The 51,041-nt window shown below is 38.6% G+C and overlaps 1 protein-coding gene across 2 annotated transcripts; it reads left to right on the forward strand.

Moving 5' to 3' along the window:
* The first annotated feature begins 776 nt into the window (after positions 1-776).
* On the forward strand, positions 777-48,761 carry LOC118809300 (testican-2-like). Of its 2 annotated transcripts, XM_036572460.1 has the most exons (11): positions 777-1,079; positions 21,424-21,432; positions 22,048-22,093; positions 32,857-32,971; positions 36,663-36,765; positions 38,071-38,197; positions 41,508-41,627; positions 41,714-41,932; positions 43,648-43,710; positions 45,671-45,808; positions 46,165-48,761. In XM_036572460.1, the coding sequence occupies exons 1-11, from the start codon at positions 891-893 to the stop codon at positions 46,311-46,313; spliced, it is 1,278 nt and encodes a 425-aa protein (XP_036428353.1). In that variant the 5' UTR covers positions 777-890; the 3' UTR covers positions 46,314-48,761. The 2 variants fall into 2 exon arrangements, with proteins under 2 accessions (XP_036428353.1, XP_036428354.1); XM_036572461.1 differs by lacking the exon at positions 21,424-21,432.
* The last annotated feature ends 2,280 nt before the right edge of the window (positions 48,762-51,041 follow it).

The raw sequence follows: 51,041 nt of genomic DNA on the forward strand, positions 1-51,041 counted from the left end.
CTCTGGCATACGTCACTAAAAATAAAGCCTAAACCTGGGAGCCCAGGCTGTGTACCACAGTGGCGTGTGTGTGTGTGTGTGTGTGTGTGTGTGTGTGTGTGTGTGTGCACATGGTATCAGAGATTTTAATGTACACTACATATCCAAAAGTATCCAGACACCCCTTCTAATTAGTGCTCTCTTTGCTGACGCAGGCATTCAATTGTGCATACATAGCTTGTATAATCTCCTAAAAGCATTGCTAGTGGAATAGGACTCAGTTGCACATGAGCTTCATGCCCAATTCCAAGCAATTTCTAGAGGTGTATAAAGCTCCCCAGCTCTGGGCTGTGAAGCAGTGGACCTGTGTTCTCAGGGGTGATGCAAAATACCTTCAGGATGAGCTGGAGTGGTGCTCATGATCCAGAATTTATCATCCAACATCAGTACCAGACCTCACTAATGCTCTGATGAATGAATGCAATCAAATCCGCACAGCAATGTTGCAACATCTAGTGTAAAGTCTTCTCAGAAGAGGCTGTTACTGCAGCAAAGGGGGACAAACCCCTTATTAATGCCCTTGATTTCTGAAGAGACGTTGGGTGAGCAGGTATTTACAAGCGAGCAGTGTGAACGTCATGTTAAACTAGGTGTGTAGAGATGCTGTGTGGGTGATGGAGATGTAGACAAACTGAGAAAGCGGCCTCATCATATTTTGTTGAGTTGGACAGTTTCTCTCACACCCCCATCTCTAACAGACACGCGCGCGCGCGCGCTCACACCTCCTTGCCGCCGTGCTCGTGCTGGAGAGATCACATTATCGCTCTCCTTACCGTTGGCAGAGCCGTGTCTATCTGAGGGAAGCCTGCGGGAGAGAAAAGGCTGCTTTTGCCCCACGCATCACCCCACTGATGGCCGGGATGAGAAATCTAGTGTGCCTTCAGCTTCTGGCGCTAACCTTGGCCGGGTCTTCGACGCAGGCTGATGGCAAGAGTGGCAAAGAGGCAGGGAATGCGGGCAATTTCATGGAAGACGAGCAATGGCTGGCCACCATATCCCAGTACAGCCCGAAGATAAGGCACTGGAACCGTTTCAGAGACGTGAGTTGGCGTTTTTTTACGGCTACACGCAGACTATTGACAAAATAAAACAAGAATGACAACAAACAGATTCACCTCCCTCTTTCCAGCTTCGCTGTTATGTTTTGAACTTAACGAACGTTCTATTAGCTGATATTCGACCGTTAATAACTCTGACAGAGTCTTTTATTCACTTTTCTGGTTTGTTTTTGTACCGTGTAACATTTCGTTTACATATTCTGACATCTGTCATTGTGAATGTGATCCCAGCTGAGCGTACAAAACCTCCGCTTCCAAACATTTTCATTCATAATTCTCTCAGAGAGAAAATTCAGCTAACCTAGCTGGCTATCGCTCGAGTGGAAACGTCGTTTTGTTCTGCTTGAGCGGGATGATGGACTGGGGGCTTCATAATATTCATGATATCTGTTTTTGCTTGGAAAGTTTAGTTGGCGCCGCAGCCGAAAACAGGGGGTAGAAACAGACTTCGAGTTCAGCAGAAGGCAGCTTTCATAATGTGCAGGTGGAGTAGCTCCTGATTCTGTGGCACGGGATTTTTTTCTCCCACCTGTTTTCTGACAATCCCGCCCTCACGCGTTAGGATTGGCTGGTAGTTCAGGAGTATGGCCTGTTAGCCAATCTTAGAGCAGATATTGGATCGCTACTAGCCAATCCGAGCGCAGGGGGGCGGGATATTTCAGAATACGGGTGGGGAAAAAACCTACCTGTCCAGAAGACTGAACCTCTGTAACAATGAGTCTTCATTCAGCTTTTGTTCACTAGGTTTCCTTGATCAAATCCAACGATGAGGCGTCTTACATTTAACTTTTAAAAATTATTTGCTATTGCTGTAATATCTGTTAAGCTGTGCAGCACCTCTTAACGCCTCCCAAAACAAAGGAAATGTATTTTGTTTTATATATTTTTTACTTCATTTTATTTCAGAGGAAATGAAATTCTTGAGCAGTCGCAAGCCCCATTATATCATAAAACAGCTGTTCAAGTAATCTGTTCCAGTTGAACTTGAAAAAAATTGTAGTATACGTTACAGTGCTGACAAATAAGTGAGATTATGTAATGTGATTCTGAAAAGCAACCTCAAGCTCTTAAACAGAGATTTAAAATATAGTCCGGTGGCGGCTGAGGATTGTATGTCGGCTGTAGAACTGTCCTGAGAATTAATCAAATTGTGAACACGGCGGGATTTAAATTGAATCGGGCCGGCTTGAGTTGTTTAGGGGGGGTGGCCAGCTTTTGCTTCGCACTGGCAGCGTCTTCAAACAGGGGGCTTTGACTAGTGTCTGTATTCCTTAGTCAATATTTATTGATTGCCTCATACCTCCGCCTGCATTGAAAATGAGTTTTACAGAGGAGGAAGGATGAGGATACGCATGGCTGCATACCCGCTGCCTCACAGGCTGCCTTTCTCTTTCACAGACACAATATTTTCCCTCCCAAATCACTGTGTTTGAAAAGGAGGAAGAAAAACGACAGCTGAAGCCTTGGCTGCTCCCCCAGGAGCTGCCGTCCACTTTAGTTAGAGGCAGCGAGACACGTATTTGTTTATTTATTTTGTTGCGTGAGGCTCCTTGAGCAGGAGTGAGCCAGGTGACAGGTGAGGCGGAGAGAGATGAGTGGGGGGGGGGCAGGTGCAGTGTGTTAGGAGCCTCCTGTCAGGCAATTGGGCAGAGGTGTATTTCAATCTTGAGCGGGGCAGTGAGGCAAAAATGAATTGATAACTGGCTCGCTGTAGGTCGGGTAAAACCGTCTGTCATGTTTCTATTGGGGCACTGCACTGCTTCTGTGTTTTCTGTTTGTCAGTGCAACAATAGTCTGTTTGTCATTTGTTCTGGATAAGAGCATCAGCCACATGACTCAACAGAAAGGGTATGCTGGTGTTTGCCTTTGCGAGAAAGTGCCTCCATTATTGAGAGAACAGAGAGAATAGGGAGCGTGCTGCTTGATTATGTGGAGGCAAACTCACTGATCGTCTGCCGTTGTGCGATGTTTGAGAGAAGGTAGCCTGTCTCTGTAGAACCAACTACACTCTTGAAAATAAAGCTACCAAAAAGAGTTATTTGAAGCAGTACCATAGAAGAACCACTACAAATTCCCTGAAAAAAACCTTTGAGTCGATTGAGGTTTTTTAAGAACCATTCATTGAAAGATTCTGTAAGAAACATAGTTGACTGTTCTATGCATTTGCTCCAAAGAATCCTTTTGACACCTGTATTTTAAAAAGAAATTCCACCATTTTTTTCAAAATTTCAGCAGAATTTGCTTTTTGAGAAGTCATATAGAGTGTCCTGAAGATTTTAGGATGTTAAACCAGAGGTCATAAGGTGTTTAACACAAAGATAGCCATTTTGTTTGTTATCTAAACAATGGCTGAAGGTATATGTACCCTCTGAATTTTTATGTGTAGTGTTGAAAATGCTAAAATGGTGGTACATGTTGTTAATCTTTAAAAATAGATTCCAGGTGGCCAGCGCCTTCCTGCTTGCTAAGATTGTGAAGAAATATGATTTGGTAAACATACATACTATGGATAGTTTTTCTTCAAAATACTGTGCATGACTTTGGTTAGTTCTCACTGGTTACATTTAAAAATGGGTGGAATGTCCCTTTAAGAGTCTATTATGAAAGGCAGTCACTGAACTGAATAGGTGGAGGACTGTATTATGGCTCTTGTTTGCTCACTGCAGTGTGCATTCGTGTCCTTTTACAGGCTGTTGGGACCAATTTTTCCAGCTGCCCCCGCCCACCTCAACACTTGTTGAATTATCAGTCAGCACTTACTAATCTATGCTGGCACTAACAATCTCCCACCTAAAAGCCTAGAACCGTCAGGACGATTTCTCTTTTGAGTGATTGGGCTCAACATCCATGAACTAATTCCATTCAACATCCATGAACTCAAATTTCCATTTGTCTGAATCTTTTACTTGCTCCTGACAACTCGTGGTATTGAGCTCCAATGGCTCCGTTATTACCATGACACTTGCAGAGGAAGCGTGTTTATTGGATCAGAGGAGGCGTGTAACTGGGGGATTTTGATGCGTGGCTTGTTTGTCTGCTGTGATCCGTTCACCACGTAAAGAGAACAGAATGTAATCCTTCTGTTGTTTTTTTTTTAATGCATTTTCAACAGGATCTCAAAGCACAGATGCCAAAGCACAGACGATGGGATAGCAAAGGTTAAGCTTTTGCTTTCTCCAGTCAAGGGAATTATTTTTTGCCTTTTAAATATTATCTCTGCTTCCATCAGAATGCAGTCCATTTATTTACAGCATTCTTAAGGCTTATGGAATAACATTAACAGGAATGTACGATTTATAGAGACAGAAAGAGTTTTTGACAGCTTAGTTATATTATGAAAGGAGAGACGTTGACAGAATACTGTTTTGGAATGAGGGAAGGCTCTAATGGATTGGAGCCGGGGGTTGAAAGGAGACATGAGTGGTCAATTTATAGCCACTGGTCAGCCTTCAACACGCTACAGTCATATTGGCGTCTTGGAATCAGTGAGCTGTGACTACTGTTTCAGTTGACACCTTTTTTATCACAGTAAGCCCAGTCACAGCGCATGAAGAACCAAATCACACCAACATGCTGCAGTATGCATAGCAGGAAAATGGATAAATCGCTCTTGCCCTTTACAGTTTATGTTTGCAGCCATCTGTATGTCATTTGAAATGTTACACATTTCGGAGCACAGCATTTTTTGGCATAAAATGCAGTCACAACGCGTTAACACTGATCTGCAGTAATTGCAGCCAACTGCAAAAAACCCTTTGACTTTACTGTAATTTACAGCCTTATTTTACGTAAATCGTCTTGTATATTCAGTCACATAGTAATACCAAGACCGTTATACAGGCACAGACTAGTCTGTTGTTGATAATAACTTTAATTTGATGTTCAAGAAAATTTTAGTACTACTATAGCAAGTTTCTCCTCTCCTTGTGCTGTCTCCTCACTGCAGTCTGAGTAAGTAACCACTTTTATCTTCTGCAGAGCTTCGGTCTTTAAAAATGAAAGGGTCAGAAAGCTCCCAAATGGCACATAGGTGTAAGGATATTCTGGCTGTTCATTTATTCCGTTTTCACTGCAGTTTTATAAATTTCACAAGAGGGGGTAAGGGAGGGACTTTAGAAAAGCTGCTGTTGAAACCACAGCAGGAGCTCCAGCTTTCAGTGTTACACAGTGGCTCACTAGAGATGGACAACATGGCGATATGCAGGGGCAATCTTTGCACAAGAAAAAGGTAAGCTGTTGCCTAGGGCCCCCATGAGTCAAGGGCCCCATGGAAACGTGTCGATGTTAAATAATCTATTCCAAAATATATATACATTTTAAAAATAGCTGTTATTTTCCAGTAATTTGAATGCAACCTCACCCTCCCGTTGTGGTTATAATGGACTGTTACATGTTGTTACGTGATAACAAAACTGTGTGCAGACAAACCTTTATTAACAAGACAATTAAACAGTAATCTACATTATGTAGAGAAGGTTCTTTCACGTTTTCTGGGTGTTGAGAGGGAAAAATCAAAGTTACACAAGTGCAGCAAAGAAATGCAAAAGTAGAGAGGAAAGCTAAATATTTGTCACTACACTTCCAAAGCTAACTCTGTATTTTTTGGCCAGAAAAGAGTGCTGAACAGGTTCAGAACACTGTACATAATGCCAGTGTTAATGTTAGTACAGGTGGTTCTAGTGTTGGGATAATTACTCAAAAAATGAAATCCATTCAAGTTACTAATTACCTTGCACAAAGTATAATGGGATTACGTTACTTATTGTTTCCTGTAAAAACGAATCTTACTGCTCATTGTTTCTGCCTTACTCTGTACCAAATTTTCACACTATATTGACAGATCATTTTGCTTGTTTTAAACATTATTTCTTAAAATGAACAAAATGATCACTGAGTTAGCGATAAGATTTCACTTAATCAAATTACTTAAATCAAAGTAGAAAGTGCCTAGAAGTGTCTAGAAATAACTAACTAATTTATAATATTTGTGCAACAGTCTCATAATGAGAAGTATTTGATATAATGCCTAGATTTAAGATAGTTTGGCTTGCCAGGATATTTTTTGCAGTACAGACAGTTGCTTCACTACTTTTAAAATGTCCATACAAGAGGGGCTTTTTTGCACAGGGTCTCAGAGTCTCTAAATCCTCCCCTGGTGATATGTTATTGTTATTGTGATAAATTACATCATAAAGTGCTTTTGTGAGTGTATCATGGTTATTGTTAGTACTTCTAGAACACTGGACAACTGCGTGTTTCAAAAAGACAAATTTAGACCAATTGACTGTTTACAACATTCTGAGAAAGTTCTGCCTCCTTTAGCTATTGTTACTACATCCTTTAAACTTTAAGTACAAGCTGTCTAGTAACATCTGTAACACTTGTACTAACAGACTAAAAAGTTCAGTAGTGCAAAGGAAAATTTAGAAGCACACAGAGAAGTAAATTTAAACCATTCATACAAAATCAAAAATAAAGTGGCATTACAAGTTCTGCAGTGCAGGCAATAACCGGATTGTAGAAAGAATGTTTGTGTCACTCAAAACCCGACTAACACTCTGTGTTAAAAGTGGTAGGTTTCCATGTCTGATAAGTAGTCCTTTTTAATCTGATTTATTAAGCTAACTGTCAGCAGCTAATTTAAGAAAGCTAAAAATAAAATTATTTTTAGAACAGTAACCCAGAGAAAGTTTAGCTTTCCTTAGAGCCTTTTAACAGTTTTACACTGAGTTGTGAGTGCAAAACTTTCAGCTTCAGGAAAGAAAAAGGAGTAAAACCATCCAGTTGATCAGGGTAGCAAGTGTCAGGCATTATGCATTCCTCAGTAACACCTTTCTGCCGTTTGTTTGACCAACAATTCTAGCTAATTTATTGCCACCACCATTCTCACTGCAGGTTTGTTCTGGGGAGCTCTTCCATCACATGATGGAGGAAGGAACGATTGCGTTTGACTGATCATTAATCATAATTTTGCTCTCAGGTACATAGAACACAACAACAACCAGTGCCTGGTAACTGCATAGTAGCAAATAGCTGATTGGATGTCAGCCCATTATCCCATTATTTTAATTTTCCTATTTTAATCATTTATTTTTACCAATTGTTCAGTTTTTGCTTTTGTTCCTTGTTAAATAGCTTATTGTGTAATGTAATAGTCATACTTATAGCCTTTGTCAGCCTTTTTTAATGTGGCAAGTTCCAGAAAAACAAAATATCATGATAAATTGTGTATTGTGAAAATATCTTTAAATATTGTAAAATTGTCACTGTGCAGTGTTTCTACACATTAAAATTCCACGTTTCATAATGGGAAAGTCTCCATTCATCTGTCCTTTATGGATGGTCTCTGTCTTCCCCTACTCTTCTTTAGGAGGAAAGGAGTGGGCAAGAATGCTGTTTGGGCTTTGTTTGCCTTTTTCTGCCTCTAATTTGACTTGAATTGTCCTTCTCCATATTGTGCATTGTATTAGTGCACAAAGGCAGTTCAGTGTCACATAGACACTGACAGGTTTTCTCAAAACTGAGGAATGAAATGAAATGATAGTCTCTGGTTTAACATTGCCCATTCATGTACAAACTATAAAGGTGCTTGGCAGCAAGTAGCTTTGAACCATCTGTAGTGGAAGCCAGTGCCTTTAATGGCATGGCTGGGTGCATCATTATCTGTTAGGTTAGCATATTTTAGAGAGCATTCATTATCAGAATGATGCAGCTGATACAGATTTTATGCTGAGTTCATATACATCTGCATTCTCAGAGGTTATTGTTATTAAATAGGAGTCATTAGAATAATCATTAGATGGGTCCATAGTAAAGTGGAACTGTTTCATGAAAATGTCTCATGCCACAATACTCTAGTGTTGGTCACATATTTTTTAATTGCTGTTCATTAAAGGATGTCCAATTTAAATATGTTGGTTTAAATATTAATGGCTACACTGTTAGAAATAAAGTTTCTGTGCAGGTACATTTTTTAATTCATCAAGATACGAACAGTGTAAATGTACCCACAAAGGCACAACAGTGGTTTTAAGGTCCAACTGTGTACCTTAAATAAGATTTGCCCAGTAGAAAAGTACATATCTGTACATTTTCATAACCTAATGTTTCAAAAAAGAATAGTAAAATAAACAGTAAATAAAATAAACAATAAAAATAATTAAAAAGTATCTTTATTTCTGAGAGTGTAGCTGTACATACAAGCACAGGTGCAGTGTGAAATATGTCTTAAGGTGACTGCAGAATGTTCTCTCAATGTGTCTGAATTCCCGTCTGATTTACCATACAGAATTGCCTACTAACTGTGCATGCTTGTAAGGCACTGAGAAAATAATGCTGTAAACAAGTTCAAGACAAAAGAGAAAATGCAAGTTCAGTAATGAAGAGATGTCATTAAAGTTTTTCCCACCAAAACATTCTGCAGTGGTATTATTCGACTTCAGCTAAAAAATTAGAAGTTAGGAAACACCTCGTCTCACACATTCTCTACATCTGATCCCAAGAGCAGAAATAATATTATTCTTTTGGAAAATGTTCTTTCAGCTTTTTGAGTTTGAGGCTAGTGGCTCTATTTGCTGCCATTGTTTAAGGAAGTCTCCCAACAACATGACTTTGAGGCACTGCTGCAAATGTACGCCTCGTTTTAAAAGGTGGAGAAAATTCCATGCAAAACTGGCTGTAGCTAGTTGCCCAAACTTTAGTATATCGAATGGAATATTTAATCAGCCCACTTTTAGTATCTTCACCCATTTTCTGCACAATCCTCTCACGCAGGGATGGATTACTGACTGAGCCTTTGGAGCCAGTGCCCTTGTACCTCTGACTGACAGGGGGCCGAGTGGGGCCTTAAACAGTGTTCAGGTGACTCAAATATTTGGAACAATCCACTGCAGATATAAACATTAGATGAACAAATAGCCCAAGACTGTTCTTGCTCCCATGTTTTGTGTCAGGAAAACGTGGGAACGTATGTATGAGGAAGGGAATTGCATTTTGGTATGGTGTGGACAGTAGTGTGTAGAATTTTATGTGAGAGAGAAGATTACTCTACTATAGATAATGTGGTAAAGTGGGTCCCAATTAAGGGCTTATCAACAACAGAAAACAGCTGAGAGCATAGAGACAAGATCCCTCTGTATCAGCTTACTGCTCACACACACACACACACACGCTAATCTCCTTGATCAGGCAATCACAGCAGTCATACATGGCATCTCGGCAAAATAATGAGCAGTCGCTGCTGGATAGTTTTCAGCTTAATGTGTAATTGGAGAGTAGGTGCAGAGTTTTCCGCAGGACACCGGCGAAAGTCGTACAGCTAGGAGGACACACTGTGTAATAGGTTGTCATTGTATGATGAGCACAGAGGGATACAAAAAAGATTTTAAGTGGAACAGACAAGATATTGAACTTAATTTCCCGTTAATGATTGTTATTATTGGATGAGTCTTGAATGCCGTAGCCTGCTCACATTCTTATACGCAAACTTTAATTTGGATAAAAGGTCAAAAGAAAACCATCAGTGTTAGCTTTGTTTAGCTTGAAGTCAGACCTCTCTTGCCTTGTGTTTGCTTATGAGCTGCTCAAATGTCAAACTGCATAATTAGTAAAGCTGCGAATCCTTTTGTGGCAGAACACTCTCTACATTATTCATGATAGGGTTACATCATTTTAGAACTTTTCAGGTCTGAAGCTCAAGCTCCAATGCTGAACAACAACATTTCATCATATTTTTGTTCATCATTCATCATCTTATTTTCATTGCTTCTGTTTTGTTGAAGTAGTTATGTTTTATTATTGATGTTTTTATTTCCGGTGCAGGGGAAATCTTGTAGCACAACATTAATGTAAAACAAAGTAAGATCACATGATGACAACAGTAGCAGTAGTAGTATAATGCTTACATAAAAAAATCAAGTAGCTGGCTAAGCATTACACTACAGCTCCTTAATTTTAAGTATTGAAATTTCATTGAAAGTAATATTGTTGAAAATGCTATTTTTTGTCAAAGAGTAATAAAAAACTACAAAATAACATCATAGCAGCATCTAATACATGCTGCCTTATGTTATTATATAGTGGATGTTTCTCTTTTTTATTTCTTTTTTTACACTCCACAAAATTTAAGTGAAACCGGCTAAAAACATGCATTTGTGAGATCTTGCTGGTGTGGATTCATGCCGTTTTTCTGTCCTTCAATAAGGCACACATTTGAGTGCAAATAGAAAAAATAAAACGGAATTTGGTAAAATAAATAAATTATTAATGAATGAAAATAAAACAAATTCCATAGGTAGTGGTAGGCATTAATGCAATAATATAATATCATGGTGTTTCAAGAAATATTTATGATACACAGTATGTTATGTTACTTTTTTTGACATTTGATAATATGGAACAGAGAAAAATATCCAGCACATTTTAAAAAATACTATCAAAAGCTATGAAAAATTCAGCATTTTACAAACGGTGCTGTGCTAAATCCAATCAAATAGAACTAATAATGCCTTTTGTGACATATTGTGATGTAATTTAACATGATAATGATAAATATTGCCATGCTCTTTTCATAGGGCCTGAAGATGGCCATCTTAAGAAAAGTGTTTAATTTAAAAAGAGCTAATTTTAAAGGGCCCATATCATGAAAAACTGAGGACAGTTTTTGAAATAAGAGTTTCTTGTTTTCACCTGGTCATTTTGTATGACTAGTATCAGGATTATATCCTAAAAAGATTTTAGCCACATGTACACTTGAAAGTCAAATGCGTCTACAGTTAGTCGGACTGAAATCCGATTGCTGTTTAGGCAAATACAATATGCAAATACACTCATTACTCAGCAAACAATTACCTATTGTTTATCCGTTCAGAATCTTTCTCTGCAGTTTCTTTTGCACAGTAGTGTATGTCCATATTTCTGTTAAGCATTTAGTTTCGTCCAGTCTCCAACCATGTGTGTCCATGCTCCATGATTATCTTCCTTGTAGACTTGAATTACATGCCTAGTGATTTACTACATGGGGAGGAATGTGTCTTGGAGAAACGAATGTGTTTACACTGCTGTAAGATGTGGCTCAAATGCATCTCAGACCACCTCCTCACGTGGTTTGAGCGATCGGACTCGTATCTGTTTTAAAAGCATCTTGGATGCGTTTACACTTGCATTTTTATTTGGCTTTTCCTTATCCAGAAATAATCCTGATACTCAAGGCACATGAAGTGACCAGGTAGGGCCAAAGCGTACCATTCACTCCCGACTCCTTACAGTTCACATATAGGAAATTAAGCTGCAAAAATAGCCTGTATTGTTTTCACTGCATTTACATTTATCTGCCTATTCAGCCTACGGCACGATGGCCCTGCCCATTCACACTAAAGTTATAAAGAATGTGTCAACCTGGACTGCTTTTTGGATCAAGCATAATATAGATCTGCCAGTCAAAACAGAGGTAATTTGCATATACACTAGAAGCAGTAATAAATACAGTACTGTTGAATTCTAAGTGATAAAGAAAGGTTGAAAAATGGTGATGTGAAAACTAATTATGACTGTTTTCATGCATACAACCACTCACATGTAATAAGTGTACTTCAGGGAGATAAAGATAAAACACAAAAAAATTTAGCATATGAGAAAGGAAAAAGTGGTGTGTCCAGGTATGTCAGAAATCAGCATATTCACATTCACATTCTGCTGCTAAGCCTGTCTTTCAGATTCTCTCATTTATGGAGAATGCTGGAGTACTGTGCTCAGTCAGAGCTGTTAGCGAGGGGACAGCATGTTCTCTGTGTAATGCCTGGCCTATCTGTAATTGGAATCAGCACCTCTGTTGACTTTGTAAGGCAGTGTAGGAGGAAGACAAGCATGTGCTTCATAATAAGATAAAGAAATCGAATTGCTCAATTGACAGTTTATTGTGATTGGATTCTAGAAAACTTTTGGCCAACAGTTTTGGAGCTCAAATTGAATGTGTCATTCACAGCATTGATTACATCGAACATCGTGTTCATGTATTAATGAGTGCTGCTGTGGGAGGCTTTTGGAGGTGATGTATCAATGCACATGCTCTCCCGCCTCATCATGGTGCTTAATTCTTAATGAATCATCTGCTAACCGCACCTGGCCTTTTTCTGCTTCCCCCTCCACGGTGCCCTGCTTTCTGCTGTGCGCGACTTTACAGTAGCGCAGTGCCAACTGCAGTATATAAATACTTTCACTAGGGACGCAGAGTTGATGAGCTGCTGGCAGCACTGTTTGTCCTGCTGCATATGCACCTAGGAAATGGCGGGACTCCTGCTAAGTGCTCTTGCCCAGGGCAATGTGGCTGTCCCACCTTGGACTGCCCTCCTCCATGAACTACTGCTGCTGCCAGCATTCGCTTTCTGATGTGAGAAAGCTGCTTACAGTATGCTGATGTACCTGTGCTTACAGGGCCAGGTAAGATGCTTTCAGCTGTGTTAAAGAGAAACTTAATCCTTCTGCTACCCTGATTCACCTTGAAACACCTCTTCTTGTCTTTTTAAAATCATTTCTCACTCGTAGTTCATTGAAGCGGAGAAATTCTGATTATGAACTCTAGGTGGATAACACTTTAGTGTTTGTATGTAGAGGAGGTGATATGAGTTTGATGAAACATTATTATTGTGTGGGTACAATCTTGTTTTACAAAAAGAAAAACATCCTTTATATTTTTGCCATATTTTAATATTTTAATATTTTTTTTAAACAAACAATAAAACTTCAACTTGTCAATACAGAATGTAATTCAAATGTAACTGTGATTCAATATGGAACAACTTAGTAATTATAAATGTAATTACATAATTATATGGGCTGGCCCAAATAATTCAAATGATTGAGTATTTGTTTGTTCCATTGGTTTGTTACATCGGTATGTTGCATTTCTTTTTTCTCATTTTATTTAGTATTCGAGCGTTTCATCTTTTTTAAAGCCACATTTGTAGCATAAAATGAATTTCATCAGCAAAGGCCTTTAGATAGAACCATCATTGCTAATGCAAGGAAAATCTTAAAAATAAATGTACCGATTTCCATGTGGCAAAGAAGCTTGAGAAATCATATGTGAGAGCACCTTAAATAATCAGACAATAAGAAAATTCTCAGTGCAGAATGTGTGATAAAAGGGTGGAATGACATAGTGAAACATCAAGTTTGATGAATCATCGTAAAAATATGTATAGAGTTTCTTATCTGAGTACCGCCATGTGTCCAATCCACACTGCCTCTAACACAGCTCTGTCACATAACTTCTTCTTTTCTCCCTTTCTTTTCAAATTAAAGTTTTATTGTGGGTTTAAAACTTGGCAGCACAATCAGCAGATTATTAGTTTATTTTGACAAAATCAAGTTAAGTCAAGTTTTTACTGCTGTATGTATCAGAGAAGAGTTTTCTTCTCACAGTGTTCTCACAGGAGCTGTTCTGCAACTGCCACATCAATAAGATTATCACATTTAATTGTTTACATCTTTGTAGAAGTGGGGGTGAGTGATCTGACTGAATCTCTATGGAATTCATGCTTCACATGTACACAAATAAAAAAAAAAATAGGCTAGTGTTTTTGACTAAGTCGCATGTCTAGCACAGCCAGTGTGAACTGAAATGCTGATTAAAATGGAAGTCTGTCTGTTCCATCAGATGGACTACTAAAAGGGCTTCAAATGTTGTTTTTAGGGGTGATTTTGAGAGCCAGTATTTGAGTCTTATTAATTATGATCATCAAAATGACAATAATGACTCTAAAATTTTAAAGGTTAGCCTTACAGCTCTCTGTCATCTCTTTTTCACTCTGGCTTAGCAAGAGCAAACATCCCCTCATAATGCCTTTCAGTTTTTTTCTGCACTATTTCAGTGTTACTGTATCATTTGACAGTTCAATGTCAGACCTCCAGTAGAGGAGCATATTGTTTATTTTTGATCATCTGTTTCAAATCCAGGTGCATGCATGTGTAGGAGGAATAGAGAGAGAGAGAGAGAGAGAGAGAGAGAGAGAGAGCCTGTTATTTTGGAACAGAGAGCCACTAATGGATATGCAGAGCAGTCCTATTGAAATGACCTTAATCAGCCGTGTCCCATGCTGGGAGCGACCGGACTGAGCCGCTGATGGCTTTTTCTCGCTCAGCTCAGAACAGAGCATCGCAATCTCATTTGGGGCTCATATGGGCCTTTCAGGAGAGATACAGTAGTACAAATTGAATACCCACAGTTTTATAAGGAATGAAAAAAAGACAAATGTAATAGCGAGACAAAATGATTTGTGTTGTGCACACTCATACTCACATTCATTCCGGTATAAGATAAAATTCAATCAGCTGGTGAATTCAGCTGTTTTTTACACATTTATACTAGCTCTGATATTTCCCTCCTGATCTAATCTCCTATCAGCCTTTACTTGTTTTTTAGCTCCAAGTCGCATGTTTCCTTTGTGTCAGTATTGAATGATTCAGACATTTTGTGAAACCTGTCAGTAAGGGAATGCATAATTCCAGTGACGGCAGTAGTGTTATCTTCTTGTTCTTGGATTTGCTCAAGTGAGGTTTTCTATATCATCATCACACACCCTGTGTGTATGGATCAAGTCTTTGTAGAGGTTGTAAAAACAATTTCACGGGTTGTTCAAAAGTCATGACAGTCAGGAGTCATTACACTGGTTCCCCTGAGTCACCACCCCATTTTTCTTGCTTCTTTTCTTGTCTTCTGATTTTAAAAGCTTTTATTGTCTCATACTTGTTGATTCCTGGAGTGTTATGAGCACACTGGGCCGCCTGTGATGTAGTGCCCTGTGGAGTGCTCAGATCCAAGGATTCAGAGCGGTTTCATTTCAGATCCTCTCATATGTCAGATTGGGTTTTAGATAGCAGGGAATAATTTAATCCCTCCTTTCGTGATGCCAACAGAGATATAATCTCCAAATGACAATGTGGGCACTCTGCTGAGTCTCCAGGTATTGTGTTTTGAAAAGTCATAAATAGTCAGTACTCTGCAGTTGTGTTGACTTTGAATATCAAACCTGAGTAAATTTGGAATTCATGCCGTTTCTAATCCTGTTTCCCCAGGATCAGCTGCTTTTTTTACTTTTCAGGTTGTTTTATTATACAAAAAGGGAGAAGGAAAAAGAGAGAGAGAGACTCAGCGTTCTTTGCCCTGAGGAGTACATTTGTTCCTCGCCTTTGAAAGAAAAATGATTCAGAAAAAAATCTTTGTTCTCATCTCAGTGAATAGTCCTTTTCATGAGACCAGATGATCTCATCTTAAAGGTTAGTCTTTTCCGCGAGGCACAATGCTGACTCCGCTGTTCTTGGGGAGGCAGACAGGAGGAGAGGAGTCCAGCAGCTCGCTCCTTTCTTCATTTCTTCAACCTCAGGGCACCTGACACATTTACATTTAAACATCTTAGCTGATTGCTTTTGCCCAAGGTGATTGCCAGATGTAGAGATAGTCCCACCTAAAGCAACTTTAAGTCTTCAGTAACCTTTTTCAAGGGTACTGTGGCAGTATTCATCAGTTGGGTTCACAGCCATCAGCATCTTGAGTCATAGCCAAGCTCTCTGACCCCTCAGCTACCATCACAGCCCACGACATCACACTTCACCAGTCACCTGCAGATGATGCCTGCAAAAATCTGACTTTAGAACTGCCATTCAATTCATTAAACATATCAACATCAAAAAGGGGCATAAAAATGCATAAACCCGTTGTGGTGGACCATTCTAAAGGTGACAGTTTGACTGATTCAACTGATTTTGGAAAGTTAGAATCTGTTATGTTTTATTACCATAATATTCAATAGAATAGTCCACTATTTTCCAAAAAATCTTGATACATAGTTATATTGTCTATATTCCACAACTGTATTCCTCCAGTCATGTTTGTGACTCTTAACCCTTGGGTGGTGTTGGGGTCTGTGGGACCTATTTTCAGTGTTTATCAAAAGAAAAAATAATGCAATTTATTATTATTTCAACCTCAGATTCCTTGGCCTTTGCTCATTATCACAAAGACATGAACACCACACAAGGGTTAAAAAGACCAAAATAATAGAATTTCATGATGTAGTGAATAATTTCCTGAAGAATCATAATAAAATCAAATCATTGTTATAATGTCAGAGGTTTACACCTTAATGTCAGACTAGAATATCATTGATCTGGTGGCTTTGTGGTCTGCTGTATTTGATGGCTAATTGCATTCCCTGCACTTTTTTTATGAGATCTTTATTAGCTTATTTTATGGAGACAGACAATTCTGTGAGCCCTTGTACACGTTGTACATTGTACACTGTCTTCTGCATTGAGAACATCTGTGCCATTCACATTAGAGGGTTTCTCTAGATTTTCTTCTAGCTGGTATTGCTGTAACTACTATGAATTATTCAGTGTCTACTATGAAATTAAAATGCAAGGAATGTTATGAGAAGAGTGAGAAACTGAACTGCAGAATGAGCCCATGTAAACTCTCTGCTTAAATTGAAAACTTAGACTCAGTTTTAACATGAGGCATCCATTTAAAATGAGGCATAACCTACTCCTTTAAAGTAGAAGTTAGCAGAGAGAGCTCTCTCAGTTTGCACAGTATGGAATCAGGGCTGGCTGCAGAGTGAAATGGCAGCCTTCGCAGTGTGAGTATTGTGTGTCTGGACTGACTGATATGTAGTTCTTGTCTTCAAGGTGCTGTTAATGCATTTGTAAGTGGATGAAACAGCAGTGGTCCTCTACCATTACTCTCTCATTTAGAAAGCTGTAGGACAGAGAGACTGACTGCGCCACCCTTGCCAGACCGCCAATGTGTCATTGTGGAGAAGAAAAGCTAATGAACTGTATTTTTAAAATCTCCATTTTTTGTTTGTTTGTTTCTTTTTTTCTTTCTTTTAAAGCTGACCCTTTCCTTCATACCCAGTAGATATTGCATAGGTCTTTGTACTAAAAACATAGTTCCAACTATATTATACATGTTATGATCAGGCAAGTGTAGAAACATTTTAGTGCTCTTCTTTTTTTACAACATGAAATATGACACATTACATAGATTACAGTACATACATTAGCAGATCAAGTCAGGCACATAAAAATATGTATGAATTAGTTAGCTAATTAATTTGATTACAAAATGGATGGCTACATTATGAATTGAACTGTTTAAATGTTTGTAGGCTCATTTATCAACTTTACAATATTTCTCTAAGGGGCCTTGCTTCCATTTTCATGTAGTTTAAGAATTGGGACCAAACCTGATAAAATTCCATTTGATAACCATTATGTCTTGCAACCGCAGTTTGAAAAGAGACTGAATCTGTCATTAATTTTGGTAAATGTGGGGTTGAGGATAGTTCTTGTGGCAGTGACAAACCATATATTTCTGTGTATTCTCTGCTATGTCTGAGTTCAGATCTTTTTCCCAGATCAGCCTTAGATTCTCATATTTACCGTACTGATTGTTTGCCATGATATTATAGAGCCTTGCAGCTGAATGTTCACACCTGGACAAATTAAGAAAGCATGTCAGTTTATTCTCATTTTCGCTTAGCATAACTCCAAGACTCTACACAGCTTCTCATGTGTAAATGTCTCCAAAAGTCTCACATGTCTGTTAAATTAAAATGATGTTTAAGTTATTGATAGGACTGAAATATATCTTCTCTATATCTATCACTGATTTTCTTAGTATTCCCATCTAACCGTGATTCTCACAGAATCATTTTTTTTCTTAATTCTAATGGAGGGATTATTCCAAACAGAGGAAGACTTCTGTTTGTATTGGGAAATGTACAATAGTCTATGCAGTTTAGTCCATACCACATTTACTTCTCTTCTTAAAAAAATGATATTTATGGTATTTTGGAGGTACAGAGCTTTGTTAGGATGATGACAGAATAGTGGCAGGCTACAGGAGAGATGACTGTTTGAAATATGAAGACAGTACATACTCTCAGGAGCCATAGTGCATTGCTAACAGTTCACACTGAAGATAACAAACCAAAACAGGCTTTTGCAGATCACTGCAGAAAAAGGCATTGGGGAAAAATGTGCTCAGTCCCCTGCCAGATAGAGAGCCACCTTTGATCCTAAACAATGACAGTTTCTCTTGACTGCCAAGCAATTTGTTGAGTGGTGCATTTTGTCGGTTGGCTTTCATTACAGGAAACTGTTGGATCATCATTCTGTCAGTCATGTCTCATTTAGCCAATCACAGTGAGGAAAAATGACATAGTGAATCTGGCAGTTACCAGCAACAACAGGAGCTGATAAGACTGGAAGCTCATTTCATACCTATGATTCTGTAGGATACCATGAGCACGTGCAGTTTGCTCTTTTTTTATTCTGCATTTTTGATTGTTTGGTCTTGATGTCAATTATTAGGGTCTCCAGGACGCATCTATCAGAAAAGCATCTGCCTTAAATGACACTTGACTGCCAATGCCTTGTGAATGGTCTTTTCAAATTCAAACCAGTTTCCCTACCCCTTCCTGCATGTGACTGGACTACAAAATTTAAATGAAGGTTTTGTTCCACAGTGAAAGGTACAGCTAATGCCAATTGGAAAATTCGTAGTCTCTATTTGTGGCTTGATAGATTGCCTTGATTGCTGAAATCTTACTGTCTGAAACATGCAGACTCTTGTGCTATTAGAATGCATGTGCTGGCCCATCGCGGCTTACACATGCAAATGTGAACCAGGCTGAATTTCCTCAGCGTCTCCCAGTAGGTCACGCTCCACTTACACTAAGCAGGGACACAAGAGACACCAGCATGAATAGAAGCAGAAATGGTTCCATTGTCAGGGCACAGCTCTGAGCGTCCATGGCTCGCGCAGAGTCATACATTTTACAAATGTTTTCTTGTCTTGTTTATTAATGCTGTTATTCAGTGGATCAAAGCTTGAAGCACCTTCCTTAGAGTAGCTTACCTGATGAGATTAGAATAAACTGTCAGCGATGGCCTTATCAGGGCTGTATACACACTCATATATGGTTTGTAGAGGACGTGTCCTTCAAGGTAAGTGAATGTGTGTGTTTCTGAGAGCGTGAAGCAAAGTTCATACCATCCATCCAATTGTATGCATGTGTGTCCATGTGCCCTTGCAGAATACATACATGTGTGATAAGATGTGATAAAAATGGTTTCATCTCAAGGACAAAGCACACTGTGCATGGTGCTATCGCTGGTCCTTGGTAAAGTGTTTCAGTCAGGCTGGTGTCCAACCTCTGGCAGACTAGAATTAGCATTAGCATTAACGCAGGCCCTGGAGAGCCAGAGCAGCATCTGGACAGTCATGCTCCATTAACTGGAGCATCCTGCGCTACAGCGGCTAAGCTAGTGCTGCTCTGGCACGCCTGCTGGGGTGATGTTCACTGCTATGAATCCTGAGACCCTCGGGACCTCGTGCCATGAAGAACAGCTCCTCTAACCCCCCACCACTTTTCCAGTCACAGTGGGCCTGTCTGGGCTTGGTGTTAGTGTAAACAGGACCATGTAGCAGAAGTGCACTTAACGTTTCTTATTGAATCTAGAAAAGTGTCTCATGCCTTTGATTCTGTGTTTGTGCATTGAGATTCTCTCCTTTTAAGAAAGATTTGTATTGTCTCTCATTCTTTCTCTGTTTGCTTAAAGGGTTTAACCTCTTCTTTACACCCCCTCACTCTTTTCACTAAAGAATCACCTGTAACTAAAGTTTTTTAATTGTGCAAAATATACTCCCCTTCTTAAAAAGTAGATTTTTGAGCACACAGGGTTTTGTCATAGTTTTGTCATACTGACTTAAAATCAAGTAAGGTTGTCCATTGCTCTTATCAAAGCTGCATTGCACCTCATACTTCACGTCTCCGCCAAGCATAAGGGGATGTATGCTGACTAAAGGCTTTTTTTTTACACATTAGGTGCTAAAATGAGCAAGTGGAGCTGTGTTTGCTTTGGCAACGCACATTTGTAGAGCAATATAAATCAGAGAAGGTGTGAGAAGCGCCAAACGTTTAGTGTTTACTAAGCAAGGATGAGCATTGAGAGGGAACGTATGTTCCAGCCTTACTCAATGCTAAAATGACAATTTTCTTTGTGTTCTAACATTTTTAACACAAACTTGGTCTCCATGTACAGGGGTCAGAATATTAAATATTCTTAGTGAGATTATTACAATACTCTGTAAAAAGTGAAAAATTAGCTCAACTTAAAATTATACGGGAACTTATTACACAGCTTTACTTAACATATGTGTTGAGAATACATAACTCAAACTTATTGGCTTAGTCAAAAGTTCTTATAATAAGATAGAACTTGTTTTTAACTCATTTTCCTCACAGTAATGGATGGCTGTGGCATCGCTGGGGTTTCAGCTCACTATCTCCTGATGTTGGGTCAATGCTTTGACATTTGACATTTGCACCACTTGGCAGTATTATGGTAAAATCTGTGCTCACTCAGTTCTTTTTCACCTTCTGTCTTATTTTACAAGGCATTGTAGGTAATGTTCCATAGTCTGACATTGTTCAACAGTGTAGTTTTACCAAAATTCTGAGGCTTTCTCTTAGGAGTAGTTGTGAAGTAATGTAAAACTACACTACACACAATCTTTGTGCTGTGTGTTATTTGAAAACAGTGTTGGCTGATTCAAAGCCCGGGCCGTTTCTTGCTCTAAGCACTATATGCAGTATATAATTTATTTGTGTTTTTGCGTTTTCCTACATTTTTCATTCTCAAAATTAATTATTCATTTTCCCCATTGTTGCTTACAAAATAATATGATTGGGATGAGGGCTAGGAAGTAGGATGTCGCTTAGGGACCAAAATGTTAGAAACAACCCTATTAAAACCATTTGCAATTATTACTTCTTCCTCAGTGGCCATAAACAACAAAGCACCAGATTGAGAAAACCAAGAGAAAATCAAAATGAGCTTATAAGATTCAGAATAGATGTACCAAGCTAGACAAGACTATAAACTTAAGAAATCCTACTAAAAATAAAATACTAAATATATAGGGGGCTATTTAGCTTCACACAAGGACCTTTTATCACAATGATAGGAAAGCAGAGAGCGCATGCTGCGGGAATCCAGCCAACTCTCATCAACTGTGTGCTTATCATGATCAGCTCTAATAATCTTTCTTTATGTGTCGTCCTTGGAATGCACAGACATGCTCATCTGTCTTCCTCAAGCACAAAGTATGTGATAAAAACACAATTAAGGCACAATCTCTTACATGTGCACTGCATGGAAAACACTCCTGAGTCTTTGATTAGTCTTTTCACGTGTCTCCCTCTCTTCTTTTTCTCTTTTTCTTACCTTTCCGCTCCTGCTCTCCATCTCACCACTGAAGGAAGTGGAGGTAGGTAACTATTTCTAATTTTGTCCTTTTTTTAATTGGGTCTTTTTGTGTTTTGTTTTTGTTTTTTTTTGGTGGGAGGGAAATGCCCCTACCTAGAGCAGGCTGGCTATAGACCTAGAGAAGGGGTGTCCAGTTTTATCCACAAAGGGCCTGTATGACTTCAGGCTTTCTTCCCAGAAAGCAGGAGCACACCTGACCAGTTCTTTGAGACTGACCAGTGAATAAGCAAGTGCAATCAGGTGTGCTACAACTTGTTTGAAAACCTGCAGCCACGTTGGCGCTTTGCAGATAAAATTAGACAGCAGACCTAGAGAAGTGGGGTTTTGACTGAATTAGGCTGAAGCCATCAAATAATGCACATTTCTGTTTCTGAGTAAAGCAGATCTGCAGCACACTGACATGCCTTGTCTTTTAGTCACTGAGTGTGTTGCGCAGATTGAGTGAGTTTGCACTGGTTCCCGTGGGTGTGAGCTTGCGTCAAGTTGTGATCTGTGTTCCCATGGTGAAAGAGGCAAAAGTTCCTTTATGTAAACTGTTAATAATAATGATTTTATGTTAGTAATAATGAGCTTTAAAGAATCGTTAATTATGCGTTATAATTTTTTTTTTCCATAGGATGACTACGTCAGAACTGTGGAAGATCCCCAGGGTTCTGAAGAAAGTGAGTACAGCATTATTTTATAAAGTCACATGAAAGTCAGAACCATGCAGTGTAGTCTACTGCTTTCACCATATCTCAGCTTTATAGGTGCAGGGCAGCGCTTCACAGGTTTTATGTATGTCAAAGCACTCTTTCCTGAATTGTTTAGTTCTCACTGCTCACATTTTCTGGGCTCTTCAAATCAGCTGACAATGATATGAGATAAGTCAGTCATCATTGTTCCAACCTTGAAGGTAACAGAATTATTTCTGTCTTGCATTTCAAAGTGTTCCTTTGTATGTTGCTAATAGTCACTCTGCTCTAATGCACTCTCTGTCTTTCTGCATTAGAAAATACAGTCCAACTTCAGATTTGTCAAGAGTAACCATCTTAATGTTGGCAGTGGACATAGGAGTTGTGTTTAACCCTTTAAAGACATGGTTAATTCTGCTGTTTCATCTGCTTTCCTCTGTTAATAACGTGATGTCTCAACACTGTTGTTGCATTTATTTGATATGTAAAGAATGTGATCTAACTAAGCTGGAAATTTGTCAACTTTCATGTAGTTTGTTTAACTCTTTGAACAAGAAAACACATGAGTAGGAATTTAAGTCACATATCAGTATTGTTTTATTGTTACTCTGATTCAACAAATCAGTAGCTCTTACAAATGTGAATTGCATGCTGAATGAGCTCACATGCTCATTCAGAAAAAAAAGACTGTGCATCCAACAAAGGAAGCTTTGTGCATCTTTTATACAGTGATTGAAAACACGGTAGCACACAGAAAGCTCTGGTTGTGCACGCTGATATGTTGTTCTGTGGCCAGTGTGCACATGCACGCTCTGTAACTCCTCTGGCAGCAGATTTAAACTAGTTTAATAGGTCATTGCCAAATTCTCAGAATTAATCATCTGCGAGATGCTTGGTTCAGTGGGTTTAACCCTTAGATGTTGAAAATAATTAGTGTGGTTTTGCTATTGTATTCAAATGATGTAATTACATATTCAGTTACACATCATTACATAAAATGTCATCAAATTCGTAAATTGTAATCATAAATCTTCTCTTCTGTATACAACACAAATGTCATGTTAACTGAAAGTGTAGAATACGCACTTTTGAGGAATTTTTCTCCTTGTTTAAATTAGCTGCGAGTGAGAAATAATATTACTACTGTATTTTGAAATTGGATATCTAGAATGCTCTAACCAACAAGATCCCTATATACTACTACAATTTTGGTGCTGTAGAACTGTCTTGTAACCTAGCAAGCATAATTTAGCTTGCAGTTTGCCTGTTGTCTGTTGTCTGGTGTTCGTTCAACTGGTCATGCCAGCATTCCTTGGATGCACGTCCAGCATTAAAGTGAATACAAACCTAACCTTCTTTAAGACATCACCATATTAAAACCTGATAATCATTTTAGTGTGTCACGGATACAGTGGGGTGAACTACAACACAATCTGCATGCACAGAGCCCATTCTGCTTATTTCTCCCCACTTGCACTGTTATATTTAGTTCTCCTTCAGTGGCAAAGCAGACTGGGAATCTTGGACTGAGGGCTGTAAAACAGGCATGCACACCAGAATATTAGAGCCACGCCCAGATAGGTCTCAGATAGGTCTGATAAATGCTTTTTAAGTCATGTTTTATTATGTTTCTATCTTGTTTGTTTGCTAAATGTTTAATATAGCACTCAGTTCTGGATTTAAAATGTAGTGTAAACCCAGGACTTGCTGCGAACTAAAGTTCAGGTTTTAGGTAATTGAGTAAAGCTGTTTAATCTGTGTTATAGATAGAGGTGCGTAATCCAGGTCCAAAAAGTAAAAACCTCTCCCCAGGATTTTGTTCCAGCTGCTTGACTTCTCTAATTTGCTCAAACCAGCAGCAAAGCTGTTCAGGCAGTTGGAACAAAATCATGGGGTGGGTTTTTACTTTTTGGACCTGGATTACCCACCTCTAGTTATAGAGGAGCCTAGAATGCCAGAATGATATGTATTGCAGTGCTCTGCTTTAGTGCTGTAGGCATGGAGAAAATAACTGTAAATACTTAGTCTTGCTGTTATTCATTTGACTAGTATTCAGCAAATATTGCTCATGAAATCATAAACATGCTTACAAGCGCACATGCCTGCACAGTCATCAATAGAACAGTCATTGTTCACATTGTGTTTCGCATTTTTCCACCCTATTAGAAATAAGGATTTTACACATTTGCCAACCACTCCAGGATGTTTGCCTGGGAGCTTAAGTGTTTGTGATCTAGAGTGGTACCATCAAGAGCATAAACTGAGGTAATGGTAACTAGATACTATAGATAATTAGTATATAACCTGCATTCTGTGGTCACCAACCCACTCACTTTCTCAGAGCACATGTAGGCTTCATCTGAGCCTGAGGATGAGCAAACCTCTTTTTCGCTTTTAACCCTTGTCTCTCTCAGTTCTCAGATCAGTGAGAATAACTAATGCGTCTGTGAGACAGGAGCATCCTCATCTCAGCTGTACAGCATTAATCAGCACCCCAAGGGATCTGCTTCTGCAGTGCATGTGTCACCTCCCTCTCCAGCTGAGTTAAAAGACAGAGAGAAATCAGAGAGAGAGTAATCAGTCAGAGCTGAATGACCTGTTAAACTCGCATATTACAAAATGTCTTTTAAGGACAGCTCACCATTACATGGAAGTGATGTAGGCATTAGTTCTTCGATAATTTGACAAAATACTTTTTAAGTCCAAGGCATTTAATGTAGAGAAGGCATAGCTCTGTCTGCAGGTGGTTGCAGAAATTCATCATTACTAAGATAACATCGCAAAGCCATGTTTCTTGAAACTGTCAAAACATAAATGAGAAACAGTAGTTTTAAAATCTTTCATCATTTCTGATGTTTGATTTACCATCTGGTACACAAATCCAGCATTAGTCATGTCCACCTTTTGTAACTGTCTTAGTCAAGACCTTAAATCTTAAAAGCTTTGTCACAGGAAATCAGCATGTAATGTAGTCCAATTCTCTTTAAAATGGCTCTAATGTTTTAGTGAGGGACCACCAATTATGCATTGTAATCCAAAATCCCATTAAATGTGACACTAATTATAGCCCTAGCTAGGTTTAATATGTTTTCTGTCCAATAATAGCTAAATTTCAGTGTTTTTTTCCTTTAAGAATAGAAGAGAATGATTTTATTTCAGTCTGTAGCTTTTTGCAGGCTGAGCTTTGCATAATTTGTTACAATAGCAGACTGATCGCTTAAGGTCAAATAGTCTAACAGAAGCTTTTGAAACAGAGCAGTTCAGTGTGGATTGAATCATAAAGTCATTATAATTCATTCTTCCAAGCTTGAATGTGCTCTATCTGTCTCTCTGTCTGTCTGTCCATCTATCTATCTATCTATCTATCTATCTATCGTACTGTGCATAAGTCAGAGACCACCCTTTCATTTGTTCAGTTTACAGCCATGAAGTACAAGTTATTTATTTTTCGGCCTCAGAAAAAAAGCAGAAAACATAAATTTAAAAAACTTTGCCTTTATTATAGCTTTTATATGTTTCAAGAAACCTGCTTTCAGTGTTTCTAAGTAATATGCAGGGATATTTTTCCACACCTTTAAGTGCCACGTTTAAGGTCACTGAGCTCTTCAGTGTGATTCATTCAACTACAGTTGTTTGTCTATGGCAGAGTTCTCTTGGCAGATTTGTGCGTCAGACTGCCGTGATTAATCACTTACAGAGAACTGCTCCAGAGTCTGGTGGCGCCGTGCTTTTCGCCACCCCAGCCAACACTCAGCATTGTATATAGTGATCCTTGGTTTGTGTGCAGCTGCTCAGCCATGGAAACCCATTTCATGAACAGTTCTTGTGCTGATGTTGCTTCCAAGGCCATTTGGAGTTCTGTAGTGAGTGATGCAGCTGAGGATGGGCTGTTTTTTTACGTGTACTTATCTGTGGCTCTGCTCATAGAGTTTGTGAGAGCTGTTGTTGCTCATAGAAGTTTTTGTTTCTCAGTAATAACACTTACAGCTGACTGGGGCAGATCTAGCAGAGCAGAATTTTCACAAACTGACTAATGGCATCATATGACAGTGTTACGTTTAATGTCACTGAGCTCTTCATTATGACCCATTCTACCGCCAATGTTTGTCTGTGGAGATGACATGGCTTTGTGCTTGATTTTATAAACCTGTTAGCAATGAGTGTGCCTTAAATAACTGAACTTGGTAGTTAGAAGGAGTGGCCATACAGTGAATCTAATCTCCTCAGGCATTTCTCCTAACAGAAGCTTTTGAAGTAGAGCAGTTCAGTGTGGATTGAATCATAAGTCATTATAAGTGATCATTCCCTGCTTCAATGTGCTGTATCTGTCTGTCTGTCTGTCTGTCTATCTATCTATCTATCTATTTATCTATATGTCTATATATCTATCTATCGTACTGTGCATAAGTGAGAGCACCTTTCATTTATTCACTTTAAAGTCAAAATGGCCATGAGGTCACTGAGCTCTTCAATATGAGCCATTCTATTGCAATTGTTTGTCTATCATGATTGCATTACTATGCGCTTCACTTTATATGCCTCTTAGCAATTAGTATTGCCAAAACACCTAAACCTAATAATTAGGAGGAGTTTCCACATACTTATGGCCATATAATATACATAATCTCCTCAGAAATATCTCTTTTCACCATTTTAGATATATGTGATAAAGAAATTTGCAAGGTAGCTAAGGTGTGTTTGGTTTGTCTGTCTATCTAGTTAAAAAAGCAGTGGTACCGATTCTTAGATTAATCTGTCTGTCTATCGCTCTATCCATCAATCCATCCATTTATCTAGTTGTATGTGTCTGTCTATCTAGGTAAAGAACGCTATCAGTTAAGAAGTGCTGATACTTAGCTTAATCTGTCTGTCTGTCTCCCTGCCTGTCTGTCTATCTTTCTGTCTGTTAATCTATTCATCTATCTGTATGTGTATCTATCTAGTTAAAGAGCACTGTCTGTTAAAGAGTGCTGACTCTTCATTGTAACTGACCCCCAGCAGTTCATCTGAGTCCCTTTGATTCTAGTGTCATGTGACCACTGTGCTTAAAATCTGTTTGTCTCTAGTGTGTTTGTAGTCCATGTTTTTCTGACATTTGTACCCTTGGATCTGAAGTTCTAATTGGCTCCAGCAGCCATGCTAGTCCTTTGAGGACCAGAGAGCAGCAGGATGAAAGCAGCAGCGAGAGGAGATAAGCCAGCTAAAACAACAAAAACAAGCAGATTAGGATGAACGGCTAAGCTAATTCCCTGCTCTGAAGTAGAGCAGCTTTGGCTCTTTTAAATGGTTGTTGTGAGGCGATAGAGGAGTGGAGCGTTTGGAGAGATACTTCCATTAATGAATGAGCATGTCACTATGCTGCAGAAATTCCATCATGCTCTCACGTTTCTATGGAAACATCTTCAGAACAGCTTCAAGCTGTGAGAAAAAAGGGAAAAAACATAGTGGGAAATATGTGACCAATTTCCCCTCATTTGGTCAGTAATACACTCACACAGCCTGCAGCCAGAGATGCAGAGATACCACAGACACTATTCATCTCACTGAGCATTACACCTATTTATCTTAGCTCTGTCTCACGATTTCCATAAAGAAGGAGATTGCATGGGAAGGGATATCTTTTCATCTTCACGTGTGTTTGAGCCTGAGGCATCTGAGTGTGGCATTGGATTATAAGTGAGTCTTATGGTGAGCCTGTTAAAAGGAGAATGAAGTACTGGGGCAGAACGTGAGAAATAAGACTTCACCACCAGTCTCCGCTGCGTTGGTGCAGCCTGCTCTATCACAGACCATAGTGGTAGAAATATTACAGAGAGAGCAAACTCTTCATCGTAGAATTCCCTTTGGTGATACAGAACCATCCGCTTAAAAATATAGCCTAGGGAAATGTATGCACGTCTTTGTGTGCCTCTCGTCCACTACAGTCAACAAGCTTTTGCACACATATGTCCTGTTCCTGAGAGAAATGGACAATATTGCAACCCCCACTCCCTACATGCACTGATCCAAGTCTGTGGAGCTGGACCAGAAACAGAATCTGAAATTTTGTGTTTCCTTTTCAAAGCCTTGAGTTGGGTTTCTGCATTAAGAAAGAGATAATAGCTGTGTCTTCACTGGAATATCAATTTGATTAATGTTTTTGTTGTGCACTCACGTCATTGTTAGACTAGAAGTGCTGCAGTTTCAAAGCTAACTTCAAAGTCTACATAAATTCGGAAATCAGCGCGCATTTTATTCCTCAACATAATGTATTTCAGGTTGAAAGAGAATAAGAAATAATTGTGGACAGGACATGATTTTGTCCACTAGGATTTGATTGGATTGTCTGAGTCAGATCCGGATGCTAGTCTGCGGTTAATTGTGGAAGACTACGTGCATCCAGCAGCCGCGTAGGAGGGAGACGGGGGAGGGGGCAATTCAGGAGATGCAGGAGGAGGAAACATGCTATGAAATTATTGGCTAACATTATTTTTCACCACCTGTAGTGGTCAGTAATGTAATCGAACCTCAGAAGGTGTTCAGAAGTGGGCAACGTCACTACAGTTCAATCAAAGATTATAGAGACGCAAGGATTTTGTCTTTTAAATGACATAATATGATAAATCATGATCAAGATGACCAAGGACATTAACTAACCCTTGACTTTAAAGGCTTTTAAAAAGGTGCCTGTTGGTCTCATTGACTTCTATTCTTCCTCCATTCCATCTCTCTATATTACAAAGAAATCTGATGATTTGGCACTGCTACATATTGAAATACATTGTAGAGGTGTAAACTTTTGAATTGAAAATAAAAACAAGTTTTTATTTTTAACTTTCAAAAGAAGAGACAGGAACACTGTTTTGAGTTCATGATTTTTTTCTCTTCATCAAATTAATGTTTGCCAAGTGGATTTATGTAGTTTAAAATGTAAGGCTGAATGACAAGCATCTGACACATTAGAGATAAATTAGAAGCACCATTATTTAACCCTTTAAGGCCGGCGCCAAAAACATGACTATTTCTGTCACTTAATCTAATCTTAATCTACTTTGCATTAATAACATGATTTCTCAAAGCTGTTATTGCATTTATGTTATGCACAGGCTAGCTCTTTGAACAAGAAAGCACATGAATAGGAATATAAGTCACACATTAGTTACATTTTATTGTCACTCACATTAAACAAGTCAATAATAATCAACTGATCCAGACTTCGCTGAATGAGCTTGCATGATCTGTCAGAAAAAGTCACAGTGCATCCAGTAGTAAAGGAAGCCTTATGCATCTTTTATGTACAGAAAGAAAACAGAGTAGCACACAGAAAGCTCAGACTCTCCTGCTGATGTATTTCACTATGGCCAATGTGGCCACGTAGGAGCCGTAACTCCTCAGCAGATTAAAATGGGTTAAAGGGGCCACTTTTAAAGTCTGAATGTTTTGCGAGTGAGACATTTTGTTCAGTAGGGTTAAGCTGAAACAGCTGAAGGCCTTTCCCTTTCTGTCAGTTACATCTAATTCGTCTGCTTTCGAATTCAGCATCCTTGCCAATCATAGTCCTGCAACAACAATCTTCCAAAGATATACAAACCTCTCTGCATCCATCATAACCCCATTTTCTGATAGCTGCAGTACTGGTTGTACTTCATTCTTTGCAGAAAGCAGACTAGAAGATGAATAGGCCTATATTTTCATGACCCATGATAACAAGGGTTTGCACTCAGTCCAACAGAAGTCAACTTTAGTCACGTCTTTGTAAGATGTCTCCTGATGTGCTAAACAATGGGTGGAACAGTGGTTGTTAGTGACCAAGATGTTTGTCCCTGAACAGTATGATGGATTTATCTCACAGTGACCAGACAACCCTGCTGTTACTGCAGTGTACAAGGGAGAGGTTACCCTCTTGGGAATACATCTTTTCCCTCTGCATAAACTCTGACATATTTACAGGACCTATACATTTCCTTTAAAATACATGCTTCCTGAGGTATGTGGCTTGAACATGCAGTAGTTTGAAGAACCTTTAATTGGTATAGAACCTTTATATTATGTGGAGTTTCTTAACATTTCCAAAAGATTCTTCCACTGAAACGTTCTTTAGTGAATCAAAAGTATTTAAAGTGGCATCATTCCAAACAACCCTCTTTGGCTCCTTTAATTTTCAGAGTGTAGTTTTAAATGAAACAGTTTCAAAATGTGTGTATTTGGTATGAGAACAGTTGGTTGTACGTTGCATGTCTGGGGACTCACTCAGCCACTAATTATGTCCAGTCATTATTTTTGAACAATGATTCTGCAGCCGTCTGTCTCACAAAATAGTGTCCTTCTCTGAGCTTTTTACAGCAATGTAGAAAACCACACAGAGTGCATGGTATGTCATTGTTTCACTGTTAGTGCTAGGCCAGCAAATGCGCTGTGACATTGTGATATTGCGATGTAAAAATGTGACACTGTGGAGATGTGATGCATCATGGAGAATGGACATTCTATTTTTATGCCATCTGCATTGTTTGAACACCAGTGTTTGCAAACAACCAACACCAGTCAAAAACCCACTGCAGCACCTTTATGTCATGCACCACACTCCTGCTATCTGCCAGCTCTCATCTTGTTTGTAAATTGTGCTGCAACATGGACACAGTCATCATTTTTCTTAAAATGTTGTTCAAAAATCGTGAACCAAGAATGATTGATCGAATTATGGCTAAGTGTATCATTACACCCTCTAGCAAATAAAGCGGTTTCTAACATATTTTGTGCTGCTGTTCTTGAGAGATTGTTTTACATTGACTGCAGTGATTGGGACAGTATACTATCTAATTCAAAGAGGCATTTCGACCCATAACTAGTGTTTAATATGTTATTTGTTTGGTTATGCAGTGTAGCGATGCATTTACCCCTTAATTGGCCTAATCAGTTTGACCAAATTAAAAATTTGTAGTGTTTTCATGTTTTCATCCATAAGCATTTTCTTACTACAAAACACAGCATGTATTTCACAAATTACAAAAATCACACAACCTTTGCAAATCCCTATGCCATTTAACAAATTCTGACATTTAGCCATTGATCTAGATGCTAATAAATACATCTGTGGTGCCAGTCATTAAGATGGTGGTCAAACTTTTTTGTTTGTTAAAGAAATAAATAATTTAATGGATTTCAAACAGTCTGCCCCCAAATATCCACCCCATCCACCCCAGTCTTGTAAATTCTACTTCCACTTTCAAGATACATCATCTGAAGGGGGTGTGGCACAGCTGTAAGAGACGAGCATGTTTTTAACAGAAGTAGCAATGGTTCCATTTTGCATTTTGCCGGAGTGTCCCTTAATGGACTTTACTGTGATACCCAGTGTGACCACTGTTTTTTAAAGCTAGTAGTCAATTTACCCAAATTTGCAATATAGCCTTGTGTGGTTGAAATACAAATACAGACCAGATTATAACCGTCCCTTGTGAACAACAGCATTTCACAGAACTGAAAAATCAAAAAGCAGAATGAAAATGCATATGTAACCAAGACAGGCTGTCCAGTCTTTATTTCAGACTTCGTTCAGTAGCGTCTTTGTAAATCAGTCATCTCCGTTTGAAATGTTCTGGATTTCAGTTGTTGCATTTAGATTCTTAACTACAGTCTGCATTTGCATTTAGAAATTGCTTTTTTTTCCTCCAGTTGATCGAGATTGGAAGCAGTAACTCCCTGGGCACCAGTTAGAAGCTTTAACCATTTGAGCTAGCTGTCAGAGTGAATAATAAGTGCTGTGCGCGCTGGTGTGTGGAGTCACATGCTCCAGCAGTGCGATTTGGCTGAGGACTATTAAACCCGCAGAGTGACAGCAATGAGAAAGAGATATGGGAATTGACATGCAGAAAAAAAGCCCAAAACAAAACGACCCACCAGTGATTTATCACAGACGCCATCAGCGTTAGACTATCAGATGAACGTGGTTGCTGCTTTTTATCAAATTCAACCCTAAACATCAACTTTTGTCTCCTTTCACCCAGTGCGCTTTTGAGATATTTCTGAAAAGAAGCTTGTGTGAGTGGTTGGTGAAAGCTGAGTGAAAGTGGGTGCTTTTCTGCTGAGGAGAACGCTCTGTCTCAGCAAACCTCAGTGAAAGGGATTGTTTTTGTTTTGGTGAGGAAGGGCAAGACAGAAATAAAGCTCCTTACTGCGTGAAGCCTTTTTATGAGGGCTCATGAAGGCAATCCTCATGTCTTTATTTAATCAAAATGTGTGCTGGGCTTCAGGATGTTTGTTTATCTAGTTGTTTATCTGGTTTGCTATCAGACATTTGGAGCAGATGGCGTTTTTCTCTAACGAAGCTTCGCTTCCAGCATGTTCTCTCTCACAGTTCCTGAGTTGTTTTTTTTGACTCAGCTTGCCTTGAATTATTCATATTCAGTCTAAGCTGAGATAAATAAAGACAAGATTTAAGATCCCTGCGTTTCATAGATAAAAATAAAGCTTCTCACAGGAACCATAAAACTGATGTATGCCTCTTATTTAGTGCATCATATCCCTATAACTTTTTATTAGGACCCATCCACAACCAATGTTTCTTTTCAGTGTTGTCATGAATATTATTCTGCTCAGCAACTGCTGGTATTGGGAAGCAGCAGACTGTAGCACATTTGGTAGTATCGGTAGGGATAAAAGGAAATGGGTACAAAGTAAGCCTGTGCTAATGTCTGAACTGTGGTGTGAGGAAAATGCTGTGTAAAAGGGTGAGTTGATAATACTTAAATTATACCTCTGCTGCCCGGCAGGTGTGGACACGACCAAGGACCCATGTCAGAAGGTGAAATGCAGCCGGCACAAAGTGTGCGTGGCCCAGGGCTATCAGCGAGCCATGTGCATCAATCGCAAGAAACTGGAGCACAGGCAAGTCACAGAACACTGCATACTGGATTACTGAAAATACAAAATTAATGATTAACTCTCTAGGGTCCATGAGCTCACCCGTGCGTCAAATTCAAAGTTTCTAGATATGATTTTCTATCTTGGTGATAATACAGTGCAGAAATACGGTTCAAACATTTCCTGAATCTGTTGGGCCGACCCTTTTGATTCCATATTATTGCAAGATCGTACGTGACTCACATCTGGAGTTATGAGGCTATGACGAGGGGTTGGGATATACGTCATCTGCCTCTCACCAATCCACCAATTCCACATAGTCTCACACAAAATGTCAGGCTACATTTTGTTTGAAACTGACTAATGGACGTTCAGGAAATCACTGAGGAATTACTCATCACATCTGAAACCCTTCATTCTTCATTCAGTTGAATTCAGAGACACATGTGAAATGGCGTGCAGAGTTTACAGCTGTTGAAGTTGCTGCAGTGGTTTTGGAAAGTAGAAACGAAGATAATGGAACATTTGGGCTTCATGTTATATGCAAGTAACTTTAAAGGCGACTTTAAGAAGAGAGCAAAAATCCAGAAAATGCCCTCAGACCCCAGGGGTTAATGATTGTTACAGATTGGTTATTTATGTAACACAGGGTTATAATGAAATTATGATGTATATATTTAGTTTTCAGGAGGGTTATCTTGTCTTGGGTAATATATGTATTACCAAAGATAACGTGTAAGAAAAAAAATCCTGAAAGTTTATGCCCATAGTCAGTAAACGAGTGGTTACTCAGTCAATGTTTAAATAAAATCACACTATATAACATTATAACAAACACAAATAAATATAAATATCATAAAAGTAAGAAGAATTTCTTGTTTTCAAAAAATATTTGAGATATTGTGAGCTAGTTAGACTGTACAAATGTATGTTTTAACTTAAAAATTTTACTGGGCCGCCTTAAAATTTTTAGTTAATTGAACTTGTTATAGTAAATTAACAGGACGGGAATCCGTGTCTTATGCTCTAGAAATGTATTATTTTAAGTTTAGTTAAAATTTTTTCATCACATGGATTTGTTAAGGGTGGCACAGTGGCGCAGTGGGTAGCGCTGATGCCTCACAGCAAGAAGGGTTTGATTCCTGGCTGGGCGACCAGGGTCCTTTCTGTGTGGAGTTTTCGTGTTCTCCTCATGTCTGCATGGGTTTCCTTCAGGTACTCCAGTTTCCTCCCACAGTCCAAAGACATACAGTGAGGCCAATTGGACATGCTAAATTGCCCCTAGGTGTGAATGTGTGTGTGGATGTATATGTCTGTCTGACTGCCCTGCAATGGACTGGTGACCTGTCCACAGTGTATCCTGCCTTCTGCCCAATGACAGCTGGTATAAGCTTCAGTTCCTCACCGCGACCCAGAAGGATGAGCGGTTTAGATGATGTGTGTGTGTGTGGATTTGTTAAATTTCACCAGCACACTTGATTTAATTTAATGAATGATTTGACAAACATAAGTATTAGAAAGTATTAGATGATAACTACAAATAATATGAGCCGCCACACGTAAAGGTCTAAAAATGGTTAAGCAAACACATATACAGACATGAAAGCACTACTTTTATCTCTTTTTTACTTTTATCCCCCCCTCCTCAAAAGCAACAAAAACAAAGCAAACTGTTAGATATTCAATTAACTCAAAATTTCAAGGCAGCTCAGTAACTAGAATTTTTTTGCAAGTATTTTTCTTTACAGTCTGGCTTTGAAATACAATTTTCTCAGGTTTCTAAAACCTTTGCGCAGTGTGGAAAAGCACCAATTTAGATATTTCTTTATAAAGCATGCCTGTATTTACTGTTCATATGTGAAAGTTTACTGTGTGTGTGTGTGTGTGTGTGTGTGTGTGTGTGTGTGTGCTGTGCTTTGAGGTTGCTCTGCACTCTCCCTTTATCTGCTGTAGTGAGGAACAGCCCTAAAGAGCTACAGCATAATCGGCAAAACTAATGGGCCAAAACATCATTGCCTGCAGAGTCTATATCTGCAGCAATGGGCATTTATTTCTCCTCTGTGACTGTGTGTGTGTGTGTGTGTGTCTGTGTGTGTGTCTGTGTGTGATACTGTTAGGTTCTCTCTCTCAGCACCATTAACTGCAGACTCAGTGAATGGGTGAGTTGTGGCTGTGCTGACAAAGACTGATACACTCTGATCAAACAATCAAAGCTTCAGCCATCCACAACACAGAGCAGAAAGAACAAGGCAGAATTTACTAATGGATTATGGGTCATTTTTGTAGCTACATGCTGTTGAACAAGGAATTACATGCTGTTTAAAATCAGCTGCTCCTTGCCTTCAGTACTCACTGGCTATCATTATTGATAAAATAATGGAATAAAAAGTACAGTTTGTCTACATTGTTTCACAGTTTCTCTCAGATATACCAGATTATACCATGATGAGAGGATAATGCTAGTGGTAATGCTAATGAGTATTTTGAGTTTATACTACAACTGCAACTCTCAAATACATCTGTGATTCCCCTTAGATGGCTAGGGCCCACCAGCAGGCTCAAAGTTTTATTACACACTTCTGTAACCTTAGAATAGCTCAACCATTTTGCATTGAAGTCCCTGTAGTCACTGAATAATAAGCCTAGTATTTAATAAGCCTGGAATTTTAAGGGCTTAATCCATTGACAGGTTTTTTATTAATTGGCTAATCTAACGGTGTATGCTCTTGTTTCAATGAGAGATAAATTTAATTGCTTTTGTTTACATAACTGTTCAGTCCATTCACCAGTTGAAATTGTTGCTGGACTGAATACAAGAAATTGTGGAATTAAAAAGGAATACTTTTAATTATTTTCTAAAACCTTCAGTTATCAAAATAAATCAAAAATAACTTTATTATTCATTATTATTTCCTATTCGTTTTTTCTTCTTTCTTCTGGAATCTAGCATGTTTAATCATTTCTCGATTTCTCTTTTTTTAACATTTATATGATTCCGATTGGGGCATGTCAGCCTAGGCAACATCAGATACATCATTGGCTAAAAGTTTCTGCATTAAACATTATTATGCTTATGCCTTCCAAGAACAACTGGCAAGTTTGTGATTTTCTGACTGTATATTTTGCAAGTTTTAAGTGTTAATGCTCAGCTGGGACAACTGGACAGCTTTATCTGGAGCCTTACTATTTCATTATTGAAATACTACATCAGTATGGCATTAATTTGTACTGCACTGTATTTAACATCACTAAAATGTTTCTCTCTTTCATGAGATGTTCTGTCTTCTCACATGTAGCCTAGCATTACATTTACTGGGCTGATATTAACCACTTAGACTTTTACCACCAGGAAAAGAAAACATGCTGGAATTTGCCTGCTTTTGTTTCATTTGTGCTGTGAAATCTCCACTTTGCATATTTTTGTATGTCTTTTTTCTTTTCCTTTTCTCCTTTTGCCACTGCTGGCATTCAAAGTTCTGTCTGTACCACAAACGATTTTGTGCTAAGATACAGTGAACGACATTATATATGTGGTCATTGGCCTGTATCTAGCAAACTGAGTAAGAATGATGATCTGCGATCAGTGCATGCCTTTTACATAGCAGTGAATAGGATTACCTGGACTGATGAGACCTGATTTTGGTCAGTATTCTTATGCTTGATAAATATGGGCCATTATATACTAACGCTCCTCTTGTATTTGGGTGTATTGTAGGGTCAGACAGCCTGGACTGAAGCCTCATGTAAACTGTAAACAATGCCAACTGTCCACATCAAACCCTGTGTGTGGATCTGACGGACATAACTACGCTTCACAGGTATACACACATAAATACCCCCCTCAACACAAAACACAGGTACACACACAAACCGGCGCAGACACGCTGCTGATTCCTTCATCACTCTCAACTTGAAACCAAATAAAATATTTATAGGGGTGACCGCAGTTGCGAGAGGGAGCGAGCGAGAGATAGAGAGAGGAGGAGAGGGAGAAAAGGAGTGAGGAATTGGAGGGGCAGAGTGAGGAATGGCAAGAGGAAGGGGGCGCAGAGCAAGCAGTCGTTTTCTCTGTGCCTTTTGTGCACAAGGTCAAAATTAAAAACGATACATAAATCAATAAAGCCGGCAGCAGGCGAGTGATACGCCACTCAAATCAGCGAAGGCCATTAATCAAACTACTACATTTAGCTACAGCAACATTCTCCCTCTCTCTCTCTCTCTCTCTCTCACACACACATACACAAAGTCAAGTACATTCCAGCACACTCAATCTCTTTCTGATATAGAAACATGCTCTATCCTATACCTGCAGTCATACACTGCAACAAATGATTTCTTGGCAAGTGAAATTGTCTTAAATCTAGGCAAGATACATAAGAGATACATACATAATAGATTATGAGATGGTTCTAAGAATATTTGCCTTATTTTTAGACATTTTTATCTCAGTTAGTTTTATGTCATTTTATGTAGTGAAATTGTCTTATTCTTTTGGCAGGTACTGTTGCTTGTTTTAACTTCTTCCTGCAGGCCACCTGTTGGCTGTTCTGTGGCAGAATGGAAATTGACTCAAATATTTTTAATTAATATAATCAAATAAAATATTTTCTCCGTAACTGTTGTCAGATTACGTAAGACACTGTTGGCTCTCTGTGTGTGAAGTGCTAGAGCAGTGAGCTGTAAAACGGGAATGGTGGGAACCCTCCAATTTATACCTCTTCACACTGACGACCCTGTTGAGCAAAATCCAACAGCCCAACCGCAGCTTTCTTGATATGAGTAAATCATGCACTACTTCTACAGTAAAAATAGACTTTAGGCACAATAAAAAGCATTTTTATAAATATTGCCTGGCTTACATTGAGAAAAATTGCATAGTTCGACTGAGAGTCCTCCAGAAAAAAGGTGGAAATTGCATTTTATGGCAACTGTGAGAAGGAGTTAGGCATTCATTTTTTAAAATAGCAAAATTATTTGCCAATAGAATAAGACAATTTCTCTAGTTTAATAATCATTCTAATCTCATACTGAGATTACTATATAATTCTTCATGACAATGTAATGACGAACTACACTGTAATTTCTTCCTTTCTCTCCTTTTTTCCTCCTCTCTTTCTCTGCAGTGTAAGATGGAGCAGCAGGCGTGTTTGAGTGGTAAGGAGTTGAGTGTGAAGTGTGCAGGACCGTGTCCTTGTGTTAGTGAGGCTATACCAAAACCAGAGACAGATACAGTGTCTGCTCCCAAACCAGGTGAGCCTCTCAACACATGAACTGTTACACTACAGCTGCACTGTACATGCAAAATACAGCTTTAAAACATTCTTGCTGAGTCTGACCCATCCTGACCGCACAAACAAAAAAAGCTGTTGCTGTTCCAAAATTCTGCATTTGAGTATTCAATGTGAATAGTGCTGTAGTTTGAATAAATTTCAAGCTCTACTACAGACACCAGCAATATGGAGTACTATAAAGTTATGTATAAGTATTATGTATATATTTGATACATGTAAAAATTTGGATTCCCCTGGCCAAAATACATATTTTGCTGATTTTTTTAACTGAAAAGTAAACACAAAGTTTTTCAGATCATGTCATATGTCTATATGTTTTAATATAACGCACAGGCTTGAAAAGAAGGTCCGGAGTTTAGGTCTCAAGAGCAAAATTAATGTTATGCTGATGATGATATGATGACAATAGTAGATAACTCACTTACATCTTCGGAGTAGATTTCACTAAGTTCTCTTTCAGTACTCTTTCAACATGCTCGCAATCATCAGATTTATCTACAACCAACGTTCAAAATGTTCTTACGCATGTTGTGGAAATGTGCAGTTACACATTTCCACCAGAGAGGTTTTCAAATCTTTAGATCTTACATAATGTAGCTTTAACTGGGAGAAGTCAGTGCAAGATCTGGAAGACCAAAAAAAATCTACACTGACTTATATGCTGCCAGGAAGCAAAACTCCCATATGACTGAAAATTACCAGCAGGAAGGTTTAGCTGGAGTGATGGTGCACCATTCTACTATGCATCACTGCTTGTACAAACATGATCTGCATTAAAGAGTCTTTAGAAGGAAATTTTACTTACAACCTCATCAAAAAAGTAAATGTCTAAAGGATGCAAAACAACATCTAGATAATGCCAGAGGCATTCTGAAAGTGAGTGCTGTGGACTTCCTAAGTAAAATTGAACACCTTGCCAAATGTTAAACATGAGGGTGGATATATTGTGCTTTGGCATTGTGTTGCATCCAGTGGAACAGGAAACGTTACACATTACACAAATTCTGGAAGCACAGTCATTCAAGTGAAGCTGAAAAGATGCTGGTTTCTACAACAAGACAGTGATCCAAAACACACTTCAAAATCCACCATGAATTACTTAAATATGCCTTTACTATTTTTTCTGTTTGTTAAAGTTACAAGAATAAAAAGTAACACTGCATTAAAATGTGAAGAAAAGCATCTTTTAATTGTTTAAAGCAGAAGATGTGTTTACTTGTTTTCAAAAATCAACAAAATATGATATTTGGCCAGGGGTGGTTTGCTTTACAACTGTTTGGTGTGCTGTGTTTTGTTGGAAAAGTGTACGCATTTCTTTCATTCATATTATTCTAATTGTCAAGAGGTGTACTTTTCTGAAAAAAGCCAGCAGCCAGCCTTGGTATATTGGATGCTTATGGTCTTGTTGCAGCATGCTTTGTAATTCTTGTGCTCTCCACCTTGCCTGCCTCTGTCTCTCATTCCTCAGATCACCTATTGTTCTCCCTAGCGGGGTTGTTTGTACATGCACAAGTTATTTGTAGGACACATCACTTTAAAACTCAAAGAGCCTGAAATGTAACTCCCATAGACATGCAGAATCTTCTCAGTTTAAGCCGAAGTCACACCAGGGGAACCACAGGACTACAGAGAGCTGCCAGTTCAGTTTGATGCCTCTACACAGTGTGATGGTTTTCCACCAAGCTATTGTGACAGGGCTCACTATGAGCATGTCTAAGAGTCAGCATCTTACAGTCATACATGCTGCTCAGGCATAATCATCAGTGTTGATTTGGCTTTTATTATGTTCATTACTGTCCAGCTTAGCTCTGCATGGTGCAAAGAGAATTTCAATTCAGCACAGCGAGTTCACTTTTCTGTTTGCTGGTCTGAGCAGCAGCTGTGTGTCAGATTAAAGTTTACTGCCACAGTCTACACAGCCTGCTTGTTTACTGGCTTGTCACGGCAACAATCGTAAAAGATTCTGTCGCAGTGTCACACCCCATCAAAAAAGTCAAACATATAAAACGGATGAGATGAGCAGTGCACCGAGGGGTCAGTCTGCACTTGCTCTTACTGAATGAAAATGAGAAACTACATGGTAGGTGATACACTAATGTACTGTACAGTGATGATAGGCTTTTTGACCTCAGTGACCCTTTGCTGCTGAATGGCCTTTAGATCAATATTGGCCCATTCCAAAGATTAGCTTGTCACTGTGTTAGCTGCAAGTCCTGGTTTGTTAAAGTAGTCTGCCTCAGACTGATGGAAACAGCTACTCTTTTATAATCTGTTCTTTAGCATGCGTATTTGTCATAAAGATAACAAAGATCCTAGTATTTATTGTTCAGGGGTGAAATACGATATGTTGTTTTAGTTGTATTACATCTTGTCACGTTTTTTTTGAGCATTTTGAGTATATTCTGGATATCGTCAGAGCACAAGTTTCATTACAAAGAGAGCATAATTGGTCGTGCTTCATTGGATATAGTGCAGCATATGTGAAATATTGAATCAACATCTTTGTGCTCATAGTTTTTCATAGCCATTTGTAAATTTGGCTGGTGCGTTACATCCATTCCACATACCTCAGAAAATGAAATAGTGTGATAAGGTTTGTGTACTGTGAAAATAACTTTGAGTTCATGTGTATATTATACAGTATAACACATGCAACATTTGATAGTGTGGTGTCAGATGTTTGTATATTCATGTTATATTTTTTCATCACATTGCTCACCCCAATTAAATTCCAGTAAAATGCCATTATAACCAATTATATGAATGGTGAAATATTCAAAACACATGGAAAAAAACATTGTTTAAATCGTTTTCTGCTGCTACATGCTTAATTAATTTTCAGATAAATTTAGTAGGCAACACATTAACCTTTTTCTGGTTGTAACATTAATTGCAACTGAAAATCTAATCCTGACCTAAACACATAACATAATTCTGACTGATCTGTAACCACAACTGTAACATAACTGAAAAATTCATATTTAGCAGTTTAGTTTTGTTTCATTAAATAATTTAATTTAATTACATAGTTATCTGAGAATCTGTAGGGAACCATCTAAGTAAAGTGAAACTGAAGCACAAAACTGATTTCTTTCAACTTAAGCCAGCATTTCTCCCACTGAAGCTGCTGCCTGTGTGTTTCAAGTGCAAAGGATGACAAATTCTGTCAGTCACTGTTGGCCCACAGTTTTTTAGTGTTAATGATGACTCTCTATAACCTCTGTACCCCTCTTCTCTCTCTCTCTCTCTCTCTCTTTCTCGCTCTGTAGAAAGCTGCACAGGTCAGGACTTGGCTGATTTGGGAGACAGACTCAGGGATTGGTTCCAGCTTCTCCATGGCAACGCTAAAACGAATAATTCTGGTAGACAGGGATCAGGAACAGCATCAGGTTAGCAACAACACACACTCACATAAGCACACATTATGTTATTGTTCACATATGCATGGCTACATCTCCTCCTTCTCCTCCTGCAGTGTTTGAGAGGAACTTGGTGGCAGGCTGTAAGGACTCTATTGGCTGGATGTTCTCTAAGCTGGACACCAGTAATGATTTATACCTGGACCACTCAGAGCTGGCTGCGATAAACTTGGAGAAGTACGAAGTGTGCATCAGACCCTTCTTCAACTCCTGTGACTCGTACAGAGATGGCAAGGTCTCCACGGCTGAGTGGTGTCTCTGCTTCTGGAGGGAGAGTGAGTCTTCACCTGCTGAAATATTTATATGTTTATCTGTCTCTTACTCACTCTCACCACTTCAAATCCTTTCTTTTAAAAGTAATAGTTTGCAGAAAGAATAAAATTTACTGTGTTGCTCTCACCCTAACTGTAGTTGATCAGACAATATGTATTTGGTTTCTGAAGTTTGGTCTTCCATTTGGCATTGGAGCTATGAGGCTAATGTAGCTAAGAAGTAAAGGAAGTTTACACCAATTAGTAATGTGCAAACAGCATTGTCACTTGAACTGCATCGCATCTCAAAGTAATCTGTCTTGCTCATGTAATTTCAACACTGTATGGTATGTTATTTATAAAAGTGGACAAAATCCACTTAGTGTAACTAAAAACGGTTGTAGCAACCCTGTTTAATCCTGCTGTGTTTGTTCACTATGCGCTATATGCTATGTACTTATATCTTTAAACACTGCATTTTTGTAGGGCAGTATCGCCTCAAATCGAACATGTTTTGCACTAAAGAGAAGTGACAAATTACCATGCAATACATTACGTCATGGAATTATGCCTGTGTTATCAGTTAGATTTCATTAACAAGCTATAGTTAGCTATAACAGATCGTGCCCAGATATCTTCATAATATTTTGAAATCCTTAGCTGCATTATGCAAAACCTCAATGAAAATCATGTCACACAAAAATGCAGTTATTGAAAGACAAAGATGTCTAACTCCCATTTAAAGTTTCACCATGGAGCTGCTTCTTCTGGCTCCTCCTTGTCTGCTGCATATGGCAGCCTGCGGCCTTGGAGTGCAAACAGTGTGCGATGTTCCACACTTCTTTTTTCATCAGTTATAGTACATCATCTGTGGATAATTCCACGGATTTTGAAAAATTGAAGATTGTTAAGAGGTAAACAAAGACATTCAGACTAGTTAAATGTGAAATGCTCCATTCTAAAGAAATGTACCATAGTTAGAACTGTTCACAGTGGTGGTGATGGAAACCAGATGCTCAAAGCGTTGAATGCCTCTGAAAGTTATCTCGAAGTTATTGCATGAAGTGGTTACAAATACAATACCTGATGCTTGACATTGCTTTTGTAACATTTTGTGTTAAAGCTTTGGCTAAAATGTATTTTTTAAAAATCTGTTCATGGCGGAGAGGCACATGCAGGCCGTTGGAAAAACTGTACCCAAAGAAAACTTCCAGATTTACCACTATTTTATCATTATCAACATCACATATAAAACTCACACATGGTTAGATTCACTGGTCTTTTTTAATTAGTAAATAAAATGGCTATATTTGTGCTGTAAACATTGTGTTCCCTGGTTCCTTTCACCACCACTGTAAAGAAATCTGAGTTGGTAGTTTCTTTACAATTAACCATTTCACATCACACTACTAGAGACAACTTTGTTTACATCTCTATGACTGAAAAATCAGTGGAATTCCCCTTTAACAGTACACCACATTCTGCTTCATTTTCCAGTGTGAACACAAAGTGACTAATACCAATATGGAAGTACTCAATTTGAGGCACAGGGCTAAATTTTATTTTATTTTTTTTTGTACCTGTCTGTGATTTTGTCACTGGGGCTAAGCAGCAGAATCGTCTAGTGTAAATTAAATCTTTCACTATACTTTTGCATTAAAAACACCATGTAAAAATTATTCTGGTAATGCTGACGTTTGAAAAGGGTCACAGTGAGCTAAGAGTCTTCTGATCTACAGAACCACCCTGTCTGGCTGAGATTGAGAGGATCCAAGTGCAGGAGGCATCTAAGAAGAAACCAGGTACGCCATCACTTATAAATGACAGTGTGTATATGCATGTATTGTGTAATTGTGTAATTCCTGCTCTGAAGCAACAGGAGGCACTGTAAGGGGTTGATTATGCAGATTATAGACCCCGTCTGGGCTTAACTACTAATTAGTGTGGGATTACAGGACGAGCTAGCTACATAGAGAGAGAGAGAGAGAGAGAGAAAGGGAAGGAGAGAAAGAGAGAGACACACACACACACACACACACACACACACACACACACACACTTAAACACACAGAGGCAGGGGATTAGATTTCTCTCAATTTAACATTTCCCCCAGGCATGTTGTCTATGTGTTTGTGTTTGTGTGTGTGTGTGTGTGTGTGTGTGTGTTTGTACATGTGTACAAGTGTGTGTGGGTTTGTTTATTGACAGATGACAGCAGATTCACACCTAGCGGACTGAAGCTTGAGTTCTCTTTATAAAAAGCTGAGGCATAGGGAGAGAGGGATTACCTGTCAGACTATTCCCTCTCTCTCTCCATCTTTCTCCCTGTGTGTGTCTCTCTCTTTCTCTCTGTCTCTTTTGCTTCCTTCTCTCATATTACTCCCTCCCTCTCTCTCAGCTGGTTTGTCAGACAGCTGTGTTGAGCTGTAATGTTGAGTGACTGCTTTGTATGACAGCAGCCCCCCGGGAGGCGGGAACAGTCAGCCAGTCACAGTGCTGTCGTTGGTTTGTTTGCGCTGTCAATCTTTGTAGCCTATAGACAACAGAGAACTGACGTCTTTCTCCCCACTGCATTCTGTTCTAGTCTAGTCTGTTCAGTTCTATTTTGTTCTAGTCTAGTCTGTCATTAATCAATTAAATCCCAATTCTATTCTATTATTCTGTTTTTTTTCTAGCCTGTACTTATTCTAGTCTAGTCTAGTCTATCTTATTCTATTCTATTCTATTCTATAGTATCATGCTGTATAGGGCTGAACTATTTCGTTTTCTAAACAGTGAATTGAGACATTCTTTTATCAACAACCTGCATCAGTATTTGCCAGTTGCATAAACAAACCAACATGAGTTGCTTGACTATGTGTTATATGTGTGTTGCATTCTGTTAACTCATTACTTGAAGTTCACTAAATTAAAAAATTTAAGGCAGCATGATTACTTACTTTTATAAGTTAAAACTCCAAAAACTCTGTTTTTACAGTGTAGACTATGACCTAACATTTTGAAAAGTGCAGGGGCCATGGACCTGGCATGAGTAAGTTTAGTTTTCAGAGGCTCAGTGGCCATGTTAACGTTAGCTAACGTTCCTCTGTTCGTTGCTTAGTAACAAAAGACTTGGAATGCACTTTGCATACATTCCCTAGTTCCTCATGTAGTGATCTACAGCGTTCACTAAATATTATGAGTGCATTGTGGTAGATTATAGTGCAATTGAAAAATGATCAGCGTATATAATAGTACCTTAATACACAAATAGGGATCCACCTCAGTCACAAGTTATTCTATTGCGTTCTATTCTATTCCATTCTATTAAATTCTGTACTGATCTACTTTTTATCTATTAAATGAGTTAATCCTTTTAGTAGTGCTTTAAAGCTCTCTCTCTCACTGTAGATATGAAGAAAGAAATAAGGCGTTATTTGTTTGCCTGTAAACAGAATGATGGCAGGATGCCATTATCTTCGACCTTTCGCTTCACAGAGCAGACATCTGGCTGCTTGGCCGTCATTGGCCAACAAATAGAAGACTTTTCTCTGTCTGCTGATAAGCTTTCTTATCTTACATCTCTAAAGTGCCACTCAGGCACTCAGCCTTCTTCTGACATCATTGTGCAGCAACAATACGGAGTGTCATATTAATAACTTGTGTGTGTGCTTGCGCTTGTGTGTTTGTGTGTCTGGCACAGTGACTGATCAGCAACAAAAGGAAGTACATCAATATTTAACAAGCTGTGTGTGTGCGTATGTGTGTGTGTGCGTGCTGTAGGTGTGTACATCCCCAGCTGTGATGAGGATGGCTACTACAAGAAGCTGCAGTGTGACCAGAGCCGAGCAGAATGCTGGTGTGTTGACCCGCACGGCAATGAGGTCAGCGGATCCCGTGTTCATGGCAACCCTGACTGCAGTGAGTGTCACCTACAGTACAGTATATGTTCTGTGTGTTGTTTCATTCATTTGTTAATTCATTCATTCAGACAGTGAACAAGTCTACTGAGACTGAGGTCTTGTTCACCTCAGTGTCCTGTAAACGCTACTGCAGTGACATAGGAGCATTATAAGAGCATTATAATCAATCCTGTAACAGATGCATGTATAATTTTTTCTGCATTACTCTGGGATAGAAAACTTTAGCAATACTTCTTAAATGATAGATTACAGATAGCATTAGAGTTCACATGGAGTCTGTTAATATTTCGCCTACCTAATTGTACACTAGAACTGCTCTCTATATTTCTAATGCTATCCCTCTTTCTGGTACAGATGAGTTAGTGGGCTACTCTGGGGACTTTGGCAGTGGCGTAGGATGGGAGGATGAAGAAGAGAAAGAAACAGAGGACAATGGAGAGGAAGCTGAGGAGGAAGAGGAGGCAGAGCCTGCAGAGACTGACGATGGAGGATACATCTGGTAGAAAATATTCACAATTGTCATCATGCCTGTCCTCCACGAAGACCGTCTGTCGAAATCAGTATTCATTCATTTTAAGTCTTGCTTGGTTGAAGCTTTTGGAAAGGCTGAACAGGTGATCTGACACATATTTGATATGCATTTAATCTTTTCTTTCTTCTAAATAGCAAAAAATTACACGAAACCAGACCTACACAGCTGTATCCATAAATGATCACAGTTTTTTCTAAACACATGAAACTGATCAGGTGCACAACATAAGCAAAACAATCCAATTCGAACCTCTAAGCATTAAAACCTGCTGCTTATCGTAGCCTATGACTGCCTAATTTGCTGAGTATAATGTGTTAATTGTTGGTTTCTTGAAATCTAAAACTCATGCTGGTCCTTTGTGGATAGGACTTTCGCTGCTGCTAAAAGCAGAACTAGAGAAATCACTCACTGCATCTGAAAACTACTGAAGAGCTTAGCAAACTGGGCTAAGGAGCAGTGCAGAAACTCTGTGGGAGGGGAATGTAGAGGGACAGGGACAGGTTTTGTCCTAATTATGTGTCATGTTTTCTTTGCTTGTATAATATCTACACAGAACGTGGACGTGCTGTGCTAGGGAAAAAACACTAGTCTAAACTACTCATTGTTATTAATGGAATCTTTTTCAATTTAATTTATTAAAAATACATTTCCATTACAGACAAACAGTAACATGAAGTTGCCTCAGTAGATTTCACATTATAGGACAGCTTCTCTGTTCATCCTGGTCTACAGTGAAGGTCCATCCACAGCCTCTACAGTACGTCTATGTCTGCTACCTCTGAAGTCACCTATAATAGAAGCAAATCTAACGCTGTCTAGAGGTAGCTGAGTAGGGACACATATCTAGAATCAGGGGTCAGATGTTTCAAACTTTCAGATAACTACAATAAATTTCAGTTTCTCAAGGATAGGAATCACTATAATCACAAATACAACTTCATATACTCGTACATACACATTATCCAGCTTTAAGAAACATTCTTCACAGTCTCTCCCTCTAATGATGAATGTGCCATGTGTTTTGGTTGCTTGAATGTGCATTTTCTTCTTGTTTTTCTTGCTTTGTGTAAACTGTACTTGAAAGCTTATATTTTCAAAGATACTGAAGCTGTTTTTGTTCCCTGTATACACCATTTGCAAGATAAATTAAATTGTTTTTAATATTGCATGTTAGTTCAGAAGAATGTACCTTTACTGTCTGAACACTGAATACTATGGCCCTCTAATATTCAATACTCTTGTTCTTTTTCCAGCAAATCTCCGGAAAAATGATCTCGTTATGCTTATAGGATTATGATAGACAGTAAGATTTACATGGTGACATCAGTAAAGTCCAAACAAAATGAGGGGCTGAATCTTGAGAAATGTTATTGTGAATAATATATATTATTGAACTGTCTTTAGATTGTAATATATGTCTTTCATTAAATTAAAATATATATATACTCTATATTGTATGACATTTCGAAGGGAAATGAGGAAGGAAATGGCCTTCGACAGATTACTGCTGAATTGATCAACCTAGACAAAGTCTTTCAAAGTCACCCACTGTCAGCCGCAGGTTTAAATTAGTTGAAATGTTAAGCAGGATCAGTTGTTCGCTGCCTGGACCCCAGGCTGGTGTTATCATAGCCCTAAGGAATGATATTAAAAGATGCCTGAGGAATGATATTAAAAGTGATGAACACATCACGGATGCCCTGCAACGCGTTCATTATAATGAAACCATTTCTGTTGTGAATGTCAAATTTTAATGAGGCTCTCGTCTCCGTTTCTTTCATGAGTCTGTTGAGATAAAAAAGAAAAAAGATCTTAAGCCTTCCACCACGCAACGTATTGTAAAATCTTTGGTGTCTGGTGCAATTTATTGTGGTCATGCTAGCAGCATCACAGTTTGTACATCTGGAGTTGCTCTTGCATTGTGGTCTGCAGTGCTGCTGGATTTGGTTGAATCAATAACGGTAACGTAAAGCAGAAACGGCAGGGAATCAGAGAGAGAGACAGCAGTTGGGATTCTGTAGCGATGTGCTTTCATGCAGTCTAAATTAAAGCATGCTGGAGAGAGACGAGCATGTAGTTCTGAGACACTGTGCACATGTTTGGTTCTGCATTCAGATCAGATGGTAGCAGTAATCTAAAAAAATTTCACACGACAGACACATTTACAGCAGCTCTGAACAGATAAAATTGTTCTAAATGGGACCATGAAGCGTTACAGAAATTTGAAGACATCAATGTTATGGTTTTGTAGTACAAACCCACAAAAACATCCACCTCTTCTCTCACGTCACAGTATACTGAACTGCTACTGTGTATTCAGTGCTATTTAGCTCAGCCCATGACATCTTTTCCACTGTATTTGATATTTGATAATAAACTGGCACTGGAACCATTGTATTGTTGGGTTCTTCATGTTAAAGTGTCTGCAGTTTGTTTCACAGGCCAATTTTTATTTGACCATTTTCAACAGTGTTACTTTATCTTAACAAAACATCACCAAGGCAAATATGCTACATTCAAGTCAATTGAGTCATGTCAGTAGATACATAATAGATACAGTGATATCCAAAAGTTTGGGTGCTTCTGGTCAAATCATATGCTTTGTTGAATTTCTAAGTGTACATACGCATCCTCTACAGAGAACACATCTGCACATTTTAATGTACAGTTGTTGTTTATTTGCTGATTTTAAAATATTGGAAGAAAAAATGAAGGATAAAACCTTGCCTGTGCAAAAGATATGACACATTTTATATTTATGCATTGCATTGTGAATGCATGATTTCTTGTTTTTGTTACCTATAGATGTGTTATTTTCACTTAGAAAACCAACAGAACATGTTATTTGAACAGGTATATTCAAACATTTGTATCCATAATGTGTAGACGTACATTTAATCGGGACAATTTAAATAAACATTTGAATACTTAAATGTTTTTCTCAAGAATGGAGATCCTATTGTATATGGGTTTTTAAAGAACCATTTAAATAAGGGTCCACTATCATATTAGAACCTTTTTTGGTACTATATAGAGCCCTTTTTTGTTAAATGTACACTCTGAAAGATGGTGCTTCAATGGGTCTTTAGTAAAGAAAATGGTTCTATATAGAACAATAAACACTCAATCCTTTGCATGATGAAAGGGTTTTTCAGATTAATAGAAAATTTGCATGAATGTGCTATTGATGGTTCTATATAGAACCTTTTTGAAAAGGGTTCTATATAGCACCCAAAAGGGTTCTTCTATTGTTACAAACTTGACAGATTTTCAAAAGGGCTCTACATAGAACCATCTACAGCACATAACCTTTTCATGATGCAAAGAGCCCTTTTATTCATTGAGTGTTCATGATTCTATATGTTGAAGTCGAACTGTTGAAGCCCCATCTTTTAAGTGTGTAGGATTACCTGTAATTCTGTTTTGAAGTGGGCTGTTCTTTCCTGGCAAATGTCCCTGGTCTCTAGCTGCCCCCTGTGGAGCCGAATGAAACTGCACTAACACAAAGCACCTCTCATTACTTTCCACGCAGCTGTGTGATGTATGTATTATTGCACGTATCTGAAAATTCATGCTGGTATGGACAGCCTTGGCAAATGAAGCAAAATGATCCGATTTAAAGAATGAAATTCAACTGCTAATTTAATTTCTGGTTGCTCTACATTTGCTGCAACTGTTAAATGAGAAATAATAACTGTAATGAATGCTATTAGTGTTTACAGCTTCATGGATTAATAGATTTTGATGTAGTAGAAAAATTGATGACTGTAATGTGCTGCCGTAAATTAAACTGCTGAAACGCAGTGCTTCTGATGATTGATCTGAAACTGCTGAGCTATTTTCTGTATCACGCAGAATTTAGAGAAGCCATGCCCAGAATTACGCCAGTTAGATTAAAAAAAAGTACTTGGTCCAAAAACTGTTTCCCTATAGAGCTGCAGTGGAACAACAAGGGAACTGAAGGTTCTTAGATACTACTCTTCTCCTTTTGGGATCTTTTTGGCCTACAATAACAAGAAGTAAATGTAAATTAGTAGTAGATGTAAGGGTTATCATTTGAAAATTCTTAAAAAAAAAAAAATTCCATGATATTGTACTTGCGGTGTAACTAGTCACCACTCACCTGTGCCAAGACAGCACCCTCTAACAGTGGTGTGTTTCCCATTACACGGAGCACTAGTCCTGGGTAAAATACTATAAAGCTAGTTTCATCAGAAGCCTTGGCCTGCATTCACAAAGCTTCTTAAAGCAGATCTGCTGATTTAGGAGTAAATGATTCAGATTCATGTCTTATTTACAATGTTCTTACTGATAGGAACAGATCCTAGATCAGCATTCCTAATCTGAGAAGCTTTGTGAATATGGGCCCTGGGTTAAGAACTAGATTTGCTCATTGCAATGCTTAATAATTTGTAGGTACTTTTGTCCCAACAAGTTGTGTTAATTTATTGTGGGAGGCCCTTGGCCAATTTCAGATGAGATGAAGGTGTGATAGAGTACAGTCTTCCTTTAATGCGGCACTGATCGCTCATGCTCATCATCCTTGGTAGGTAATAATTTTTGGACAACCTGGTCTTTTCTCTTCATTGCATTACCTTCAGTCTGCCATTTCTTTGGAACACCGCACACAATTTGTGAAATTTTCACTTGCACTGCTCTGGTATGTAGTGACATTTGTCACTCTATAATCATCCATCCC

Source organism: Colossoma macropomum, unplaced genomic scaffold, assembly GCF_904425465.1.
Source record: "Colossoma macropomum unplaced genomic scaffold, Colossoma_macropomum, whole genome shotgun sequence".
In the NCBI taxonomy this organism is placed as follows: domain Eukaryota; kingdom Metazoa; phylum Chordata; class Actinopteri; order Characiformes; family Serrasalmidae; genus Colossoma; species Colossoma macropomum.

Bases quoted from the DNA above. Each gene is read 5' to 3' on its own strand.
- LOC118809300 (XM_036572460.1), top strand. From the start codon at position 891: ATGGCCGGGATGAGAAATCTAGTGTGCCTTCAGCTTCTGGCGCTAACC. The intron at 32,972-36,662 runs GCAAGTCACAGA...GGTGTATTGTAG, and splicing joins CGCAAGAAACTGGAGCACAG to GGTCAGACAGCCTGGACTGA. The intron at 41,933-43,647 runs GTGAGTCTTCAC...TCTGATCTACAG, and splicing joins TCTCTGCTTCTGGAGGGAGA to AACCACCCTGTCTGGCTGAG.